Raw genomic sequence first — 72,089 nt, 5'->3', positions numbered from 1 at the left:
TTTTTTTTACCTGATAAACTGTGTTCTTTGCTAATAAACTTTATGTGCAGGAAGGAAAGCAGGGAAAAGGGAGGACAGACTATAGGTAGGGAACAGGTCAATCGGAAAAAAAAAAGAAAAAACGTAGGTCTGTGATAAAAGGAAAAAATGATTGTGGGTCAACTTGACCCAGAGGTATAACAGGTATTGTATTAATTATTTATACTAATGTATTGTAAATAGGACATATAGACTTTGGTTATGCTCAAGATGAAAAAATAATCATAACAGGTGTGGGGAAAACATCTTATAGTCCTACAGCAGTGACGGTGTTAATGTCCTTTGAAAACTAACTATACAGTAACGTATAACTGCTCCCCTACAAGTCAAGCATAATTGTAAGTCAGCATTGTCTAGATTGTGACTGATCATCATATTAGCATTGTAAAAATTCCAATATTAAAAGAAAGTCTCAAAGTGGATACTGAGCATGACTTAAGCTATAAAATGCAGTAGTGCATTATTGCATGTGTAATGAACTATCTTCATTGGAAACCATCTGTGAAAGCTCAACCACTCCTCAGGATCTGTGCCAACATTCTTCCGATGATAAGAAAACCCCACTCCAGGTGGAATTGGCATTTCACCACTTTGCTTGAGTAATCACAGGAAGGGGGGGGGGGGTATTTCAGGGCAATAAGATCCATTAGCCCCAGTTTCTCAAAGCAGAAGGATTAGAAGTTTGACGAACGGTTAAGCTAAACCTTCATTGACCAGGTCAACAACACTTCATGCAAGACTCTTCCCAACAAGATCAGATAAGAGGAACTTTATGGCTTCCTCCAGATGCAGAGTCTGTGAAGCTGCTCTTCACCACTGAAACCATTCACAGGCAAAATGTGTGTGTGTGCGTGTCTTGGATAATATTCATTGAAATATGTATTACCTGCTTAAAGAAATATACTTGTAAGTGAATGGAGCTACGTTCAAGGTGTTTGAAGCTATCAAAATGAAGAAAGAAATCACATGAAATATAAGAATTGAATTAATCATTATCAAAACCTACATTTGGCATGTTTGGTGTTATTTTAATATCTATTAATCTATGACAATAATCTAGAAAGAACAAATTGTTTTAAAGCATTTTTAATGTACATATGATTTTTCTTGTGTGACAAGAAGAAAAGACAATTGGAGAGGTAAGAAGGAGGAGGTGTCCGTTTGGAAGCCCCTTTTCCCGCCGAAGAAACGTCAACCAATCATAAGGGTTTGCCCCTTTTTACGATCACTAAGTTTCAACATAAGACCTGTGTTCAACCTAGAGAATTCGTGTTGTTTCCTCCAAAAGAAAGAGCGTACCTCGTAACAGAGTTGATCACCTCCCGCGTGATAAACTGGGTCTTCTCCACTTGCCTTCAAGACGATCTCCGGCCTCCTGACGAGCTCCTGCAAGCCCAAACTGAGGACCGCACTGAAGGACCCGCTTCCAGCATCCTTCCAGACTCTCCAGACAAAGTTTTGTGAGTTTCTTAATAATCTTAATAACCAGGAAGCCGACACTGATTCATCGGACTGTTCGGTGGGCCGAAACGCAATCGCTTGGCCCCCCTCATTCCTGACTATCCTCATCCTCCAACTCCGTTGACATCCACCCGCTTGCCACCTTCATCTAGTCTCCAGCTGCTGCCTAAACCTCCGTTAACCATCTACCGTCAAGTAAGAAGCTGATCACTTCATCTTGAACAAATTGATTTGTGTCTGGGTTGTTTAATATTGTATATTTCGTACACGATTCTTTTCCCGTTTTTATTCTCGGTTCCGAAACTTACCATAACATACTCATTTTTGTCATTCATTGTTCATCTCGGTTCATAGGTTGCCTGTAGGGATTTTTAATGTCCAGCAGATGTCAGTATTCAGTGACACAGTATCAATACAGTGTTGCTATGTGTTGAAACGTTTCATGACGCCTCATCGACCCATCACTAACTAGCACCACTGTCAAGAATCTGGTGCTGTGTCTCAAATCTCATACTACTCTTAGTATACTAGAAGTTATTTGTTCATCTTGAACAAATTGATTTGTGTCTGGGTTGTTTAATATTGTATATTTCGTACACGATTCTTTTCCCGTTTTTATTCTCGGTTCCGAAACTTACTATAACATACTCATTTTTGTCATTCATTGTTCATCTCTTTTTAAATAAATGTATAAAACGTCACGTCGTTGTACGCATTTCTATTCTGGTGTAATTAACGGTCAATTTAAGAGCCTCTTACTCAGTATAGAACAGATAATCACGACAAAAAGTAGTAAACTTCAGTTAAATGAGATTGATTAAAACTAGTGTTTCATAGTTAATTAGGCCAATTAATTAATTATTATTCACGTAAATGTAATAGTTTCCCTTGCACTATAAAACAAGGGTGGTGTCCCCTTTTCTTCAGGTAAATCTTACCTAGAGGCAATTTTAAAGTTAAATCTACCAGAACTTAGATGTTCTGAAAATAAACCTTTTTATAAGGAATAAAATCACTACACTTGTTTCAGTCATTTAAAGTGCAATACAAAGGAAAACACAAGAAGATTTACTTAATATAACTTTATTAAAACATGAACTTTTTTTTCCCTCCAGACAGGCTCCAAACCCCAGGCAGTACTGCCAAATAAATGCCACAGTGCCACTTTTGGCACTGTACTTCGATGGTGGAGACCTCCCTCCTGACTTCCGCCTCTCCAGGCCATCTTTTAATGCCCTGATGGTTGCCCTCGGCGAGGCAAGTGACCATGGCTGGGGACCCGTCATTGAGGCCTTAGTTTTTCTTTTTTGATTAGCCAGTGGGACCTCTTACCGTGTGGTGGGAAGAGCCTTTGGCTTGCACCGAGCCACAGTCCACCGTGCCATACACAAAACGAGCACGAAGGTCCTCACCCTCCTCTCCAAGGTCGTCACCCATCAGAAGAGGAACTGCCACTGGTGGGAGCTGGTTTTGCCCGTTTGGCTGGGACAGCAGCCTTCCAAAATGTTGTTGGCAGCATTGATGGCTGCCACGTCCGGGTGAAGCCACCCACCCAGGACGCAGACTGCTACCTTAATAGAAAATTGTTTTATTCTATTCAGTTTCAAGCTGTGTGTGATCACACAGCTAGATTTATAGACATTTTTGGGGTTCCCAGGGTCTGCCCATGATGCGAGGGTGTGAAGCACAGCCCTCTTTATTATGAACATAGGTACTCCCCACCAGGGTACTCCATCATTGGAGACGGTGGCTACCCCTGCCTGCGCCAGTCAATCGCCCTGTTGACGCCGTATCGCCAGCCTTTGGCATTCTTAAAACAAGGTGGAGGTCCATTTTCATGAAGGCCTTGGAGGTGGACCACCACCCAGAACCAGCAGCCCCCAGGCGCCATCTGTGGAGCAGTCGACAGGCACAGGATGGCAATGTTGTGTGTTGCACAACATTGCAACACACAATCTTATAATTACATCTTATAATAAATAATGAACATAGCAGTCACGACTCATTATTAAAATGTGTCACAAAATGTCCTTACACTAGCTTAAATTAACATTTATTTTTTTCTACAAAAGTGGTTCAACCACAACCGCATCCTGGGAGGATGAGGCGATGCGGTGTTATTGAAGGCTTGGCCCCAATCGCCTCATCCATCGAGGTGTACCACTTCCAGGATGCAGCACTGACTTCACCCCCTCTGTGCTGACCCCAGTTGAGGGGCACTTCAGCTTCTGTAGAAAGAATGAGAGGGAATGATATATTTTACATCTCTATCCTTATTGTCATATGAAGCCATTTAACTTATGTTTCTGGGATCTGAGTAATGTGTATGCCAGCAGGACATCTTAGCTTGAAAACCAATGCTTGTTTAAGGTTTCCCCACTTCTTTTTGACGTAGGCTGGGGTCAACTTCCCCCCCAGCTCCCGTGCATTAATGAACACCCTGATTGAAATACAAGTTGACACAACTATGCAATGACACTCCTTACAGTAACATCAATGTCTACAAACATGTAAGTTATGAAAGGTGTCATTCATGTTAGCATGATAAAATATGTTGATCATTCACTTACTCATAGCCAGTGATGGCTGCATTACGCCTCCCGTTAGCAGATCGCCACTCAATGAGGGCCCTTGTGTCTTCATTGCCCCATTTGACTGGTATTGACGTAACTTCCATTCACAACGTCAACAATATGGCGGCCGTTTAGGGTGGTTAGTGTCCATCGAACCATTCTCAGTTTTGTGGGCGTGTAAGTACGCCAATTTAGTGTGCATGGCGCACTAAATTTCGCATACTAAGAATGGAGACGCACTAAAAATACTAACTTTGAGTACGCTAGTATACGATTTGAGACACAGCATGGGTGTCTGCTTTGACGAGGACTTATCATTTAACTCACACATAAAACAAATCTCACGGACTGCCTACTTCCATCTAAACATACACATCGTAACATTTCAAAAATCAGGCACTTCCTTCCTTTAGATGCTACTGAGAAACTCATCCATGCTTTCGTTACCTCCAGGCTGGACTATTGTAACTCTTCTGTCAGGATGTTCTAAAAAGTCTCTCAGAACTCTTCAGCTCATTCAGAACTCTGCAGCTCATGTCCCGACTAAGACTAAGAGGCTCAAACACATTTCCCCTGTGCTGTGTTCCTTACATTGGCTTCCTGTAGAATTTAGAATACAATTTAAAATACTTCTCTTAACCTATAAAGCCTTACATGGTCTAGCACCAACATACTTTAAAAATCTAATACAAACTTACCAACCCTCTAGGACCTTATGTTCCTTAAACTCAGATCTATTAGTTATACCACAAATCTCTCAATGTAGATTTGGAGCAAGGGCATTCAGTTTCCAAGCCCCTTTACTGTGGAACCAACAACCGGCTTCAGTCAGACACCCTCTCTATGTTTAAAAACAATCTTAAAACCTTACTTTTCGATAAAGCCTAGAGGTAAGGGGCTGTTGACAGTGGAAGAGACGTGGTGGAGGCAAGTTTCTTTGGCAATGTTATTTGACAGGGAAGCAGATTTTTTTTTCTTTTTGCTGTGCGTTAGATTTCCTTTTTGTTTTAAAGTGTTTTATTGATAATAAAAAAGTCTGGAAGAATTTGTAAATGATGGCTCAGACAATTAGTCAATGGTCCTAAAACTGGTCTGGAAAACATTAAGTGGCTGATGAGTGAATTGGAACCCTTTGTTTTACCCCCAAATAAACCTTTGTTACTTGAGCCAAACCAAAACTGGAAAAAGTACAGTTATGTGGCTCGGTCTCTCGCTAATACACTGATGTACAAATCTTTTTATTTAGGCCAATGAAGTACAGATGGTGGTCTCTGGACGAAAGAAGTGAATCAAGTAGTTAATAATTTATTCCTTCATTTATTTTGTATACACATCTTTGGCATCGCAAACATACAGCTACTGAGCTGAAAAGATTTCATTAGAAGAAAAAAAAATACACATGAATATACATACAGCATATTGACAATCACCTGAAGATTGTTTAACCTTCACTCTGAAATGTAAAATATTGTCTTCATCTTCTGTAGGGTACTTGTAGGCAGAGGTTAACCCTCTGGAGAGAGGCCGCCATGCCTGACCTGCAGCTGGGAGCCAGTCATGGTGAGCCACGTTAAGGGATCATCACCGACGACTTCCAGCTGCAAAGAAGATGGACACAGATTGAGGTAATTGTCATTTTATCACAAATGTCACACTGTACATTTAAAAATTGTATGCATGTATGAAACAAAATATTTTAATTATTTATTTTTAAACAAATGGTAAAGACCCGGAGAAATTTGATGATAGTTGAAGGAATGTTTGACCTGAAGGGTTTAAGAGGGAGGGAATAAAAAAAAGTTTTGTGTTGTGGGGGGAAAATCATACTTTCAACAGAAACCCCAAGTGTAGCTCCACAAATCCCCTCACATTGAAACCCCACCCCTCATTAGCCCCATGTTAACATTCTCTTTCTTGGCGGTTTTTTCAATTTATTATTTTCTGAAAGTTTGCATCTTTATACGTGTATATATACATTTTTTTTAACCGTTTTGAAAGAATCCTGATTTGGTGTGTAAAATCAATTCCTTTGCAGTGTAGAGAAACTGTGTTTCTAGTTCTGGAATATGACTGCACTGGAGGATAATAGGTTCCTAGTAATAGGTTCTCACTTGATTGTCCTCACATATTTTGCAGTTACTTTGCATCTTTCTTTTTTTTTTTCCAAAGCATTTCTTGGGTTGTCGTTGGGAATTTGCAACAAAAAGTTGGTTCTGTGATCACGGCTCAATAACTTGGAAAATGAAAGAGTTCTGCATCCCTCCGCAAAAGATTTGACAATGTTAGACTTTTCAGAGTCTGTAAGAGCTTCCTTCTGGCCCATTTTGCCTGAGCAAAAGAAGCTGCCTAATAATTGTGCACACCTGATATAGGATGTTGTTCTCCTTAGGCCACAACCTCTCTCATTATACAAATGCACTTCACCTGGTATGCTTAAATCAATCGGTATTTAAGTTTATACAGATTAGAGCTGGAAAATATATATATTACAATAGTACAATTTCGTCAAAGCATGACATGCTTAATAATTATGCACGCAGTATGCATTTCATTTCACTTGGGTAACCTTCAATTATTTCATGTTACTGATCGCACACCTGTTTCATCACTCTTAAATCCTGTACTGAGAGTTTGTATTTTGCTGTATCTTGGGGTTCTGACGATCTTGTGCTCCTGGGACAACATCATCTTTGGAATTCTGACCCTGGAATGGTTGGTGCCCAGTACCTAAGGACTCTATTTAAACCTTAAATGCAGACTATAAACATTTACCCCAACTTTTATTCATGAAGTTCTAATTTCAGTATCCATATTGGTCAAGTCAACATTTTCAAACAACTTTCTGATCATTGACTCTCAATCATGGTACCTGACGAGCCGTTAATTAGTATGCACTGAAACCTGGAAGACCATTCTTTGTCATTTCCATTTACACAAACGTGGTGCGTTCAAACCTATTTGAAGTGAATCTTGGGTATATCAAGAAAAATAGCCTACCTGTGTGCCGTCTTTCGGGTCATATATTTCTTGGGAACAATCATTTAAAATGTGGAAGATTATTCCATACATTTCGAGATTTTGCCACAGACTATCATACGATAGCTGTCTGAAACATTAACCCAACTGGAAGCGCCTATGTAGTAGAAAAGAAAGTCAATGTTTGGGTCTGGGTTGTGTTGATAACATAGTTTCTGTCTTTGGTCAACTTTCAACCATTGAAGAAGCCCCAGAAGAAACCACCCCAAATGGGAGCACTTATGATAAATGTGTATCACAAGTGACTTCATTTGAGGATATCTCAGTGAGTAATGTATCCAGAGATATTAATGGGTCGGTGTTATTCAGACTAGAAATGCTCCTGATTTTTTTTTCTTTCTTCCATCACACTGTAGTTTTGCCTTTTTATAATCACCCCAACATGTAGCACTTACTGTCTTTGAAAGAACAAGTTAATGGTAAAAGTAGGGTAATGGCAGAGGCTTGGTTGGAGAAGTGACATTTAAGTCGATATAGTCAGTGTTTTAAAATAAGGCAATTAAAAAAATGCATACATTTGGGCAATCTTAAACTGAAGACTCTCATAGAACCCCAACAATACATACACTTGTTTGGTCTACTGTTTACTTTTAAGTCTGTTTTGTTGATTCTCCCAAAGAAACAACCCCAAATGGAAGCACTTATGGGAAATATTCATCATGAGTGACTCCATTTAAGGATACATCAAATGAGTAACAAATACTATCGAATGGGTGGACAGGAAAATCTTTGAACTTGGATACATGCATAAACTGGAGAAGTCAACATGAGTATAAACTTGTCATCTCAGTTACCCCAACAGGAAACACTTACAGAAAACTAGTCAGTGCTCCAGTTTGGGTAGCCAAAGTAACTCATTTCCTTTCACTTGGGTAACCTTAAATTATTTCATGTAAAAGATCACACACCTGTTTCATCAGTCTTAAATCCTGTACTGATCTTCTTTATAATCCGGTGCGCTTTTGTATGAAAATAGACCCTTTCATTGAGATTGAGTTTATGGACATATGTTTTCTTTTTATTTAGCTGCGATTATGAGCGCCCTAGGTGACGTTTGTCAACACTAATCGCGATCCTGCAGAGGTGACGTCAAACACGCTTATAAACAGGAGTTTAGAAAAATCACACATTGACAAAGTAATGATCCAGTTCCTAATAAATGTTCAATTTATTTAACTTGAAACATCGCATTTAATCTGTATTTGACCTTAATTTTTTACATGCCTTAGACGTAGAATCTGATCAAAACATGCGTATACCTGATTTCAATTGTAGATGTGTGCTTGTATAAAGACCGAGAGAGTTTGTATTTTGCTGTATCTTGGGGTTCTGACGATCTTGTGCTCATGGGAAAGCATCATCTTTGGACTTCTGACCCGGGAATGGTTGGTGCCCAGTACCTACGGACTGTATTTAAACCCTTAATGCAGACTAAAAACATTTACCCCAACTTTTTATTCATGAAGTTCTAATTGCAATGAGTAGCCATATTGGTGAAGGCAACATTTTCAAACAAAAGGTTGTGATCATGGTACCTGACTCGCTGTTAATTAGTATGCACTGAAACCTGGAAGACCATTCTTTGTCATTTCCATTTACACAAACGTGGTGCATTCAAAACTATTTGAAGTGAATCTTGGGTATTTCAAGCAAAACAGCCTACCTGTGTGCCGTCTTTCGGGTCATATATTTGGGAACAATCATTTTAAATGTGGAAGATTATTGCATACATTTTAAGATTTCGCCACAGACTCTCATACGATAGCTGTCCCAAACATTAACCCAACTGGCGCCTATGCAGTAGTAAAGAAAGTCAATGTTTGGGTCTGGGTTGTGTTGGTAACATAGTTTCTGTCTTTGGTCAACTTTCAACCATTGAGGAAGCCCCAGAAAAAACAACCCCAAATGGGAGCATTTATGAGAGATATGTCTCATGAGTGACTTCGTTTGAGGATATCTCAGTGAGTAATCTTTCCATAAATATTAACATGTGAGTTTTATTCAGATTAGAAATGTTCCTGATTTTTTTTTTTTTACTTCCATCACACTGTAGGTTTGCCTTTTATAATCACCCCAACTAGTAGCACTTACTGTATTAGACAAGTTAATGCTAAAAGTAGGGTAATGGCAGAGGCTTGGTTGGAGAAGTGACATTTAAGTCGATATAGTCAGTGCTTTAAAATAAGGCAATTAAAAAATGCATACATTTGGGCAATCTTACACTGAAGACTCTCCTAGAACCCCAACAATACATACACTTGATGCCCAGACAACAATAGCCCAAAGGACAGGTTACATAAAAATATGTTACATGTCCTCTAGGGGAGGTTGATGTATGAATGGAATGAATGAGCAATGAATGAACAGTGGACAGTATTGGTGACAGTGATCTTCCTAATTTTTTGGATTCCTGGTTTTATGTCCTAATGGGGGACGCCCCGACTCTGTGTTTTGATGGTTTTAGTGACATGGTGATCATTTTCAGAAATTACAATTTTAAGTAGCTTTCCGAATGCGCCGTTTACCAAAACCTTTTGAACATCAATGTTTCTGGTGAGCATGACCCGAGCACCCTCGGCAACCTGTAAGGAATCCGACAACTCCCTTCTGCCTTCTTTAAATGGACTGCCTTTTCTTACCATTCTGCTTTTTTTGGGGTCTTTTTGAAAGTCATGTGAGAAGCTCTCAGAATGATTTTATAGTCGGATTGTACTAAGAACCCAAACCAGTGAGTCCAAGAGAGGACCAAATTGAGTTCAAGGCACCTCAAGGCAAAATTCGATGTAATATCAGAGAATCTCACTGGATGCAACCTCGTGTCACCAGTGAGAGATCGATCAACAGATAGAGCGGGGAAAGAGGGACACAGGGTAGAAGGCTAGATAGAGGGGGAGAAGATAGGATAGATAGAGAGAGAGGCTTCCCAAGAGAGGAGAGATGGTAGGCAGCTGGGCACCTGCAACACAAAAACAGATGAACTAGCAAACAATGTAAGATGAAGAAAAGCTACGAGTTTGAGCGACTCCCTCTACAGGCTGTCGTTATGGGTTGCTCTTTCCACTTGCTGAGAAAAGTTAATGCAATCGCCACCCAGCAGTGAGCAGTAGGGCGCCCATTAATCCAAAAAAGCCTGTTTTACTGCAACTGACCTCTAGTGCTGTTCCTTTGTGATAAATACCTTTTAACATTATCATTCATTACCTTGGCCAAAAGTTCAACTTGTCCTCACACCCGAGTCGTCAAGCGTCCGAGGCCGTGCAATGCCCCCAGACGTCACTAGAGTGACGGTATAGGGGGGACATAAACGTGGGTTTTAGCCGTCCCGAGACACCCATTATTTTACAGAGAAATCCCCCAACGTCGGATTTAGACGGCCCGGGTAACATTTGATGCGTCACCTACCTCTTCGTTGCCATGGTAACGTGACGTGACGTGTCGGTGTTGTCATTTTGCTACCGTAATTCTAAAACTATGAAGCACACTTGAAATGTTTAATGTCGACAGTGCGACTCTACCCCGATTGTGCCTACCGACCTCGAACCTATTTGAGGTGGTACACGTCACCCATAAATCGGTAAAAAATGCTTCATTTGTATTTTTGGAAGCTTGGATTGTTCACGCATTGCGCAAGTCAAGAGGCCTTGCAGAGTAATACATGCCTAAAAGGTCCTGTTAAAGTGATTATATTGTATATTTCGAGGTGTTATAACTCCACAATGTTGACATTGTTTTATGAATGAGTAAAATAAAGTCTGGATGTGCTATTTCTCTTGATCTTCTTTATAATCCGGTGCGCTTTTGTATGAAAATAGACCATTTAATTGAGATTGCGTTTATGGACATATGTTTTCTTTTTATTTAGCTGCGATTATGAGCGCCCTAGGTGACGTTTGTCAACACTAATCGCGATCCTGCGGAGGTGACGTCAAACACGCTAATAAACAGGAGTTTAGAAAAATCACACATTGACAAAGTAATGATCCAGTTCCTAATAAATGTTCAATTTATTTAACTTGAAAAATCGCATTTAATCTGTATTTGACCTTAATTTTTTACACGCCTCAGACGTAGAATCTGATCAAAACATGCGTATACCTGATTTCAATTGTAGATGTGTGCTTGTATAAAGACCGAGTTCAGTTTTGTAGTTTCAGCGTCAGCTAAAAAGTTTTCAAACTTCCGCACTCCACACGCAACTTCCTCCAAACCTCTGGATGTTGACGTCACTTGTTGTTACTCGTCCAAGCACACAGCATGAGACTCTGAGCTGTTTATAGTGCTTTTTACTTGTTTTATTTTATATTGTTTTTACCGTTGTGTGTTTTAACTATGCTTTCTTGTCACTGTACAGCACTTTGTAACAACTGTCGTTGTAACATAAGCTCGTCTAAACCGCCTCCACCACTACTCAATTATTAACCATCAACACCCAAAGTACATCAACAAAATACCAAAAAACATTCAGCAAAACACAGTGGAGATTTTTAAGATATAAGTAGAGATAAACCTTTGCTTTCTTGAAATCACTAACTTGCAAAAGTAGCAGCTAACCTTGCATTATAACTTTAGTCAAAACTCATTCACAAATAACTCAATAACAACAAAGTAGTCGTATAACTTTCATAATCTCAGGCCCCGTGATATGGGTAAAAGTAAAAATTGATTTAATTAATCAGTAATCTATTGTTGATGAACATGTTTGTGTTTTTTTTTAAAACAGAACCATCATCATTGTTTAAAATGGCAACTGAAGAGCCATTTTTTTTAAATTAGACTCAAACTATGAAATAACAACACGCCTAAAAGCTTTGTGAGACCCACAGTACATGTTGGAACTTTAAAAATACATATTTATGTGATTGATATGTGACTCAAGACTCCTGGTATTTTATCAGAAAACTACACACACTTACAACAACAAATACTGAACAACTAACAGGGTTCATGAAATGATTTCTTCATTTATAGTGGCCTGTGCTACATTTAATGGTTAATTCCATAACTTTAAGAGGCCTCTAGGCCCTTGTAAAGCTAGCAGGCTGATATTTATGACATATTCAGATCCTCCTACTATTGGTGTGAGGAATATGGTGTCCATCGGTGCAAAAATGAGGGACAGGTTGTCATTCTTCTGTCAAGATGGTCTCTGAGTGTAACAGAATGACCAGAACTGATCTTCCAGGAATGGACTTGGGTAATGCGCATCGAAAAGCTGTCCATGAAAACAGGAAACAGGATTGGAGACAAAGCACATCCCTGACGGAGACCAACTCTCACCGGGAATACATCCGATCTGCATCCAAGGATCCACACAAAACTCCCGCTGCGGGAATACAGTGATTGGAGGGCCCTCTGTAGAGAGCCTCTCACTCCATACTCCCAAAGCACACTCCCACATCTTTGCCCTGGGCACTTGGTCGTACGCTTTCTGCAAGTCCACAAAGCACATGTAGACTGGCATGTCATACTCCCAGGCACCCTCCCGAACCGTTGAGAGAGTGAAGAGTTGGTTCATAGTTCCATGGCCAGTACGGAACCCGCATTGTTCCTCTTGGATCTGAGGCTCAACTATCGATCGGACCCTCCTTTCCAGGACCTTAAGGTAGACCTTACCAGGAAGGCTGAGGAGTGTGATGCCTCTGTAGTTGTCACACAACCTCTAGTCTTTTAAAATACCACCCCGGTCTGCCACTCGTCAGGTACTGACCCAGATGCCCACACAATGTTGAAGAGACGAGTCAGCCAAGACAACCCTTCAACACTCAGAGGCTTCAGCCTTTCTGGGCGAATCTCATCAATTCCCGCAGCTTTGCCACTGTGGAGCTTTCTGACCACCACAGCGACTTCAGCACGAGAGATCAATGAAGCCCGCCCATCGGCCTCCAGCTCTGTCTCCATTAGAGAGGCTGGGACATCAGGGTGAGGAGTTCCTCAAAGTACTCTTTGCAACGGCCAACAACATCCCCAGTTGAAGTCTGCAACATTTCATCCTTACTGTAAACAGCTTGGACACTCTTCTGAGGTGCTTAACCGTTTTCCAGAAGCGCTTTCGTGCCGACCGAAAGTCTTCCTCCATGGATTCTCAAAACTCTTCCCATGCCCGCGGTTTAGCGTTTTCAACAGCCGAAGCAGCAACCTTTCGAGCCAGGCAGTACTTTGCAACTACTTCTGGAGTCCGGCAAGACACTAGGTCTCGATAAGAGTCCATCTTCAGTCGGACGGCTTCCCTGACATCAGTGGATACCACCCCTTGAGGCACCGATGACCATCAGACCACAGTTTGCAACTGAAGCTTCAGCCATGGCTGCTTTGAACACCGACCACTCATGTTCGATGTGCCCAACTTCTACAGGGATCTGGGCAAAAGCAGGAGCTGGGTTCCAGAGCCCAAGCTATGCATGGAGGTGAGCCCCACCAGATCCAACTGGTAACGCTCCATCTCCCGCACCAACTCAGGCTCCTTACCCACAAAGAGGTGACGTTCCACGTCCCCAGAGCCAGCCGATGCAGCCAAGGTCTCGTACAACGAGGCTCCCTGTTTTCACTACCACCCAGTTGGCAGTGCACCTGACCCCTGAGATGTTTCCCACAGGTGGTGAGCCCATGGGTTGCAGATGGAATGGATGAAAGAGAGCACCGGTGTCCCTCCGGGCAGGATAAACTTGGAGTGGATTTTGGACCACACTTAGTTTGACCTCTCATTGGTGACCTGTTTGCCATGGTAAACCCTACTAGGAGCTGAGTCACTCAGTACCAGGCTCCCCGCAAAATATCTCCCTGAATCATTGGGATACACAAACTCCCCCAAATGAGATTGTTCATTATTGTACAATAAGGATGCAAGAGTAACCATTCTCACTCTCATTAAAATAATTTTTCAGATCCAACGGACTCATTCTTTCCACATATGAACTTTCAGAGCAAAACAATACAGCACTACATGATCCTGTTCCACGACACTGCCATTTTACCCATAGTTCAGATCAATCCATTTCTTATTTTTTATTTATTTTATTTTTTCCTTATTTTTTACAACCATTGTTCGTCTCCCTCTCTAGAAACAGAGACATTTCACGCTTGAAAACTTATATTATAATACCCAAAATAATTTCTTAATAAACTTGATATGAAGATCACAAGCAAAAACGCCTTTTTAACCCAATAGAAAATATCTTACTGTAGTTGTCCGTAAAACTACTTTTAAATATAACTTGGTTTAGACTAAGTAAGCCGTTTTTACCATTTTTTTGCAGCGTAACCATACCCAAAAACTTGATTATTAACCAAGAAAGCGATTTTTAATCTAATTATTTAAATGATATCGGGCGGAGGTCACATGTCGTGGGTGTTGTTTTCCTGTCTTCTGCTTCCCCCCCTGGGGTGTTGCCGGACCCGTTTGTTCTTGTTCCTTTGTCAGGTGTAGTTGCAGGCAGACAAAAATGTTGATTCAACCGGTGTTTTTGACCCTAATTCTGATTCAAGCTTGTCTTGAACCAGTAATCAGTTGAGTGGAATGTTGATTGTGAATGTGTTGTATTCAAACGTTGTCCCGCTCTTAGATCAAACAAGTAAATTATACTTTATATTTTAGCAACTATACTTTTAGCATTAATTTAAGTATGGTGTATATGTATACAACAATTTTAATCCAACAAATCTTGCAGAAACGCCTCTATTAAATCAGGAGTGAAGGAAGTTTGTAGTCCGTGTGTTGCATTTAGCCAGGATTGACTTCACCTGATGAATCCGTGTCTGATCATCCTGGCTTGGCCTTTGTGCAACCAAGTAAGCCTGGTCACTCTTGTTTTGGATTCATCCAACCCAGGGTATTTCTGCTCGAGGTTTCTGCCTTCTAAAAGGAAGTTTTTCCTAGCCTAACCACACTGTGCTTTACTCAGTTGATCTGTTTTTCCTTTCTCAACTATAGTCTTACTTGAACTGTAAGGTGTCTTGAGATAACTTTGTTATGATAAGAAACTTTCAATAAAATTGAATTGTTACTATTATGAATTACTCGTAGTACGATCGAGAATAGAGACAGCTGTGAGAGAATTTAGAGAACTTTCACAGTGCTCACTGTGAGACTTAATTCTCAGGACATTTGAGAAGAATGAGAAAACCAATTTTGTCTTGATTAGTGCTCATTTATATCCAGGAGATGTCATCTTCTGTTCTGGGAAAACTCATCAAATCTGGCTTGTAGTGTGAGGAAATGTCAAATTGCGTGACTTATATACTCAAAGTGTGACACTTGGCAGCCCTGGTGGTAAGAGGCTAGCATACTTACATCTCTCAGTAATGGCATTATTATCACCAGTGAGCCAAACACTACAGCAACTACACAACCCTAGAAAATCCCCAAACCACTGAAAAAAGGGCAGACGTCTTAGCTCTCATGTAAAGCCTCTTACTGATGCTAGCTGAGAGAGGGGAGAAGATGATTGACATCTGAAAAATATGCATCTTAAAATATGTCTGTCTTTATCTATACTCTTAATATTTGTACTTTGTTATCTCTTTGCACTTTTTATTTGCTCTTTGTTCTTGCTTTCATAAAACTTGCTGTACCTTCTATCATCTGCTGTGTACTGGACTGTACCTCATTTTACAAGGAGATCTCCATAGGGATAATGTAGAATCTAAAACAACACTAAAATAACTGAATGCTGTCTGCATAGAAGTTGTGATACTACAATACACCTTTTTTAATACAGTGATGATTTTCTCCTTAAACTGCTTTCACACTTGCTGACCTGTGGGAGGAGATTAAAAAGCTGCGTTCAGCTCCAAAGCAATGTGTTGCTCACCGCTGGTCTAGGGATGTTTGTGGCGAATGATACATCCGTCCTCTGGTCACATCATCAATAATGTTCTTGGAATCATTGGGTGTTTCGAGTCTTTCTACATCCTACACCTTCATCCAGGTGACCCAACCGAGGCTGATCATAGCCGAGTTTGTGACCGGATGGCAAACCAGCTACAATGACTCCATCTTTTCTCTCAAAAGTTTCTTCCCACAGGACGGGATAATTTTTGTCATTTGAAGGTTTTCACAAAATCAACTGAGTGTAAGAATGCTTACACATTTAATTTTTGGACAACAAACAATTGAATACAGTGAAATAAGCCTAACTTGTTGGAAAGCCAAGGAAAGTCTAGGGCAGACACATTAAAGACATTTGTTATCTTAATCTCAAGCAAGCATCTTTTCAGCTATCTTTGAAAACATGGAGGAATATAGCTGCATTCCAAATGCTCAACCTTGCTAATGTCCCAAAATATAATAGGGTCCTTCTAACATATGCTGACACACTTGTTTTCATCTGTGTAAACAAGACATCGATGGGCCTCCAAAGCATCTGACCCAGAGAAGCCAAAAAAGGAAGTGTGTTTATAATAACTTCCCCTCAGAAAGCTGGCCTTCGAGAGGATGTGTTAAGAAAAAGAGGGGGAGGGAGGGGGGGAGGGAGGGAGGGAGGGAGGGAGGGAAGGAGAGAGAGACAGGTTGGTCTCTGGTTTAGTTCAACTCTCTGTGTCGAAGATGGAGGTTGTCATTGGTTTGCAATCTATTTGGATACTGCTCTTAAATTCTCTGCAGTTTTGGGGTGAGTGTCAACAACAATTTTATACTCGTTTGTTATGCTCTAATCGGAAAGTGAAATTGAAGCTAAATCATTCGAAGGGGCCCTTTTTAAAGCAAGGGGGAGACCACAGGGCAGGGCTAGGATGCTCATTCCTCTATTGTTCTAAATAAATGTTAATAAAAATCGTAAAAAAATAAAAATAAAGAGCAACTTTTTAACAAGAAGTATTAAAGTCGTAAATCATTGAAAATGGTCTCCTGACACTGTTCCCCACATGTCCTTATATGTCATGTCTTATTAAATTTATATTTTCAGGGCATCTTTCCGCATCCACATCCTCTCCAGCTCTGCCAGCAGCAAAACTTTTCTATTCCAGTCAGACAAACTCTCTTGTGTGCCAAGCCCCAAACGGCCAAACAGGTTTTGTGTTTATTCTCTACAATTTCACAAAAGAGGTATTTTATTACTTATATTCTAAGCTTTTTGATGTTACCCGTGTGACTTTTTTCAGTTCTTGTCGTCTTTATTTTAGGTGGACAGGACTGAGTTCAAAACAGCTGACAGTGAGGCTCAATTCATGGTGACGATCACAACTGGAAATGAACTATTCTGCTGTTGTTACCAAAACAATCGAGGAATCTACTCACCGTTCAGTCCCTACCTACAATTAAACCAATATGACGGTCAGTAGCACAAGAATGTTTTACTCATTTTGGTTTATCCGGGCATATGCTGGTGTTAGTTAGTTACAAGTCTTGCAGCCTACGGACACAAGGTCTGGTCATGTTAAAATTGGTCATGGGCTGCAACTGGCCCCTAGTTCAGTCCTAAACAAGACAAATGCATCTTCCATAAACATAAAATGTGTGATAAAATGCAAATATGTATGTCACTGCATCTCTAAAGTTTCAGCATTACGTAATAGTATTTGATAAAGAATATTTGCCCGCAGAAATGTTTTGAAATTGTAGACTCAAAATTTAACCCGCTTACCATTATTCAAGTGGTTATTGTCTAGAAGTCATACATAAATCCTCCACCAGGATAAAAGTTTGTTGAAAATACTGTTCCTCGGGAGAGGGGAGAGGAAAGGGACACCTCATTTAGTTGAAAAACACAGCAAAAAAATCCCCTCAGTTATCTCCTCTGAAGAGAAGGTAAAAATAAATATTTATAAATAAATTGATTAAACATATTTTTCCCAGCATGAGGCTGCATGTGGTACAATAAATACTGACATCCTCTCAAGCTGCTGGTGCAGTTGCTTGTCCTCAACTCCATGTGAGAGTGGCGGTTGTTACATCCTGCCCTTTTATATTGAAACCTCACACCCACACAGAGGTCTTCTGTCAGTAATAGTGGCATTTCTGAGTTTCCAACCCCGGATCACAACCAGGGCTTTTAACAGTCGGCCCACTGAGTTGGGGAGAAAATGGAGTATACCTGCTTGTATCGCGTCACCTGGACCATCTGCCTAGTTAACACATCCACCAATAGCGTAGTTCAAGTTTTCGTCAACAGAAAGAAGGAAGAGAAAAGTGTTTTCAAAATTGTTTGTTGGTTCATCCCTAACACAATAAAGAACATCCTCAGATAGAAAAACAAGTCTTCCTCTTGCAGCACACCTTACAGAAATTATGTAATCCCCTTTTTAGAAAAATATAAGAATATATTTATTATATTCTTATATTATATTTTTAATATTATTAATGCTATCCTGACAACCAAAGTGTTTTTCCACACCCCACAGTATGAGAAGTTAATCTAGCAAATTGCCAAAAAAAACATGCACTTTTCTAACCTTTTTTGTGTTCTAGTTGTTCACATATGACATTCCTGACATGGTGAAAATGTCTTATTTAAATGTATAATGACATTTAAACAATGTGCAATATGTGATTTTGAAAACTTTGCTTCCATAGGGTAGTTTTTTTTTTCTTCTTCCTGCTCTGCACCTCAGCCGACGTGTCAATGTCATTTCGGCTTGGATCTGATGAAAAATGGTTAAACCAAATGTATTCTTCAGCATCTTTCCCTCTCTCACCCAGATGTTCCTCCGACTCCAGTCCTTGTTTTAGAGCAGCTGATCCCTGTGTGGCATTTTCTCTGTACGGGGTCCCCAGCATACCCTGGGGCTGTTTTCTCTCTCTACTTGGAGGGTAACAATGCCCCCATTTCCTCTCAGCGAGCCCAGGTCTTCAATCATGAAGTCACTTTCCAGGTGCCAGTGCAGGACAGTCCAGTGGCTCTGTACCGCTGCCAGTACAGCACTGACTTAGGAGATAGATGGAGATCCTCGGCCAAAAGCCCCCCACTTGCTGTTGCAAGAGGTAAAAAAGAACTATGATTAAAGCACAAGGCGGATTGGCTTCTATTATTATTTAAAAACCTGCTGACTCAACATTTCTTCTTTTAGGAGTGACACCTGCAACAACCACAGGTAAATTCCACCACGCCAGAAAATCCTTGAGCACAATACCACAACAAATGTGATGAGGTTGAGAAGTGCACATCATAGACACATGAATGATCAACATTGATGACATTTAAAGAGTTAGTTCACCCCCAAATTGTTTCATTTTCTACTCACCCTCATGTATGTAAATGTATTGACAATAAACCACAAAGCACTGCCACAACCTTTGCTCAAATTTCCATTCATGTTTATATTAATCCTTTTGAGATTTATGCTAAAAACACACAATCCAAACAAATGATTTATCTTTGAAAGTTCTTTCCTGTGATTTCTGTAATGTTAGGTTTCTTAGAACGTGTAAAATGTTCTTTTCATTTCACATCAAACACTATCTTGTGAGTCATGAGAAATGTTTTTGTGTGTTCCAAAATGGCTCCAGGGATTGATTGGCCTGTAGTTTTGGGATCTTTTTCTGCTTCGGTCTTGTTTCTCTGTGCAATGGCAGTCGTGGTCGTGGTAATGCGCAGAAGAGGTATTTCAAACATTGTTCATAACAGCATTTTTAATAATCACCTTACCATCTTTTTATATTTTGTTTTCACAGTTAAGGCATCAGAAGAAGAAAATAAAAAAAGGTGGAACCTCATAGTAAACTTTTCATAAGATTTGTAAACTACGAAAATCACATTTGAACTTGTGTTCACCTAATGTGGACTGACATGGTTTATTTGCTTTTATAGACAGGAATCTCAATTCTGGAACTCTGAAACCAGTGTTGGTGAGTCTTTTCTTCTTTGACTCTGAAGAAACCTTGCTGTTTCATGATGAAATAGTCGGGTGAATCATTCAGCACAGTATTTGGGTCAGCCATGTGACCTGATTAGCAACATGCCATGAAGAAAGGAGAGCTACTGTTTAAGTTTAAAACACACAAAAATGACACAAACATGTCTAAACTGTTACTGGAAACCTTTCTTAAAGATCAACAAGAGTTAATCATTTTGATTCACTCATTCAGTAAACTGACATTGTTCTATCTTTTCAGACCTTAAACTCAGATGTTCAAGCAACACTTACCAGGTAAAAACTCCACTGTATCAGTCTGATAATCATGTATTCACATTAGTCGAGTCGTACAGGGTTTCCTATATTCAATAAAAATAAAGTTGCACATATTTGTTTGGTATTTTGTGCTCTGCAGAACATCAAACAAACATTTAAATGTTCTCCGTCGTTGGCTTTAAATTAACACAGGGCTCTTGTTTAAACTTAAAGAGAACAGATGCCAACATCACAGAGACAGGCTGAGGAGCAGTGCTGGCATGAACTACTAGTCTATCAGGATTTTTATTTAAACATGATGCTAATGATGGTAGATGATGGTAAGAGTTATGTCAGGACTCAGGTTTATGAAATCTGTTAGCCGCTTCTCGGAAGGGAGGGAAGTGTCTTGTAGGGTGTGTTAAAATCTTGTGTTTGTGTATGTTTTTGTAAAGGATTGGTCCGGTGGACAGACGAGTGGAGAAACGGCGTCCAGATCTTCACTGTGGAACTCGACTTTTACATCTCCATCCTATTAGATTAGAGACGAATGTCTAATCTGTGTAACAAATCTGGAATCAAACAGCGTGGAGCGAAGGTGCAGTTCCTGCTTGAAGAGTACTGTTACAGTTTGACAGGATGTGATGTTTGACAGGATATGATAGTTGACAGGATGTGATGATTGTTTCAACATCAGCCACTAAAACTAAATATAGTTATAAAGTTGTTTGTTGTTTTTATTCACAATAGACTATTTGACTCTCATTTAAATCGTTTTTTTTCCAACTATCTTTCAGATGAAGATATGTTCGACAAAGAGTTGTATATTTTGAGAAGAATATATACAGAGTGAATTTTCAAAGTAGCATTAGAAAGTGTAATACGATGCTATATATTTCCAGCAGAGGGCGCTACTAACCAATGGCATTTTTAAACTTATGTTCCGCAGCTCATTTGACTTATAACAAGCGTAACTGTATATACAGTTATCACCAGTTGAGTGTGGCACAAGACTGGGCACACCGCGAGGAGTGGTGAGGTTCGTGAGGCTGTGATCTGAAGTCAGATTTACACATTTGAGAAGTGAAACTAGCATCCTGTTTCAATATTCATTCAACAGCATGCAACTGTGCGTCATGTCAGCATTCCTCTTGACACCTAAAGGAACAAAAACGTCCTGCAAAGAACGCTTCATTTACAGAATTGGAAAGAGCACTCTTCTTGTATGTAATACATTTTTACTTTTAATAGGGATGTGTGCAGCATACTTTTTCTTTTTGTTGTCTGTTATTTTTTTCAAACTATGGATTAGGGTGCTATGATCAATTTTAATAAAGGTTGCTAACAAAATGACAATAAAAATATATATAATTTTTAACAGTTCACATAAGTCCCCCTTTATTTTTTATGATGGTAGAGAAGGCTCTGCAATTCAATTAGAGAACATAATCAATTTGTATTATATAGCAAAACGTTTCCCAAAAATGTTTATTATATTTTCTTGAATATAGAGAATAGAGGATGCGTGAAGATTTTTTTTTTTATCAGGACTTGTCAATATCTGTATGTATAAGACTGATGGAGAAATCTACCAACTGATGAGGTCCCTAATGTTTTGATTTCTGCTAAAGTGGCAAAGCCTTTGTAAAATAATCCATGATTGAAGCAAGTTAGGTCGGTTTTCTTTATACTTAATAAAATATTGTAAATAGATTATTGCTCTAAAAAGAAGACTATTTATGTTCAAATTAATTTTTTGCCTGCATAGTGCTTCACAACGCTATCTGGCAGGGCATGGCCCTACCTATTGTTTTTACACATGACACAACTAAGAATATAATAATATATAATAAAGAATATGATAAGATAACACACAAAATAAGCAATAGAAAAACAGAAGCAAGCGCTAATGAGTCATTATTTTCTTTAGTGAGCTGTCATCAAACAAATCACCAGATTTAAGTGTGAGTTCATTTTTAAACCCACATCATATCCATGGCTGCACCTTTACCTTCCCAATTACTTCACAGATTAAAGCATTTATAATAATTCCTAAAAGAAGGTTATGAAATGTTTCTTTGTGTGGGTGTGTTAAAACATAATGCTGATTGAATGTTTTTTACTTAGATGCTTCTTTCTCTGCTTTTTCAGCACTCAGCACTAAGTGTTTTCATCTATGACACTAATACACTCTTGAATGCACACAATGGCGCCAGCTATCCTTCAGGAGCAGTCAGGGTTAATTAATCTTGCTCAGGGACACAAAGAAATTATCATATCCAGAGCTGGGATACAAAATGTTGGTTAGAAGTTTAAACTTAGAAGAGAATATATCAACTGGTTTGATTAGCACCCCCACTTCTTGTAGTGCTTACACCTCACACTGTTCCAGCTCTGGTGTGTGGTTGTTATGCATAGCATCATGCATTTCAGTCACTTATGCTACATAATATTTTAAGTGAGCATGACGAGGCTGTATTCATCATCGATTAAATCACATTATACTGCATTTCCCGACATCTGTTGTCCGTAGATAATGGCATAGACTTTTTATAATGGAAGACACTTCATTTGTTTTACTTCTAACTCATATTGTATGCTGGGCTATTCAAAACAAGACATTTTTATATCATAACCCTCGGGTTAACGCTGCTTACACCCCGGTTTCTTTGCATCGGGTCAAAACGGACCAAACAAAGTATAGGAGCCCCCCGCCACGGCATATGTATTTCTGGAAGCAAGGTAGGTCGTTCACCTTGATCCAGAGATAACACAAGGGTTTATTCTTTTTTTTAAAGCTATTTACAGACCAGTGTGTTGGATCATTTAAGCTAACATGAATCCAAAACTCTTCTCTTTTCCACACAACATCACAGATGCTCCTGCTAAACAACAGTGGCTTTGTGGTTTCTCTTCTTTTGTATGCTGAGCTGGAGTGACGGGAGAAAAAAGGTTTGAGTTAAAGATTTGTTTTTCAATGACAGAAAAATCTTGAAAACGCTGGTTGAATTCTGTCACGAGAGATGCAATCACAGACACATATTTCTCATTTTTAGCAGAAAGGTCGGCGTTCAGATAAGCAAACTTGATTTCAGACAGCACAGGGAAGTGTGCAACATTGAAGCTTCGTAGTTGTGTCTCAAACAGGCGGAGCTTTACACAGAAGGCTTTCATGTGCGCATACAGGTGTGGCACCAGCTGATCTTTGCCTTGTAGGTTCTTATTCAGTGTATTCAGATGTTGAGTAAGATCTACTAAAAATGCTAGGTCTGCCAGCCACAGAGAGTCACTCAGTTCAAGAAGAGGTCGGCCCTTCTTTTTCAAAAACTGGTCGATTTCTGATCTCAGCGAATAAAACTGCTGCAGCACATAGCGACGGCTGAGCCAGCGCACCTCAGAGTGGTAGAGTACATCCCCGTATTCAGCATCCACGTCAGAAAGGAAAGCTTGAAATTCTCTGTGGTACAGTCCTCTAGCTCGAATTATGTTGACTGTTTTTACAACAGTGTTCATCACATCGCCCAGCTGGACAGTCTTGGCACACAGTGCTTCTTGGTGGATTATACAATGCATTTTCACAGCCTCACCGCGGCTCTCTTTTACTTTGGCGCAAACCATCGATGCCATTCCTTTGCGATCGCCTGTCATGGCCGGAGCTCCATCCGTTGTTACTCCACAGAGCTTGTCCCATTTAAGCCCCATCTTTTCAATGGCCTCTGACACAGCTTCAAAAATATCTCTACCCGTCCTTGTGCCTTTAAGGCTAATCATATCAAGCAGCTCCTCCGTACAGCAAAAATTATCATCTACTCCCCGCAAAAAAATGAACAGTTGAGCGGTGTCTGTAGCATCAGTACTCTCATCGCATGCTATCGAGTAAAAATCAAAAGCACACGTTTTGTCTCTCAGTTGAAATGTCAAGTTAGCTGACAAGTCCTCGATTCTCCTCACCACTGTATTTCTGGATAAGCTTACGTTGTTGAAATCCTGAGCTTTCTCCGGGCACATTATTTCTGTGACTTTGATGAGGCACTGCTTTACGAAATCACCGTCTGAGAACGGTTTGCCATGCTGGGCAATAAGCTTAGCAACTTCATAGCTTGCTATTGTGGCGTTTTCCTGTATTTTGTTAGAAAAAAAAAACGTTGTTGAGCTTGCAGGCTAGCTGCCATTTGCTTGACTTTCTGTGCTCTTTCGGCACCAGTGTACGATGTGTAGCTCTGATTTTTGGTCTCATAGTGCCGACGAACATTATAGTCTTTCATCATAGCAACATATTCATTACAAATCAAACAGACACACTTTCCGTTGATTTCTTTGAAAAAATAATCTTTTTCATTTGTTTCCACCATGTTTGAAATTTTCTACACTCACTTGCTCATTTTCGTTTCTTTGGTGCTGCCATTTCTGGTGACTCGCGGTAAAAGTTTTTCTTTGCTTAATTTTGTTTAGTAGCTGTAACAGTTGCGAAGCACTGTTTCCATGGCTGGCTCCATCTAGTGTTGAAACTGAGAAGTGCAACAGAGTGACAATAAAAACTGGACCGTGGGCCGCAGTTGGCCTGCGGGTCGTAGTTTGGACACCCGTGACCTAGAGTCACAGTACCCTCCTCTGGTGCAGAGACAGACTGTGACCACTAGGACAATCAGGAAGTGGACACCAGCTGTGGAGGACACTATCAGAGACTGCTTTGACACCACAGACTGGAATGTGCTGCTGAAGTCACATGGTGAGGACATCGAGGGTCAGACACACCTTCTAAAGTATTATTTAAATTTCTGCTTAGCTGTTGTCCCCAATAATAAACAGTGAAGCGATGCTTGAGGGAGGCGAGGAACACCTACAGGAGAAGTTTTGAAGAGAAGCTGAACGGGGAACAAATAAGAGAGGTCTGGGATAGTGTTAAAACCATCACTGGTACATGACTCCAGGTACATGATGTACTCCGGAAGATTTGTCCAGGGAAGGCTGCTGGTCCTGACGAGGTGTCTGCTCGGCTGCTAAACACCTGCACTGCTGAAGTAGCTGAGCCGCTCCGGCATATCTTCTACCTCAGTCTACGGCTGGGGAAAGTACCAACCCTATGGAAGACTTCCTGTATCGTTCCAGTACCGCAAAACTGACTTCACAGCTGATGAAGACACTGGAGCGGCTGGTCCTGAAACGTCTTGGGCCACAAGTTCAGCCCGCACACCCCTTGCAGTTTGCCTACCAGCCCATTGTTAGTGTAGAAGATGCCATCCTTCACCTCCTGTATTGGACCTACTCCCACCTGGATAAAAGAAGCGGCTCCGTGAGGATCCTGTTCCTGGACTTTTCTAGCGCCTTTAACACCATCCAGCCCACCCTGCTGCAGTACAAATTGACAAAGATGCATGTGGACCCTGGCCTGATCTCCTGGATCTTTGACTATCTCACTGATCGACCAACAGTATGTCAGGCTAAAAGACATCATGTCTGACACTGTGGTGTGCAGTACAGGAGCACATCTCTTCACTATATACACACTTCAGACTTATGCTACAACTCCGAGCTGAGTCTCATCCAGAAGTAAGCGGACGACATTGCCATTGCTGGATGCATCAGCAGCGAGGATGAGTACAGGAGTCTGATACATGACTTTGTGGACTGGAGTGAGAGGAACCACTTGCAGCTGAACACCTCAAAGACCAAAGAGCTGGTCTTGGACTTTGGGAGGTCCAGGAAAGCCACGTCCAGAGTCCATCAGAGGTGACGAGGTGGAGATAGTTGACAACTATAAGTACCTCAGTTCTATGCTGTGGTGTGTTAGAGGCCTGGCTCTTTGGTTGGCATGAAGCTGGACTCACTGGTGATAGTTGCAGAGAGGAGATCACTGGACAAACTACTGTCAATCATGGATGGATGCATGTTGCTGTATGCTGGAAAAACAATTTCCCGAAGGAGATCTCCATAGGATCAATAAAGTTTATCTAATCCATCCATCTGTCTGTCTCTCTGTTGGTCTGTCGGTCCGTAAAAATGATCTTTGTTGTGTTTCTGCACTTATAGACCTTCAACTATTCTTATTATTTTCGTGTGTTTTAACATAAATATTTATCAACTCATTTGAAATCAAGAACATCTTTATTTTCCGACATGATCATTTTATTATTTCATGAAAAAACAAGCAGATGCACTGACAGAAGACAGAGTTTAATCATATGTATGTGCATTGCGTGGGTGAATAAAGAAGAATGAAGTTTAACTCTAAAAAACATTAGGTAATCACAAACACTTCTGTTATATATTTTACTCAATACAAATTGCCCTCACAAAATGTCATATCTGATTGATTTCGGTTGTTTTATATGCCTGTAATAAAGTTTGAGACAGAAACTGCTGACATGTTTCTCTATAAGTGTCGGCCTCTATCTGTGCCACACTAAGCACATTCCCGGTGCGATTGCAGTGATAACATAATTACTTTGATCAGATTGTAATCTTGCTTTGACCGGTCGAATAAACAGAATTGAAAGAAGCTAGCAGTTATAGTTCGATTCATGTAGATCACAATTGTGCACAGCAGCAGTCGCTTCAATGTGAATGTAATCTAGTTCAATAGTGTAATAAGATCATAAAATGTTGTCAAGAACACTGATTAAGTGTCTTGGTGGATTTAGAAGAAAGGTTTCTCTTCAGTCTATATCCTGAGCTCATGAAGAAGCAGGTTGAGTCCTCCTTCTTTCTTCCTCCGTCCTCCCTGAAGTACATTTCATTCTTGTCCAGCTTGGATCTTTCCTTTTTCCTAATTACAATTTCCAGTCAATCCCTTTTCATCCTAGCTTCCAGCTCTTCCATTAACCCGCACATCGGCTAATGAAATCACTGATCACTTCCACTTAGAAACTTGTTATTTCCCTCAACTTAACACTCCTCAGTTCTCGTCCTCGCTGTGACGGAAGACCAGACCAGATTCCCATCTCTCCACAAGGGGAGACTTCTGTCTGTAGGGAGTGGGGTCCTGACGGGTCTAGAAAAAGACAAAAAAATTAGGTGATACAGTTACAAATGGAACATTTTATATTTCTCACATCTCTGGGTAAGCTTCGTTAGAATTTGTCAATTCTCTCTCTGTTCTCTGTTAATGATGATCAAGATGACACTCCCATTCCTACAAACACACACACACATTCACATGCACACTCATGATGATGATGATAACACACATTGACTCACTCTCACTTGGCTGGCTGCCTTCATGTCCTATCAGTGAAGATAAGCTTCGTGCTGCATGTGCAACTATTATCAGATCTCAATAGTCCGTATTACAGGTTCATAGATCCAAGCAGATGTGGACAAGTATGTTTTCAGTGGGGCCGCTTTCACCATCATGAGGGGTCAAAAGAAAAATATAAAGATGAAGGGGAATAAAGTATGTACTCTGTAACAATTTAAAATAAAATGGTGAATTACAAAATGATAATAAAACAGGGTAGTTAAAAAAATATATTCTTGTTTTGCCAACATACAGTTTTATATCGCTATATTTATTTAAACATTTAAAGTGGCTGACACCGGCCTCATGAGTGAAAGATAAATTACAGGGAGTGGGTCAAATGTGAACGCCGGGTGGCATTTGGTCCAGATCCAAGAGTAAATAATATGAGTGGATTCAATTTAAGAGCCACTGAAAAGTTTTCTATATGAATAAATGAATAGTTTTGTCCGTCTGTCAGTAACAGAAAGTGTCTAGCACTAGTTTTATACTCTTATTTTCATGTAAACATAGCTCACCTTCTGGGTCATCTTCACCTCTGCTGGCTGGGCTGGGGGCCACACACCAATCTTACCTACGGACTTGGGAACTTAAAAAAAGACAAGAATGAGTCAAACCTTCGGTTGGAGTTGAACTTTGCACCGAGCGCAATAAAACATAAATGTTCAAGCTACTCTGAGGGAGCAGCAGACGGAAGTATGAATAACTGTTGTACAGGAATGTTCAATGGATTAACAGAGAGTGAGTTTGGGGTTTCTGATGTTTGATTGATTATCTGCGTCATTTATGAGAGACTCGCCCAAAGAACTTTAACGAGATAGGGAATGACAAAACTAACAGCAAGTGCTCTCGACTTGCTCAGGTATTTGAAAAAGGGAAAACAACAAGAGACAAAAGACAACAAAAGTTGACAGATATTTCATATGAATGCATAATTACTTACAAATTGTGGAAATTACTTAAACATGTATTGAGTGAAGCATGGTCAATTAAATACTTAGCATCCAGTCTTCTTGAGGTCATTATTAAAGGAATTGTTAACTTGTACGATTTATTATTATTTATATATTATTTATATTCTTATATAAACTGTAGTGTGTCTTGAGATAACTTTATTATCATATGACACTTTAAATGAAATTGAATATTTATTCTTTCTTAATTCTGCCTCAGAGTCAAACAACATTTCTTTGACTATGTTTAAATTAAGTGTAACACTACAACTCCAGGGGGGAATTCATTAGATTCAGAAATATATTTTTTAATTTTTTCATTGCCCCACCACTGATATTCATTTGACAACACATTACATACTCTGAAGTAATCATCATAAAAGCCACTATACAGACTAACCTGCTGGGTTTCTTTCCTTTGATAGCGGGACGTTGAAATCCAGATAAGTCTGTCCATTCAGTGTTGACCCATAAAGGCTGATCCTCTGCCTATGAAGCTCTCTCTCCCTCTCCTGAGTTTCACGGATGTCCTGCTCCACTTTAATCCCGTTTGTGGATGGACGGAGCTTGAAAAACGGATTCTCTTTTGGTACTATCTCTTCAAATGCTTTCTTATTTTCCCACTCTTTATGCCAGACTTGTCCTAAGTCTCTGGTTTTGGAAACATGTATCGTTCCGGAGTCCACGGTGTAGGTGTGGAGCGTTTTTTTTTTTGGGACAGTCATGTTGTTTTCCATGATGATCACCCTGCTTGTGCTTTCAGAGTAACCTAGCCCTCGATGAGAAGCTGAAGGCATCTTGGCATTGTTGGGAGCTTTGAACAGTGCGATTTGCTCGATACTTTCTCTACTGTCTGACGAGTCGCTCGAGGATGTCTGTGATGAAGAGTCATCGCTGCTAGATGTCCAAGTCATCTTTTTACTTTGACCAGAGATGGTCGAAGAGGCCAAGTCGCTTGGTGCTTGGAAGGCTTCGAAGATCTGCTTCTTTTCTTTCAGCTGTCGGACAGTGCCTTTGTCGTAATATCCAGGAACTTTACCAAGCTTGACCAGATCTAGCTCCCGCTTTGTCTCCTCATGGATTTCATGCTGCATCTTCTTCCCTGCAAACAGTCGCTCTTTACCTTGAAACTGCTCGGAGTTGAAAGTTGCCTGGTGGAAAATGTTTTTCTGTGACGGGATCTCGACATACTGGATGGATGCTATTGGATTGGGAAGCCCTCTAGATCTTCTTAGGCTCTTCTCACGCTCGATGGAGTGTCGGATCTCCCTTTCAATGGGCGTTTCCTTGGTTGTTTGAGTGTTGCTAATTTCCAGATCGCTGCTGGATGAAGAGTCTGCAGACGAACTGCTATCACTTTTGCTGTCGTCAATCAAGTTCTCCATCATCAGGGGTTTGAAAACCACTCCTGTCTTTTAGCTCCGGACAGACGTGTTTATGATGGAGGTTAGTCTTCAAGCAGTCTTTTGTCTTCTTTATCCCGATCCTTGACTGACGGGTTTTCTCCCTGTGGCTCTGTCCTCCACACTGCCCTGCCTTCCTCTCACTGTGGTTTCATAGTCCTGGTGAGTTGTCCCGCCCTTGTTGGACGTCTCTATGGCAACAGGTGACAAAGGTGCAGGGCTCTGGCAAAGCACCTGTCGTGCTGCTTCCTGGTTCTCTCCCATGGGGTTAAACTCAGATTGGATTAGTGGAAACAGTTCCCCCTGGTGGTCAGTATGAGACAGTTTGCACTTTACCTCCATGAACAAGAAGTCAAGGTGACATCCCATATTTGTGGTCATGACGCTCAAACAGAACTGGTGAAAGTGGTCGCTCATGAGTGACTATCAAGACATTCCTCTTCCTGTTCTTGTTTGTACATTTTTGTTTTGGGCCTTGATGTTAGGCTGACCTGGAATATGACTTGCAGCAGCATATCTGCTTGACTGGTGTTTGTCTGTCTGTTATTTTAGAAATTGATCACAACGACTCACGATGATAATTAATTTGGTTCATTGCACAGAGTTTTACAAAAACAGTTGTTAACACAATTAAACATGTACAACAATAATTAGTAATCTTATGTGGCGTAATTTGGAAACTTTGATTATGTCTCTCTTAGTCGTTTTGTTAGAGGTTTTTTGTATTTATTTGGAACAAAATAATCTTCTTAGCTTCATGACACAGTCAAGACACTCTACTCTCCCATGGACTCTCCATATCCTGAGAATGAGGTTGTGCACCCACAGATTGAAAGAAAAGCAAGTGTTAATAGGATCACTGGTAAGGTTAGCATGTTTAATTACACAATTAATTTACATTAAAGACTTTTGCTTAATTAGCTGAATTTTTTTCTTCCTACTATTTTTATCCTTAATCAAAGACGTGCGATCAGGGGAGGCAGAAGAGGCAGAGCCTCACCTCTAAATGTTCAATCCATCACAAACTGGGTTGACACATGCAATTGGTGCGTGCTGGTTGCCGTATCTCTGAATGTGGCCAATATAATGTTTGCAGATATCATCATTTGTCCTGATTTTCCACAGTCTGGCTAATGTCTTTAATTATTAAATATTGATGTTTTTAAAGTTTTAGTTTTGCTGATGGGAAATAAAGCTACAGTGAAAAGGCACAGGTTTAGGCAGATATTACTCTGCCGCACTGAAAGGGGTAAGCTAACGGGTACCCGTTTGGGTTTATATATTTGTGATTCTTTCCCTAGTTATATCATTGATGAGAGACGTGCGGTGAGGTTCATAGTTGATGAGGACCGACTTCTTTCGTTTTTCCTCCAAGGTGGATCTGGTGTGTGGCATTCATCAAGTTCCGGTCCGTTCCGATGACTTTCCCAAGAATGCAGTGATAACCCATTTTGGACTATTTGAGGTCAAAAACATTATTTAATCTCTGAGAGTCACCACACGGACACCAAGACCGATCTGACTTCGACACCATGTGAAGTGGCGAGGCATAAGAACGCCTCACTATCCCCAAACGCTCCATTGTAGCGAAATCCGCCTTCAGCAGTAGCTGAGTCAAGGTGTCGCGTGTGCAAAAACAGGCAGCCCGACAGTGGAAATAAAGTGCTTTACGCCATGTCTAATAACAGTAATAGATAACGCTGGAGTAGTCAGAGATGGAAAATCAGCCAATAAACTGAGAAAAACATCACCTGAGGACTCGCAGCAGTGCCCATGACTCACCTGGCTCCTTTACGTAAAATAACAGAAGCAACAAGAACTCATGGCTCACGCACGCTACCTTTCAGTGTGGCACAGTACTTTTCCCCACAACCTTTGCCTTTTCACTACGATTTGATTTCCCATCATATTAAACTAGATATGTCTCATAAACTTTAATGGTTAAAGACATTAGCCAGGCTGTGGACAATCAAGGCAAATAAAGGTATCTGCAAACATTATATTGGCAACATTCAGGGATACAGTACCCAGAGCGCACTAATTACATGTATCAACGCAGTTTGTTATCGATTGTGCATTGACAGCATGTCCCTGTCATTGTTTATATATATATTTGATCCGGCCCTCTGCTCCATGTTGAGTGAGGATGAGGTGGCACAGGCCAGATCATTGATATGGACTCTGGAAGGATCAGAACAGTTTGATGAGAACAAGTCAAATCATGCGAGTAAATGTAACCCAAGTGTGCCGCAGTAGATAGTTCAACAGTAAATATTTTCTGAGTTAAAGTCAATATTGCCAAGATTATTTGTGTCAACTCCAGTGTGCAACTTTTAGTTTAATGTAATGAGGCCATAGTTGAGCTTTTTCTCTATAGAACATTATTTGGGGGCCTGTTTGCAAACATCACTCTTCTATCAGTCTCACTAGTGAAAAAAGCATGAATGCTCCTCCCCAGATGCAAAACTAATAGACTCAAGGACTCATTCATTCCTCGTGCTAGTAGCCTGTTTAATTCTGAGTTTAGGGGCAGGAGTTGAGCGAAAGTATCTTGACATTCTGTCTTTGTTATTTGTCTTTGATCTATGTTATTTTTCGTTAGACTTAGATTGTGTCCCTTGTTCTTTCTTTTTATTTCTCTTTGTTCTTGTTCTTATTTTTATTTTTATGAATAATCGTCTGTACTCCTGATCGACCAATAAAGTTCTACCTAACCTTACCTAACCTAACCCCTGGAATTTTATAATCAGGCGCAATAACCAGAGTTTCAGTTTTGTCCACATTTAGCTGCAAAGTGTTTTCACTTTATTTCTAGCAAGCAATTGACTAAGCTGTTCAGCCTCTGGGGCTCAGTTGGATCAAATGAGCAGTAGTACTTAGTAAAGCCCCAATATGTTATATTGAAAACTACCCCTGTTGTCAGAACTCTGTAACTCAAATGTTCAAACATATTCAAACCTAGATCACTTTTTTTTTCTTCACATATTTTCAATTACATCGTTTTTGTCTAGCTAAGAGCTATCAGTGGTAATAATTCCCTAGAGAAGTAAATCATCTATATAATCATCAAGAATAATGTTTATTTAGTGGAATAAATTAATGCATTTAAACCATTTTTATCATCATCTTATCACTTTTCTTCTTTTGTGTCTACGCCTTTCGGACAAAGAGCCAGAGTTTCTGGAGTTTCATAACCTTAGGTATAACTCAAGTCGGAATTGTGGAGCTGTTTGTTTCTTTGGTGTTCATTAACTGGGAATCTCCAGCTGACCTTTGTCCTGGACATTGTAAGACAACAGCTCAGTAGGGATTCGTGGTTTGGAATAGACCGCTTCAGAAGTGTTTCTCTGAATACAACCATGATTTTTTTTTTTATTCCAAGTTTAGTGAATAATTTGAATGCTTAAATTGAATATTAGTTATTTATTTGAAAATTATGTTAAAATAAAAAACATCTACAAAAAAATACTTCATCCCCTCTGCAATTACCATCCTGAACAATAGAAAATTAACACTCTGCTGCTTTTTAACATCCCCTCCAATCTTTTTTTTTAGCATGACTGCACAACATTTTTGTTTCTAATGTTTGTTTTTTTCAAAGTGTTTTTATACAAGCCTGTGAAAGACAAATTATTGTCACTAGTAACAGACAATAACGTTTATTCATCCATCCAGCCATCCAGCCATCCAGCCATCCAAGTTCAATATATACAGTCAATTTGGTAAGTATTCACACCCCTTCACTTAAACCACATTGTGTTTTTTACTCATTTCAAAGAGATTACGTATTTATTCATCAATCTGCTCACAATACCACATATTAATTTAGCGGAAAACTTTTTTCCAATATTTTGTTAATTGAAAAAACACACAAAGGACACTGAAATCTCACTTATACATAATTATTCACACACTTTGCTGTGGCCCTCGAAACCAAGCTTAAATGTTGTTTCATCTGATTGACCTTGATATGTTCCTACAACTTTTTTAGAGGGCACGTCAAATGATTTGATTGGACATGATTGGGAGAAGCACACATACAGTTTGTCTGTCATCAGATCTGAGCTCAGAAATCAGACCTTTACAGGACAGTTTCCAGAAAGAAGCCTCCTCAGTGAAAGGCACATGAAAGCTTGGAGTTTTCCGTAATGCACCTGAAAGACTAGGGATCCATGACGAACAAGATTATAAGGTCTGATTAAACTTAAATAGAAATATTTGGCATGAATGCCAAGTGTCACGTCTGAAGGCAAACAGGGACCACTCATCACCTGACTAATATCATCCCTTAAGGACATAAGGACAGAGGTCATTGTTGCCATCCATGACGTTTTGCTGGAACATTTACACTCAGATTGAGCCTTGAACTTGTCCAGCTCCTCCTGCTACCCCTGACTCAGCAGGTAAAGGTCCATTGAGGTATGATTTTGGATGCTCAGGTACAACGCCAGACAGTCCTGAGAGGATGTGTGCGCCAGGAGGCTCAGCTCCATTTAGGTTAGGTATAACTTTATTGAACGAAATTGTTTTTTTCCGAATTATCCACAGCAAATACAGCAATTTTTTATTAAAAAATAATCAAAATAAAATAAGAATAAGACCGAAGAGAAATAAAGAGAAAGAACAAGATGATACAATCTAAATCTAAAGATAAAGATAAAGAACATAAATCAAAGAAAAATAACAAAGACAAAGAATACAAAGATTAACATAGAACAGAACATCATGATACTTTTACTCCACTCCTGCCCTCGAACTCAGAATTGTACAATTTAATAGCCCGAGGAATTAATGAGTCCTTGAGTCTATTTGTTTTGCACCTGGGAAGTAGCATTCGTGCACTCATTCTGCTTCTCTGCTCACTGATGACAGTGCTGAGAGGATGACTGTCATCATCCATGATGGACAGTAGTTTGTCCAGTGATCTCCTCTCAGCAACTGTCACCAGTGAGTCCAGCTTCATGCCAACCACAGAACCAGCCCTCCTGATAAATCTGTTCAACCTGTTGACACTCCTCTTGGACACATTCCCACCCCAACACACCACAGCATAGAACAGGACGCTGGCCACTACAGACTGGTAGAACATGCAGAGGAGCTTCCTGTAGATGTTAAATGATTGAAGCCTCCTCAGAAAGTACAGTCTACTCTGAACTTTCTTATATACATGGTCTGTGTTGCAGGACCAGTCCAGTTTACTGTCCAGCCACACGCCGAGGTACTTATAGTTGTCAACTATCTCCACCTCGTCGCCTCTGATGGACACTGGACGTGGCTTTGTCCTGGACCTCCTTGGTCTTTGAGGTGTTCAGCTGCAAGTGGTTCCTCTCACTCCAGTCCACAAAGTCACTTATCAGACTTATCTTTACATGTCCTTGCTGATGTCCCTGATGCATCCAACAATGGCAGTGTCGTCAGCATACTTCTGGACGAGACTCAGCTCTGAGTTATTGCAGAAGTCTGAAGTGTAGATGGTGAAGAGGAGAGGGGCCAGTACTGTCCCCTGAGGTGCTCCTGTACTGCACACAACAGTGTCAGACGTGATGTCCTTCAGCCTGACATACTGTGGTCGATTAGTAAGGTAATCCGTAATCCAGGAGACCAGACCAGGGTCCACATGCATCTGTGTCAATTTGTCCTGCAGCAGAGTGGGCTGGATGGTGTTGAAGGCACTAGAAAAGTCCAGGAACAGGATCCTCACTGAACCGCTTCCTTTATCCAGGTGGGAGTAGGTCCGATGCAGGAGGTGAAGGATGGCATCTTCTACACCAACTGCTGGCCGGTAGGCAAACTGCAGGGGGTCTTGCGCGTGCTGTGCTTGTGGCCTGAGGTGTTTGAGGACCAGCCACTCCAGTGTCTTTAGTCCTTCAGACTTGCCCCTGCCACAGTGAAGTTCAGCTGGTGTTAGTCACACCAAACCTGAATGGAGTTCCTGAAATAACAAGTGACACTGCCTCGTCTTCTTCATCCGCCTGAACTTCAAAAAAGCCAAATCGGAATGAGAACAGAGACAAGTTCCAGAATAACAAACAGAGTCAGACTTCAGTTTTTTACCACCAGCAAGGAGCGGAGAGGCCAAGTGCAAGGCTGGTCCCAAACCACTGAAGGACCTCTCTCCTTGTTGGCTTTTTATTACATATTTCAGATGACGACTCAGTACAAACAGTCGGTTCATTTGTTGCTGGACGCAGCCAGCGCATTGTCATCTCCTGCATGCTGAGTTAAGTTACCTTATCTTGCTGAAGGTCACTGTCTTAATGCACAAACTGTCATTTCTCTGGAAAAGAAACTCTAACGGGGCACATTCCTTCCAGCTCATTGTGAGTCGCAGTAAGCATGACTACATGTTTATTGTGATAAAAATATAAGCAACATAAATTCTTCAACAACATCTTAAGGAGAGACTCTCACCTCAACGACTTGACAAATTTGTCCATTTAAATAAAGGTCTCCAGGACATTTTTCAATTTCACAATCATAAGACTGAGTCACTAAGCAAATATCATATATTTGTTGATGCTGTTTAAGCATCACGGTCAAACACACGTTTTGTGTACTGACTCCTTTAAGAAACATCTTAAGACGTTTTTATTTGTTCAGGCTTTTCCTTGATTTTCTGGAACTCCAACGCTTTGTGACCCTGGTCTGGAAAAGCGCAATGTAAATAAAAATTACTTACTTACTTACTTAAGGTAAAACTTTATTAAAAGATAAAACTTTACTTACTTACGTATCCTAAAATGTTGTTACATTTACAGATCATAAATTATTTAAACACAGTAAAACCTTTTTCCAAAGAGCCAACATGATTCTTCAATCCTGGAACTTTTTTTTTAAATTTCACTTTATGTTTTTTGGAAGGATTACGCAATGTGCTTGTTGGTATAGGTGTGTGAACCATTTATTTTCCCGCACACTTGAAAATACTTTATTGAAGGAAAAAAATTCATCCATGTTGGATGCTTGCTTGACACATTATTTAACATAGAGGACATGTGCAATTGAGACCCCAGGGCAAATCCAGAACACATTGACGAGACTAAGTGAGCTATTAGGCTTGGGTGTTCCTTGTTTTCGTACCTGAGAAAGTTTATGTGGACAGGAAAATATCTTTTTGAGATAAGTGGTGCGAGATAAATGGGCAACCTATGTAAGAGGTTTAAGGCTAAAAGTAAATCTATGAGGGGCCACAGAGGGCCCTCGGCCAGAACTTGGAACATAGCTGTTATTCAGCATTGTAGACTTTAATTAAAAATTTTGCAGGATGCAAATATGAATTCCATAATTGAGAAATGAAAAGAGGAAGGTAAGAGTTTATTCAGAAGAGTAAAAACAGATTTCAAAACATGAAAATAAAAAGAAAGCATCAGTTTGATTTTTCATTTAAGGGCAAATTGATCTTTTGCTTGGTGTCAAGTTCTTTTTCACAACCATATACCAATGTTCCCGTCTTCATTAAAGTTCATTCCTCCTTCTTATTTTACATTTTTATAGATACAATTGTAAATATCTAGTGGTAAGAAAGTGACATGTTGAGGGTTAAACAACTTAAGATGGTTGTTTAAGGTAGCACATGATTTCTGGGTTAGGAGTTTCAATTCAAATGATTTTAAATGTCAAATCATATTGAAGTAATAACCAGACACTTTACAGATTAAGAGCGATAGAGTTATAGGAGAGGTGTTTTTTGACCTCAAGAAAGCATTTGATACAGTGAATCATTCTGATATTCTTACCAAGCTCTCAAAATGTAACTTCTCTCAAAACGCTGTGAGCTGTATTGAATCATATCTGCATGATCTGTATCCGTTAACAACTGAAGATCTCTTAGGCTAACCTCAGGGGTCAATATTAGGCCCCCTTTTATTTAGTCTTTATATTAATGACTTGCTCAATGTTTGTCCTGAAACTAAATGCTTAATGTTTGCAGATGACAAAGTTTTCTGTGTTTACCACCTGATTATCATTTGTAATGTTCTCAGTGAAATGATCAATATTTTGTGTACACAGGCAATATAAACCTGATCCTGCCAAAACTGAGACAGTGATGAGCTGGCAGGTTCACACTAGTTGAAAAGAAAAGCAGCAGTTTGTTCGATTTGCTTATTGCTACAGACATTTTATTCCACTAAAAGACACAGCATTTGTATACCAAGACACCCCCTTTCCTCCCAAGAAGTTGAAACGACCGTCCCCCGTTGCAACACATAAAGCGTTGCCATGATGTGTGAATGCACACCACGGCTACACTATGCAGGATGTCAGTCAGTCACCAGGCCCCTGCTCCTGAATGCCCTTAAGATCTTGGATCTACTGGTTTTGCCTCTTTGCCCCTGTGCCTTCTATATACTGTGGAAAAGTAGGGATCCCAGATCAATTTAAGAGTCACTGAAATCAAAATCTTAGTTGTCCTTTAAATGAAATCAAAACACAGCCAACACTGAAGAAGAAATGTCAGTTTAATCATTCAAGCAGTCAGATCCACTGATCTTCGCATACAGCATTTTTACACACAGAGGTTCTTCTTAAGTTAAGTCTTGGTTAAATACTAGCTCCTTACATCATCCGTTGATTTATCACAATTATCTTCAATAAATGTTCACATCATAACGTGGTTGAGAGTGTCAACAGCTTCTACATTAAATGTTGATAATTAGTTGTGTAAAAAACAGAGGAAATCTAAACAGTCGTGGTATGGTATTGACTGATTTGGCAAAGATCCTACAGAAACGAAAAAATCTTCATAAAAAAAATCCATCATGTTTTGGGCTGAAAGAGTTGGGTGACGCTCTTCACAATTTTACATGACGGAGCAGCACTTGCAGGATTTTGTCTCTACCTTGTTGAGTCTCGTCTCACCGTGGATCTCAGTACTAATGTTGTCTGGTTCCACTTCCACAGTCCTGTGTTCTTTGGTAGGTGACAGCATCGGCTCCTGCTCTTCTGACAACGGCCTGTGGTTACATTGGTTCTTGTTCAGGGGTACTTCCTGGAACTGCCCAGGCTTGCAGTAATCCTCACTTGTCATCACTTTAAGTTCTCTATGTTGCTCAGGTTCTTGTTCTGACGAGACATTGCTAGGCCACAGCTCAAAGGAGACCGGCACGGTTGTGAGTTGGGCACCCTCTATAGCCTCTTCTGCACAATCATCACTATGTCCTTCATGTTGGACTAGTGGCAGCTCTTCAGGAAACCTTTCCTCTGGTACAAGACCGACTACTGGCTTAACCACGCTCGGTGCAGCTTCAAACTCAAACACCAGACTCTCTTCTGACCGTTGTATGTCGACCTCGTCAGATGTATCATCGTCTTCGACTGTGGTGATGACGCACTCGGCTCTCACCATCATCTCTCCTCCATCGCTGTCAATACTTGGAGCAGAACTGTAGGTGGGACTGTCACTGTGTCTGTCAACTGTGACTCCTATGTCCAGACCTGGTGAAGGATTGAGGATGCCCAGACTCTCTACTTCCTTAGTGACAACAACTGTGCTGTCTTCGCAGAAATGTCCTAAAATAGTACAGAAAATAAATTAATTTGGTGTATTAACAAGGAAACACAAAACAACTAGAGCCAAAACAGTGTAAAAAGAGCCTCAGACAGGAGAAAAGAGTCAGTATATATTACCTTAAAGGGCAAATAATGTGTTGATTTGAGTGTCCCTTAAATATATCTTGCAACTGTTCTCATAAGTATGTGTCTGTTTGCACAATACTGTCTTTTAACTGAAATATTTACATTAGAAAATATGCTTAAGCCCCACCCACTGAAAATACTTTGTTCACCTAAACTCTAAACCACTTCAACTACTTCATACTTCAATTGTTTTTACAGTAAATATGAATAGGACGCAAAAAGTTGACTCCATCAAGCGCAGAGGGAGAGGAAGATCGTTCCAAAGCTTAGGAGCAACAGCCTGGAAGGATTTCTCTCCTCTGGTCCTGAACCGTGTGAGAGGAACCATCAGTAGATTCTGATCCACAGACCTCAGAGCCCGAGCTGGGTAGTAAGACTGGATTAGATCACTGATGTAAGGAGGAGCCATGAATAGCTCTGAAAATAAGAACCAGAATTTTTATGTGGATCCTGGAAGAAACTGGCAGCCAGTAAAGAGTTTTAAGGATCTAGTTCTTCTACTAGAGCAGGTCAGAATTCTCGTTGCATACTTTTGCATCAACTGCAACTGTTCCAATAGTCCAGACGAGAAGACACAAACGCATGGATTACAAGCTCAAGATCATGTTGTGACAACATTTCCCTAAATTTAGAGATTTTTCTCAGTTGAAGGAAACAGTTTCTGGTCAGTTTTCTGCAGTTCTGTACTAGAGACATGTCTTTGTCAAATACAACACCCAGGTTTCTCAGGATCAGTTTGACAGACTGACCTAAGTCACCCAAGTATTGACTCAACCCTGGAATCTTATCATCAGGAGCAATCACCAGTGTTTCAGTTTTGTCCACATTTAGCTGTAAAGTGTTTTCACTCAGCCATAGTTTGATTTTTAGCAAACAATTGACTAAGCTTGACAGTTGGATCAAATGAGCAGTAGAGCTGGATGTCATCAGCAAAAATGTGGTAAGAAACATCAGGAAATCTCTGAATTATTTTGCAATTGCTACATTTGTATCAAACACACAGCTACACATAAGAGTTTACACAAAACACACCTGTTCCATTTTCTTTTCCAATGTGCAGAGTAGCAGTGGCTAGGGCTGTATCTGAGGAAGGTTTTCATTCAATTAAACACAAAATAATTAAATTAAATGAGTCAAAATTTTTCTTAAATTTGTTTAAAATCTTGAATAAACGATGGATGTGCTAGTCACAAACAAGTTTCTGCTTCAACACATTTGATATTTATGGGAAAACACACATTTTGAGCTCCTCTAGCTCATCAACAATCTTCTACAGTAATTTGATGAGTGTACTGCTTGAAGTATTTCACAAAATATTCATTTTATTTTATCTGACTGAAATCCTAGAGTTTTAGTTTGGTTTATTTAGGGCAGACATCTTTCAATAAGATAGTTTTAGATCTTACTTACCCAGTCGGTTATGAGCAGAAATGTCCTGATAATCGAAAGAAAAAAAGACAAAATTAATGTTTAGAATTAGAAGCAATTCAAATATTATATTCCTGGGATTCAATGTTTAAATAATGATAAATGCACCTTGGTTGTGTGTGCCCTTTATGTGAATATAATATTATTACTTTTTCAGCTGCCCAACAGACAAATGGACTTAGTTTTGTGTAACGTCAACTGCAGAGGTCTCTAGTGCCACCTCATTGACACCCATTGTAAGTGAAAATACAGATAAAAAAATATTTTTAAATTAAGTATGAGTTGATCTAGATCTAGTGATCATGCTCATTAAATAAAAAGAGAAGCAGAGTTCTGCCTGTTGTTTTTTACATACCCAATTAACTAAATTTGAAGACGCTGTAAATTTGAAATGATGTCAAATAATCATCTCATCAGGGGTGATTAGCATAATTAGAAACTGTAATCTGCCGTGTGATCAGCAAATAAACAGACAAAAGACATCTCCTCATCGGCTGAAATAATAATCAAATACGACTAGAACTGTATAAAGGATTAACTAAAACTTAGTACAGTGAAGAAATAAGGTTATTACAGAACACACCTTTCAACACAAACAACAACAATATGATACTGGCGAGATATGAAGCAAATTATAAAGAAGGAAACCTAAGACTTACATTGTCTCAGACTCATATAATGAAAGTTTATTGTACAGTTTGCACTGGAGATGATGTCAAGTGCGCACATGAATGAAGAAAGAGGGATTCTTAACACCACTCATTAGTCATAAATCTCATTTAAGTATCGTCTGATGTCCATGTACTTGGGTTATTCAGTGGAAGAATCAATACCAAGCTTGCTCCTTTTCTGGTGAAGATTGAGGCTGTGCTTCCTCTTTTGAGGGTTTGAATGGTCTATAGTAGCAAATCACACATTCTTATGGCATCATTTGCATATGTAAATATATTTTCAAAAAGTTGATTATATCAAACATATTTCAGTGCCAGCTGTGTGAAGTCATGAGAGTCTGCTTAAATGAGTCTGTAGTAATGAAGTGCTTTCAGGGATGACAAGTACAAAAAACAAAACATAATGACTAATGATTTTTGACAATTCATTTTTATATATGATACAGTCAAAGTTGCTGTATTTGCATATTCTGTTAAAGTACAGGGGTGAAACTCAAGCCTGACTCACCGCCATCACAAACTGGGTTGTTACATGAAATTGTTGTTGCTGTATCTGTGCATGTGACCAATGCAATGTTTACAGATAAGTTTATGTACCCTGAATTTTCACAGCCTGGCAAATGTCAATCTATTACTAACTTCTTTTGTTTTTATTTTCATTGGTCTCTGCCATCTTTAATTGAGCATTACAACCTGTGGTGCTGACAGTGTGGATGCTATATTTATTTTGTTGTCTATGTTCTGTCAGTGAGGCTGCAAACTGAAATAACCTGCAGGGTCAAAGAAAGTTGCTTGAACTTTAACTTGAACAAAACATTTTGATTTAAAGTGGTATTTACAACTTCAAAAGCACTTACAATTCATGTTTCCATAAATAAATAAAAAGAATAATGTTCCACATATATGCTATCTTTAGATTAACCTTTATGTGACACTGTCTGATCAAGTTTTTGAACTCAACAGAGCGTACCGTTCCAACCCCCCCCCCCCGGAATCTACAGAAACAAACATGATCATAACCCGCGTCCACTACTTTCAAGACTGTGGAATTAAACAACGCAACGCAGTTCAACCCTCAGTCTTCTCAGCAGGATCTGGTGATCAACTGTGTCAAAGGCTGACGACAGATCCAAGAGAACCAGAACAGTGTATTGACCAGACTGGACACTCTCAGTAAGGCTGTCTCCGTAGAGTGATGTTTGCGGAAGCCAGACTGAAACTTCTCATGGATGTTGTTCTGATCCAATGACAGCTGCTCAGACAACACCTTCTCTAAGAGAAGAATGAAAGCTAAGAAATAGGCCTGAAATGACTGGGGTCAGCCGGTTCTAAGCCTGGCTTTTTGAGTAAATGCTCCACAATGGCATGCTTAAATGCATTGGGAAAAACCCCTGTGGAAAAGGAGAGGTTTACCATTTTGGTAACCCAGGGCCCAATTACATCAAAAACTTTAATGAAGAGCCAACATGGAAGGACGTTGGACGAGCAAGAGGAGGGTTTCATCTTGCTCACCAGTGCCGAAATATCAGCCAGAGGTATAGGTTTAAAGAAGGCCCACAAGGTGGAAACAGGCTCAGTGACAGCAGGGGTTCCACACAAAAGGGGAGGGATTTTCTCTTTGATCAATTTAATTTTGTCAGTGAAAAATCTCAACAGCAACTATCAAAATTAGATAAAATGTGCGTTGCAATCTAATCCATCCTTATTGCAAGCAGAATACAAAAACTTAACAACTGTCCAAATTGAGAGAGACTCCTCCTTAAAACATAACAGACCTACTATGAACATAATGTATGGACAAAGTGGATCGACTACTATCACACCAAATAAAACAGTTCAGAAAATGTTAATGTTAGTAACCTTTATACCTCTGAGACCTCTGCTACACCATCTGAGATTGAGTACTTTTTTAGAAAAACTGCAAATTCCCCAAATTAATAAACAGGAACAATCTGTAATAACAACAGAGGAAATAAGCCTTAAACTCAATGCAAAATGGAAAAAACACCTGGTCCAGATGGAGTGAATTTTATAAGATGTTTTCAAATTAACTTTCACCTATTTTAAGTTAATTATTTGAAGAAACTCTAGTAACTTGGAAGCTACTGCCAACAATTAACCAAGCAACTATTACTGTTATACCTAAAAAGGGAAAAGTTTTACAGTTGTGTACAAAGTCCATGTTAAAATTGTCGTGGCAGATCCTCGTTTTAGGGGGAGGACACTTCTCTTCTGAGCATGGTCTCACTTGCATATCATTCAAACTCTGTCTCTGATCATTCTTGTAAATATTCAAACCATTGTTAGTTCAATTTAGGGCAGGAATATGAAAATGAACTCTCAACCAATGCTTCGCATTTGGTCAGGTTCTCACTAGTTGAGGGATGTTACCAATCCCTTTAAAACTTGCTTGGAGCAACAAATGATGATGAAAATGGATAAAACCTACGTAAATTAATTCTGAATAAGTATTTGCTGCTTTGTGAGAGCAAAGGGGTAGAAAACATTACAGGCACTTCCCAGATACTACATGTTAATCACTCAGTGTCTCCCATGACCTCCAAAACGAAAGAGAAGAGAAGAAACAATCCTCACACTGAATTCAGAAGTGTTTGTGATTAAAGTAGCCACTTTGAACAATGTTCCGCATCAGAGCTACATTATGCGAGGGCTCAATTATTAATGACAAAAAGATACCTCAAGAATATTTTCTGGATTTTGTTTTTTAGGATGATGATGGTGATAAAGATGATGATGGTAATGAAAAGGCGATGATTATGAACTGTGTGTGTGTGTGTGTGTGTGTGTGCGTGTGTGTGCATGCAACATCTCACCATTTCGCCTTGTTCTCTGGGTTCTCCAACCTTCTCTTCCAACTGCTGAGTGTCAGATGATCTATAGGAAATATGAAATAGTTACTTTCCATTATTATAAAAAATATATATACAGTACAGTACATGTATCAGTGACATGCCGTGAGGTTCATGGTTGGTGAGGCAGACTCTTTTAGTGCTAGTGTTACAAGTATATAAACCCAAAAGGGAAGCTTATTCAATTGGCTACTGGTTATATCATATCTCATCAGCATTCTTTACACACATATGAAGTTTAAAAATATATGATTTGATACTTTCTCAACGAGTCTATATTGAATTGTTGTGATATTTTGTGGGATATTATCTACATCTTCTAGATTATTGGTAGTCGTCGACTGTGGATCAATATTTATTTAAAGCATCATAAACCTCTCATCTTTGACAAAGATATGCTGCTGAAATATTAAGTTTGAATTATCTTTTTTTTTTTTTAAAGTTGTACATTCAAAATCTTCAACCTGCCATTTTTAATTACCTGAGACCTTTTAATTGGCTGAAAATCTAAATCTAAATTAATTTTAAACAATCAATGGATATAGAAAAAGATGAACTAATGAAGAATTTAAAAAGAGCAACCGTGGATTTAAACAGTATAGAGTATGATCGTGATAATAAATGACAACAAGGAAGACGCAACTGATCCAATGCTCTTAATTTGAAAGCTGAGCATTTATTTCCTCCTATTAAATGGCGTTTGGGGAATTTACCATAAAGTTTAGTGAAAACTCTCCAGATTAAAGTTTGGCTCAAGATTAAAGAATCCCGAGCGACGGCGTTAAACAAGTGATGCTGTAATGACAGTTAGACCAGACTTTTTTTTGCTTATGATTGGTTAATATTGCGCGGTTCTTTCCGTGATAGACCCGCCTTTTTTTTGTTCTGTGATTGGCTAGAGTTATGCTAACCGTACAATGTTTATTATGGTGAAAAGATAAATTATGAAATTATTATTAAATTAAATTACTATATTATTAAATGGGTCAATATAAGCGTGAGAAAAACAAATAATTTTTTAAGTAAGGCCAAAATGTATTTTTTAAATATCATATTCTATTTATAAAGTCCAATGCGCCTTGCCTCACCACACAAACCTCGGTTGTTTTGTTGTAAAAGTCCACCTTATTTCTTTTAGTTTTAAAAGTCTCTCCGTCTAATTGGAAATGCAACATACTTTTTTCGGAGGCACAGTGGTGCGTGCCTCCAACTTTACCCGTTCACTGCGGTTGTATTACTGATCAGCGAAACTAAATAACAGCTTTACAAACATTAAACGTTAATGATTAAAGGCATCAACCAGACTGTGGAAAACCAAGGCAAATAAACTTATCTGTGAGCAATACATTGGCAACATTCAGAGATACAGCAACCGGCGCGCGTCACTTGCCTATCCTGACCGCATGTCCCTGATATGTATATATTCAAAACATGTGTCCTTCAACTATACAAGTCCAGTTCATGACCTCTTAAAAATAGTAAAAAAAATTAAGACGTATATAAAATCATCAAAACTGTTTAAAACGACCTCAATAACAGCTCATGTTAATTAAAAAAACCAACCTGTCTTTATACATTATCTGTGGGGTCCAGGCTTCAGGGATAGTAGGTGGAGAGGGTACAACTTCCATCAGCCACTGGTCCCTGAGAGACTTTCTCTGGGTGAAAAAGAATAAAGACCATTAGTGGAACTCCCAATGTGGCTTTTAAATTACATTTAATCTAACAATAATTGGCTTAGTGGTTAGGACGACTGCCAGCAAGTTTTAAGTTTGATCCAACAGACCAAAAACATACAGAGGTTGATCGCGTATTCTAAAAAGTCTGTAGGTGTGAGTGCAACCGGTTAAGGGTGTCCCTCGCCTCTTGTGCAAAGTAGCTGGAATAGACTCCAGCCCCATGACCCCACTAAGTGAAATCAGCAAATCCACCAAAATACTTTTCAATTATAAATAATGAATCTTGGCTAATGAAAGCAAAGCAACCTATCCTCTGCTGTTAGCAGGCCAATTGTGTGATAAACGCTGTGTGTGTCACTTATAAGAAATATGTTTAAATCAAAATGAATTAAGGTACTGTTCAGGGTATCACTAACAACGAGTGGGAAGGATATTTAAACATCTCAAATCCTATTTGCCAGTGACTTCCTTCCCAAATATGTGTCCAAAAAACCCTCCGTGTATATTTTCCTGCAGTTTGGAAAATAGCTTCTCTGTGCCATTTCTGCTAGTGGGACAGGGCAGAGACAACATTCACACAGCAGCTTCCTCTGAGTGATGTCTTCAGCGATTTTGAGGTTAAGGTTGATGTCATAGATGATGAATGTAAGATTTGGTGTTAAAACATCACATTGTGTGACTTGGGAGGCCTGTTACTGACTTCAACCTTTATTTCCAGAACTGAAATGTCATTGACTTGTATGCACACAAACATTTTCTAGACAAAATCCAGTACTATCTGATGGAAATGGGAAAATAACCATTTCCACCTCATGAACATTGGAAAACAAAAAGTTTTTAGAGCAACATGTGTAACCATGGGAGTGTGTGTCTAAAACAAAATATATGTGGAGGATTTTGAGACAAGAGTAATAAAGGTTGTGTACATTTTGACTTCAAAACAGACTTTTATTCTGTCAAACCTTGAGCTGATGAAGTCTTATTTTTTCATCTTCCATCTCTCGCCTGCGTCTGTCCTCTTCTTCTTGTTGCTGCTTCCTCTCCTAAAAAAACCAAACGTATATACAAAGCAAGAAACATTTGTACCCAGAATGCACACAATGAGTTGCATCTTTTAGGGGGTTCAAAAAATGCCAGTCTCAGTTAGAATACTTACTTGTGGTTTCATTTTCTAAATAATTAGAAAAAAGGACATCAGGTCTACAGTACTGAATGTGCCGTAAGTTAACTCATCAAAAAAGAAAAATGATACGATTAACCAGAAGAATTAATATCCACTTCTGGTCCGTGTCCATTTTTACGCCGAAAACTCAAGCACAAGACCAACACAAAATAATCCTTGATAATTGCATTATTTGACTGTTTGGTATTTCTATTAGTGCACGTGTATACTCACAGCAATAGCCTCCAGTCGCTGTTTGTATTTCTCTGCCTCATCCATCTCCGAACCTGTGACATAAAAAGACAAATATGTGTGTTGGGAAGTCAACAAACATATCCTCCTTCAGGATGAGCAACTCAACAAATACAGACAAAAACTGCTTATGCAAGTTAAAATGTAAAAAAACAAACACACAAAGGATGTACCAGCCATTACTTGCCAGCCTCTATACGCCTCAAAGGTCTCAAACTTGCAACATCAGAGGATTTGAATGTAGGGTAGGCATCACAACATGATAGGCAGAATTTCAGCTGGGGCCGCTATTGAAGTGCTTATTTAGACAATGGGGCGGTGAAAAGAAGCCTTTGTTCTTGTCCCTGTTTGAAACTCCACCCACATGACATATTTGAATTCTTGTTTTCATAATGACAAGGCCTGCGGCATCTCTCGTTAGAGACAGTGTTATTTATTTTTCCAAAATATGTGTGAATGGCTGTCAAAAGCACTACCGAATTTCCCCTCGCGGGACTAATAAGGGATTAAAAAAAAAAAAAAAAAACGACACCAATAGAACAATATTTAAACGCGCAAGTTCATAGAAGCAGGATTTGAAGTATGTTCCAAGGTATATTTCAGTGTCTATAATGACACATACCAAGGAAACTGGGTAAACAGTTTAAGCACAGGTCCTTGTTACAAAGGGAAAAGTAATTATAGTTGTAGTATACGTTTTTTTTTGTTTTTTTTGACTGGGCTCACTAGACACAAAAAAGAATACATAATTATGTAATAAAACACAACTGGTAATAATGTTCCAAACTAAATCCTGCCAAACAGACCTGACCCTTCCCATAATGACACAAAACTCAAATGTAAACCAAAATGTAAATCTTTCATATAAATGCAAATATCAGAGAATAAAGAAAGGGGATCAAAAGTGATATTCTGATTCTTCCTAATGAGTCAAGAGATTGCATTTGTAAAAAAAAAAAAGAAAAAAAAAAGATAATGGACCTTTTCACTCATTATGTTTCTATAAAATCTTAATGATTGTCAAGATTAAAATGTAGCATACTAAAATCCCAATATTGGCTGTTATTATGACAGATACAGATTTTTCATGTATCTGTGATTTGTTACATTGAGTGTAGAAGTATAAGCAATATTTGTAGCATCATTATTGTTATCAATTTGGCAGCTCACATGATCACATTAAAATTCACAATTTAAGGAATCATCTAAAGACAATATAATCTTTGGTCAAGGACTACGAGGGGGCCTCAAGCCAGACTTCACTTCTGGCGGAGCCTGTGATTACCAGAACCTCAAGTTGGCTCCTGCTATTGAGTGTTAAAAAAGTTGTTTTCTCAATTATTTATGTTAATATTACGCTCATCTCTCAAGGATATGCCTCAAGCCTTATGGATTTATGATCATGACGGAATATCTGCTGCTCTCTGGGATACCGGATGAGTTCCGCAAGAAATCGAGAAGAGGTTCGTTCTGGTGTACAAGTCAAGAGAAGACACGCTACAGCTCGCCTGGACTCTGACATCATCGGACATGCTCATGTCTGCGCTACATTCCTCCCTGTGATGTGTGTGACAGCGCGTCAGTGCTTTTGTTTGCCTCGAGTAGCCTTCGAAAGGACCCGCTGTGCTCCGCTGTCACTGGCTCAGAGACGTCATCAGGGCTGCATATCGGCCTGTTGAATGCTCGCTCCATTGCAAATAAATCCTTTTCTCTGAATGATCTCTTCACAAGAGAAAAGTTGGATTTATTGCGTCTTTCAGGGACATGGCAGAGAGAGGAATAGTTTATTCATCTTAATGAACTCTGATCTGCTGACTACTCTGTTGAAGGGAAGCCCGATCTCTGTTGTGGTGGGTTTTGTTTGGCTGTTGTTTATAGAGAAAGATGTTCATGCACAGTTTCAGTTTATCTGCCAATTTAATAATGTCTGAATCAGCGTATCTAATGTGTGGAGTTTGCTGTACTTGATTCCCCTGGGTAAAATCATTCAGAGATTTCCTGATGTGTCTTACCACATTTTTGCTGATGACATCCAGCTCTACTGCTCATATGATAAAACTGAGCCCCAGAGGCTGAACAGCTTAGTCAATTGTTTGCTAGAAATCAAACAGTGACTGAATGAAAACACTTTGCAGCTAAAAGTGGACAAAACTGAAACTTTGGTTATTGCACATGATGATAAGGTTCCAGTGTTGAGTCAGTACTTAGGCCTGAGAAACCTGGGTGTTGTATTTGACAAAGATATGTCTCTAGTACAACACTGCAGAAAACTGATCATAAAATGTTTCCTTCAACTGAGGAAAATCTCTAAATTTTGGAAAATGATGTCACAACACAATCTGGAGTTTATAATCCTTGTGTTTGTGTCTTCTCGTTTAGACTATTGTAACAGTTTATTTTCATGTCTAAACAAGAACTCTGTTGCCTGCAGTTAATACAAAACTCTGCAGCGAGAATTCTGACCCGCTCTATTAGAAGAACTCACATTTCCCCGATCCTTAAAACTATTCACTGGCTGCCAATTTCTTAAAGGATCCATTTTAAAATTCTGGTTCTTTCTTTCAGAGCTATTTCACGCAGGCTCCTCCTTACATCAGTGATCTGATCCAGTCTTACACCCATAGCTCAGGCTCTTAGGTCTGTGGATCAGAATCTACTGATGGTTCCTCGCACACGCTTCCGGACCAGAGGGGGGAAATCGTTCCAGGCTGTTGCTCCTAAGCTTTGGAACGATCTTCCTCTCTCTGCATTTGATGGAGTCTACTGACTCCTTCAAGAAACATCTTAGAAATTCTTATTTGTTCAGGCTTTTTCCTGATTTTCTGGGACACCTGTGTTTCTCTTATGTGTCTTGGCCTTTTAAGGCATGCATTTTAATTGTATATTGTTTTTGATTATGAAAGCACTTTGGTCTAGAAAGACGCTATACCAATAGCCTTAACTTACTTACTTACTTCGAGTTTCTTGATTTGCAATGACAGTTTATGCTGTGACAACAACATGAAATATTTGACATTTTCAAGTATATTCCTGAGGGCGTGAAGACATGAAGGCTAACACGTTACTTCAAAAAAATGCCAAACACTAATTTGTGGTTGCAGAGCTCATGTCTACAGTGTCATCAGACTACTGATCCCTGAATGACGTGTAGTCAAGAATAAGCCAATCATTTACATGGATAAAAGTGCTGTAGTATTAGCTGTACAATTTTGCTAAACAGAGAAAAGGCTGCCCAGTGACATTCTCTTTTTTCAATTACGATGCAATTATCCTGCTGTTAGCTGTGTAGACTCAGCTCATTGAAGTTTCCAAAGGTGCAAAAAGATGATCCAGTAGTCATGGTTGTATTCTTCTGTTAAATGTGATTACTTTAATTAATTCAAATTCAGTTCAAATTCAAGTTCCACTTGTATTATACAGTTAAATGGTCACTCCCTCTGGTGCATTCTTAGAATATATTAAAAAATAATAAGTTGAAAATTTTTTTTTTTAATGAACAGTTATCTTATGTAGATAAGTTTGATATTGCATTCCCTCTCTTGCTAAAAGACTGGTCCTCAGTTTGAAAAAGAAAACATATGACAAGTCTATAAAAGGAGTGTAATTTATCATCCAAGGAAATGAAAGAAACACTATGTAGTTTTGAGTTGATGTAGAGTGGTGTGATTTTGGCGACACTGGTGGACGTATGAGATACCGTTTTTGCCTAAAGGGAGACCACATTTCGGATGAAGACCACAATACACACTGTCTTGCATCACAGAGTGTGACACAAGTGATGTAAAGATCCTGTAGCAGGGGCTGGTGCAGGTCCAGCATGTGTCTGGTTATAGTATTGCAAGTACTATAGTCCAAAAAGAAAATTTTAAATATGACAATTGTTCAAGAAATCAACATACAGTCACAAAAGGAGCTAAAACTTTGATGTTCTTTCTGTGGAAGGAGTCACTCCACAACTTTCCTGTATCATTCCTCAAACCGACCCACGTGAGTTTTGTGTAATCGGCCTCTGGCCATGAACAAATAACATGGGAACTCTGAGTGATGCAACACAGTATTTCACAGTTTTGAATCAGTAGATAGTTGTTGCCAAAAAGATCACCAGGGACTCACACCATCAACCAAAAGTACAGCAGCTTATAATTTACGGAAAACTCATTCAACACAGAAAATAGTCAGGAAAAATAAATACACAAAACAACCAAATGCAGCCTCTGTGAAACACAACGTTGCTTACATTTTTTGTAATCACTGAAGTCATCTCAACAAAAACACATCAAGATTAACGTTTTTCTTAATCCAATGTACTGTCAACACCACAAAAAAAAATTAAAGAAAATTGGGTGTTGACAATAAACATATTTTCGAACATTATCAACAAAACTAATGTCAAGATGACACGAAAATACCACATTGATTTAGTATGACTGATCTTTTCACAATAGGAACCTATAAAGTACACAGACCAAATTAGAGGGTGTCATTCAAATGGTTGTATGTATATTGTAAGTAAGTAAGTAAAGGTTAATTGTAAAGCGCCTTTCTAGACTAGGGTCACAAAGCGCTTTAACAATCAAAAACAATACACAGTTAAAATATATGTCTGATCATCTTTTTCTTCTTTTCCTTTTGGCTGCTCCCTTCAGGGGTCGCCACACCGAATCAACCTCCTCCACTTAAGTCTCTTCTCTGTATCCCCATCTCACACCAACCAACTTCATGTCCTCTTTCACTACATTCATAAACCTTCTCCTGCCTGGCAGTTACAACCCCAGCATCCTTCTACCAATATACTCACTATCCCTCCTCTGTACATGACCAAACCATCTCATTCTGGCTTATCCAATCTTATCTCCAAAACATCTAACATTTACTGTTCCTCTGGTTGACTCATTCCTGATCCTATCCATCTTCGTCACTCCCAAAGAGAACCTCATCATCTCTGCTACCTCCAGCTCTGCTTCCTGCCTTTTCTTCAGTGCAACTGTCTCTAGACCAGGGGTCGGCAACCCGCGGCTCTTTCAGCCCTCTCATGCGGCTCGCTGAGTTTTTTAAAACAAGTATTGGTATAATGTGGATATTAAATATAAATGTTACGTAGAGTTTTTTCATGAAAAACGAGCAGCCCTCTCATTCACTTTACTTTTATTTGACAATAAAAATGTCACGGTATACGACGTAACTTCACGCAGCACTGTTGCTACAGGCTCGCGCTCACATCTTAAGACGTTTATATTTGTTCAGGCTTTTCCTTGATTTTCTAGAACTCCTGTTGTGTTATCAGTTTTATCTTGCCCTTTAAAGTATATACTTTATTGAATATTGTTTTGATTGTTTAAGCGCTTTGAGACCCTGGTCTAGAAAAGCGCTATACAAAAAAAAAATTACTTACTTACTTACATTTGTTCCCCCTCCCTCACCTGTTTCAGACTTAAAGGAACAGTAACATGTACAACACACAGTACTTTACTTTAGTTTGTTCAAAACTACGATTTAATTTGATCAGAAATGTAAAAAATGATTATGATAACTAGTCTCTCTTAAATCATGGAAAACATGGAACTGTATTAAATTAAATCTATAAAAATCACAAAGCATTTTGCAGTCTAATTTTAGTTAAACTGAATAAAAACAGATGTATTTTTTTTTACCAGGAAAAACCACCTTGCCACCACTTTTGGATCCTGATAAGATAAACTTCATTGATCCCTCTATACGTGTATGGGTTAAATCGGTATGATACAAAAACTACATTTGCTTTTAAGATATCTAATCTTCACATTATCCTTATTTTCATCATCTTATTAAATTGTTTTGCTCTCACTGAAGAAGGATTCATTTTCCACCAACCATTCTGACAAGTAAGCGTTACCCACATGAATTGTTTTACCACTTTCTCTCTCAAAATAAGAATCTGTGTACAACACAGCTGTTAAGAAAGACCTGGTTAAGATAGATAATATATATCCTCTCAGAGTCACAAAATGCTTTGCATAAGAACATAGTTATAACGTTCTGATTCAGCCTATAGGACACACTGCAGTAAAAATAGAGTACAAAACATTGTTAATGCTTAGAATGATATCCACAATTCAAACTTCACAAATTTTCTACTCATCCACATGTTGACTCGGGGTTGGAATACATTGTTTTCTATAACTCTAAAAATAAACAGGGTTGGGGTTATTTAGAGTAATCTAAGTCAACATGAGGGCGATTAGAAAATAAAAATTTAGAATATTGACCCTAAAATCCTCAACCTCCACCTTCTTCATCTCCACTCCCTGTAACCTCATGGCTCCACTTGGGTTCCTCTCATACACACACATTCTGTCTTGCTGCGACTAACCTTCATTTCTCTTATTTTCTAGAACATATCTCTACCTCTCCAGCTATTCCTTCCCCTAGTCTCTGCTCTCACCACAGATCACAATGTCATCTGCAAACATCATTGTCCATGGAGATTCCTGTCAAACTTCGTCTGTCAGTCCGTCCATCACCACCGCAAACAAGAAGGGACTCAGAGTCAAGCCCTGATGTAGTCCCAACCCCACCTTGAACTACTGACACACCTACAGCACACCTCAGCGCTGTCTCACAGTTGGCATACATGTCCTGCACCAGTCTAACATACTTCTGTGCTACTCCCATATACAGTACCATAGTTCCTCTCTCTGCACCCCGTCATAGGCTGTTCTAGATCTACAAAGGCACAATGCAGCTCCCTCTGACCTTCTCTATATTTTTCTACCAACAATCTTAAAGCAAATACTGCATCTGTAGTAGTCTTTCTAGGCATGAAACCATACTGTTGCTCACAAATGCTGACTTCTGCTCTCAGGCTCATCAACTTTATTCCTCTATAGTAACTGCAATTCTGAACATCTCCCTTATTCTTAAAGATAGGCACCATTACACTTGTTCTCCATTCCTCATGCATCTCCTCACTCTCTAAGATCTTGTTGAATAGACTAACCAGAAACTCCATACTTCCATACCTCCACAGGTATATCATCAGCACCAACTGCCTGTCCATTATTCATCCTTTTCAATTCCTTCCTCACTTCACCTTTACTAATCTTTGCTTCTTCACAGTAGTCACCTCTTCTACCGTTTGCTCTCTTTCATTTTCCTCATTCATTCAGCTTCCACCACTTTGTCCTTTGTTCTGCCTTTGTCCTCTTCGTCTTTGTTGTCACCATATTCATCCTAAAGAGCACCATCCTATGCTGACTTGCTAAACTCTTACCCACCACTACCTTTGCAGTTACTGATCTCCTTCAGATTACATCGTCTATACAAGATGTAGTCTACCTGTGTGCTCCTACCTCCAATCTATATTACAAGTTACCCTATGTTCATGTCAGTCCTGGAAAAAAGTATTCACTACAGCCATTTCCATCCCTTTTGCAAAGTCTACCACCATCTGTCCCTCTTTGTTCCTGTCCTGGATACCAAAACTGCCCATTACTTCTTCATCACCTCTATTTACTACACCAACATGCCTATTGAAGTCTGCATCAATTACCACTCTCTCACCTCTGGGCACATTCTGCAAAACTTAATATACCTCACTCCAGAATGTTTCCTTCTCCTCTTATTCACACCACTCCTGTAGGGCATAGCCACTAATAATATTTAACATCACACCTTCAATTTAACGCTTCAGACTCATCAGTCTATCTGACAATATTTTCACTTCCAGGACATTCCTTACAAACTCCTCTATTTTACATTCGATGGCCTTTCCACACAACCCTCTGCATTTATCCAGGCTTGTGACTCCTTAAGGCTGCATTTATAAGCATCATCATTAAAGTTATACAAATATTGAATGAAGGTCAAAAGAGTGCTATTAAAATAATAATAAGTTCTGCTTTAAGCTTTTTCAGAAGTTTGTATCAAGCTGATGGTATCCCTCCAGGTCGACAGTATCCTTGGAGTAATTTTCAGTTGCAAAATGATTGGTAGTTATTTTTTAATATATATATTTGTTGTGATATTAGACATCTTCTGCTGTTTCTCAGGGTCATCATGTATCACAGTCTTGGCCTTTGCTTCTTTTATTGCAAGAATCCCTGCAGACAGTGTTTAGATCCTTCCACCTCTTACGTATTCCTTTTCCTACCATGAATAGGAAGTCTTTCCTTAAGATTGTTTCAAACCTAGGTTGCTGCAAGGTATGCTGCAGGCCTTTTAAAAGCTGTGGAAAACATTGGCATAGTCCTGCCAACTGAGAAAAACTGTAACATATTCAAAAGGCTGCAGCCCTTGCACCATCGCTTCAAGCAACACCAACTTTGGCTTCAGGTAGGGTATTGCTTGTGTCTTGGAGTTACGTCAGTGTCTGACAGAGTTGCAGAGATGGAAATAGCTGCTATATTACCATATAATACTGTTGCATTGTAAACTGATGTCCTGGATCAGCATGTGCTTTCCTGTGTACATTTGTGTTCATTTCAAATTCAAACTGGAACACGTACAGTATTTTGTCTAATTTGCCATCTTAACTATAAAGTGCTACAAGAAACTGTACTTCAATCAGAGAAGCTTTGGCATTCTGCACTTCTTTTCAGAAGAAAATAATTGACGGGTCCATAGTGGAATTCATTTACAGGATTCAGCTTACACAACACTAGTCTATGTCAAATCAACTACTTTCTGCAACATGGAAAAAGCGACTACACAATCACCTGTCAATGATCAAGACCTTAGTTTTCGAACCTACACTTCCTCCTTTGTCACTGACCGTAGCTCAGGAGTAACTCACACTGTGAAAATCAATACAAAACCTGAGAGACAAAAGTTAATTCAAGAACAAGCAAATCAAAGAAGCAATTACTCTCTGGTTAAAGTGACGTACAGAGTAAAAATTGTAAAGCGCTTTTTCGATTAACTACCAATTTTCTGTCCTTTTACAGACTCTGCAACACAACATGCTTTGTTGGAGGTGCAAATCCTGCTTATCTTGATATTAATAAATCTGTCACGATCAAAAATTGTGAACAAAAGTGTTAACTTGATGTGTGAAATAATATTTTGTAAAGAAATCGTGAAGCTTTTACAGTGCTTCCTCAAAAAAACAAAAAACAATACCCGATTAGAAGTTAAAGTCAGCAAAACAGAAATATTGCATTCCATTCTCCTTCAAACTCTTTAAATGCAATCTTGGCAAGAAGAAGCGGATGTTATGCTAACATCTAGAAGCATTTCTAGTTCAATAAAATTAACAAAATACTGTCCTTGAGATGTGTTATGGATTACTACAGTATAGTGCAGAAGGGCTGAACGATTAATCGCATTTGCGATATAATGGCAATATTAAAAAATGTGATTATTATATCGCGAAGGTTTCGATTTTATTTAATGTTGTTAATTTCATTTCCCAGCCGTCGGAAATGATATTGCGGCGCCTAGCCGAACAAGAGAGAGAGATAAAACTAACCCGTTGATCTCTACGATCTACAGAAGCTAAAGAGTAGCATTACATGACAACTGTGTGGATTAAATGCTACCAGTGTCTCAACAACATGGAACAACATGTAGTATCAGCGTCACAACAAGACCCTTCAAATCTCTGTCTGACTCATGATGACAGCACATATAATTGAAAGAAACCGAATGTGTTTTCAACACGTTTACATCCTGAAATCGGTTCGTAAATTTGAATTGAGGGTGTGACTGCCGGGGTGTCTGTGTGTGATGGCATGTTTGTGTGTGTGCTATGTCAAAGTTTGTTACCTTGTACAATCACACAATTCTAATTGTATGAATTACAATATATTGATGTGTATGACAGGAGATGCACTTAAATATGAGTAACAAGAGCAACGGTACAAAAATGAAATGTGCAGTAAGAAAAGGCAGAATAAGTGTTTGTAACTTTCTTTACTCTGCACTGAAGTTTGATTGATCATTGACTAATACATATATTTACACCACACTTTTAGCACGTTTTTAAAGAAGTTTTTAAAGTATTTGCACTGAATATAGTAATAAGTAATATATTATGTCTGTTTACAACTGTAATTAAATTAACATTCTACCTTTATTTGAACGCATACTTAATTTGCTTTTATCCTAAAACAGGCTTCATAACTTTATCTTAACAATCACAAATAAATACATTTTACTGTAAAGTTAATTATTGATTGTATTAGATGAAAAATGCATAAAAAAGAGGACATTAATAATAATTGCATATTTTAATCGCAATGGCAATATTCAGGAAAATAATCGTCATTTTCAATAATCGTTCAGCCTTAGTGAACAGCATTCACTACATGTTCTATTCACTGACTAGAACACTACTTCACTTTAAATCTACTGTATGCTTTATATAAACTGAGCAGATATCACTGAAATAAGTCAGAGAAGGAAGATGGTTTCCAAGAAGAATGAATAAGCATTAACAAATTCAGTAGCGTTCACACACTCAAAGAGTGTTCAGGTGCAGAGTCACACCCACACTGCATAGCATCTCTCACCCTCCGAGCAGAAAGATCGTTCTCGTCTAATTGTCTTTGTTACTGGAGCTTTTTTAAAATCAATATTAACTTTGTAGCAACATCCTTTTGAGTCAACTTGGGCCCTGAAAACAAAGTTTGAAAGACTTCCTGGTGAGCGTATTCGTTTTTTTCCTCCCCCTCCCCAGTTCTGTACTGCTCGGTGTGTCAGATGTTTAGTTACGCTCAGACCACCTTGAGCGATAATGGCAGTTGTTTAAATTGTAGATTGTTAGCTAGATTGGAGGTGAAGTTCATTGACCTAGAACAGGGGTGCCCAATACGTCAATCTTTAAACACACACTTATATTAATACACCATTACATTATGACTAATTGGGAACAATACGCTTTTATATGGATGGATGGATGGATGGATACTACAACTAGAAGTGTATATATATATACATATAAAGAACAAACTAAACCTTATCCTTTAAGAAACAAACAAAATGTATGTAGGCTTGAAGAAAAATGAAAACAATGTATACAATCATACATAAATTAAATAACTAGGAGTAGCGCTAGGGATGAATGATTATTGAAATCATCTAATTGCAATTATTTTCCTCAATATTGCAATTAAATATTTATATTTTCTCAATGTCCTCTTTCATGTATGTTTTCTCTAATAATAATAAATAATTAACTTTACAGTAAAATGTATTTCTTTGTGATTGTTAAGATAAAGTTATTATGCCATTTTTAAGATAAAGGCAAATTAAGCATACTTTGAAATAAATGGAGGTTTATTTAGATACTTTAATTACACTTGTAAACAGACATGATATTCATTGCAAATGCTTTAAAATGTGGTCTAAAAATTAATATGTATAAGTCAATAATAAATTACACAGACTTCAGTGCAAAGTAAAGAAATGAACATAAAATTAAATACAATCGCAAACTTTGCAGTCAATCACATTTTTAAAAAGCACGATAATATCGCAAACGCACTTTATTGTTATTCTGCAAAATTGCAGGTTGTTTAATTTTTCATCCGCATTCACTGCTGGCGGGTATTTCGAGCACTGCATAGTTAGACGTTTATTCACGAATTTGAAACGTTAAATTAGCAAAGCCAGCGACTTTAGTTTACATTCCTGGGGCCAGAGCAGGGGAAACTGAATCAAATTTAAACCTGCTGGCTAAAGCAACATGTTAATACAGTAAGATAAATTTGATGGAAATGACACCTGATAACACCGATTGGAGGTCACCAAAATTAATGTTCAGTCAGTGTGTGCATATGCACAAACAATGTCGGACTCTGTAGTGTCCTCTGGACCCCTGCCCAATATGGCCAGTGATGACATGTTTAGTCGCTATTCATCATTTAATCGCCGGCTTTGTTAACGACTGTAGTTCTTTTTGGGGAAAACTTGGTCTGATTAGGAGAGACTGCATCCATCACACTTTGGATGGAGTGGATCTAAATTCTAGAAATGTGGACAGTTTTATTAGCCCTTGATCAACTGACAACTCAGAGCTCGGACCAGGAGCCAGAACTGCAGTATTATATGATCCTCTCTGCCTTTAATCACAGGGTGAGGGTGAGTCTGCCCCTTTTAATAAAACCAAGAAAGAAAATCTATTTTAAATTAAAACTTCTACTACTATTGTGCAGGACAGGAAGATTAAGAGGGAAGTCTCTCAGAACTATTCAGCTCATTCAGAACTCTGCAGCTTGTGTCCTGACTAAGACTAAGAGGCACAATCACATTTCTCCCGTGAATAGATAAATGTGGTAACTTTCAGTAAAATTACTTAAATCAAAGGGCAATGTGGAAACCCAACCAAGTATTTCTTTCCTAGATTCAAAAAAGTGTGAGCACCCCGACTCTACAGTCTCCCACAAATATTACGCAATATTCTTAACACACCAAAAGTTTCACTGCAGACATGACTGTAATGAGATCAACTTTGTGAACTCTTGATATCTGCAGCTTTATCACTGTGAGCATTGTTTTGTAGGCAGAAGAATAAACGGTGTGCCTGATAAAGGGGTAAACAAGGTTTTAAACATGAAGGTGGAATGTGAACTATGACTGGTGGGCCAAACAACTCTGAGTCTTAACTTAAATAAATACTTGGGCAGCACAGTTAGAGAAAAACATGCTATTGTGATCTTCATTTTCAGATAGCCGGTGACAACTTCTTTAACCCGATTATTCCAGTTCTAAATTGAGCTGTGCTTCTAAGAACACATACCCCTAAAGGTTTTGTTAAGAGACCATAGAGTTCAGGGTCACTTCAAAACTCAATGTGAGAAGCATAAAGAACAGAAATGAGGAGACAAGATTGAACTAACAGCATTCAGCAACATTCATCATTTTTATTTTAGCCATATTTTACTTCTACTCCTAAATCAGTCACTCAACAAGTCCTCTGAACATAAACATTCATACATACAGGTGGAAAAGGTATTTTATGAAAATAGGGAGCATTCCAATACCGCTAAACAACATTGTTGTTAACAATGTGCTACTAATATATTTCACAATGTTAATACATTTGAAAAAATCAACTGAAAAATCAACCTCAATAAGCCTTTCTTTTTCTCTATCTCTATCTTTTTGTTTTTATTAACATACCTTCAGCAGTAACAAATCGAAAACAAAAGTCTTTCCTTTTTGAATATGGGATTATTTTGACGTGTATTTGCAGGCATCTACTACTGAATAAGCATGTGTCAAACAGGTTGTTAGAGAAATGTGTTATAATTCAATGTCAGTTATTTTTGTGACTTGAATGTGTTTATGTTTCAGGCTAAACAGTAGCTATATTTTATTTCGCTTGTATTATAAATGTAGGCAAAATTATTCTCTCAATTTTTTTCTGACATTGTTTAACACCCAGTCTAAGATAAGAATGAACTACTTAACACAATATAGCTTTTCATCAGAGTAAATTTAGGATTTCTTGAGCTCCTTTGTTGACAACAAATATCAGCAAGATTATGCCTTTTTTTCGATTCCAATTTCTTTAGACAATTTAAAAGGAAGTATAACTCACCTAAACTGCTCATTTGGTACATAACCCCTCCTGTCCTCCAAACTAAACGTGGCAGACTGAATCTACTGAGGACATGGTCCTGGTGCAGCATTGGAGAATAAAGACAACATCAAAGGCACTTTGAAAGGCAAAGGGAACTTTACACTAGAAGAGGTGAGAGGGCCGACAAAACTGTCAATCTTTAATGTGGACTAACATCTACTTAAAGACTTCTGCCTTCCTGCTCCATGATTTGCTCACGTTTTGAATTGTTTAATCTAATGTTGTATCGTCGCTGGCTCAGAAACTAAACTAGCTCCATTCAGTCATTAAATGTACTGATAATAGAAATACTTGAATTCTATTTATCCAAAAATATAAAATCCCATAAAACACAATGAACCTTAGATCAGGTTCTTAAAGGTGGATCTATGTACATTCTCACTCATTTGGTTAAATACAATTATTTTAATTTTTTCAGAGAGACATGTAGACATACAAACATGTATATTTATTTGTCGATGAATTTATATTGTCATTGAATTATTTACCTGAATTTCCTGTGTAATGTTGATGATTTTAGTTACAACACGCTACTAGTTTTACCTTACCTTACCTTAGAACGCATGCAGGAATAGGTGAATCTAAAAATGTATGACAGAAGTTTCACTCTTATGATGAAATTATGTAGAAAGTGGTAGAGTCAAATGTGTAAAACTGTTTCATGTTAGACAAGCATTAATTACAGTGTGTAAATAATAATAGGACAAATATGTTTTAATAATAATAATAATAAAAATACATTTTATTTAAAAGCGCTTTTCATGAGACTGAAGGGCTGGGCGGGACTTAAGCACATTATCTAATGTGAATCTTTCAATTAAAAGAGAGTTTTGTATAAACAGACACATACTGATGAGTACAATAAAGGCCCAAGATCAATTTAGGAAACACTTCAATCAAAGCATTAGTTGCCCTTTAAATGTATTGGCCTAGCCATGTGTTACTTCCAAGTTATAACTAATTAATTCAAATACTAACTCTGACATAATAAATAAAAATGTATACCCTCAGTCAGTACTCTGACTTCACTCCCCCCCATGTGTGCCTACATGAGCTGCAGAGTGATAGAGAGGTGTGCTATTTGTTGTGATGAGGAAATGTAAGTAATTCAGAAAGTGCAACAAAAGGTGCGATGACGTAAATGACCGTACTGCACAAATCTCTACCATGGGCTAAATTGTCTACAGTCTCCCATAAATATTATGCAATATTCTTAACACACCAAAAGTTTCACTGCAGACATGACTGTAATGAGATCAACTTTGTGAACTCTTGATATCTGCAGCTTTATCACTGTGAGCATTGTTTTGTAGGCAGAAGAATAAATGGTGTGCCTGATAAAGGGGTAAACAAGGTTTTAAACATGAAGGTGGAATGTGAACTATGACTGGTGGGCCAAACAACTCTGAGTCTTAACTTAAATAAAGTCTTGGGCAGCACAGTTAGAGAAAAACATGCTATTGTGATCTTCATTTTCAGATAGCCGGTGACAACTTCTTTAATCCGATTACTCCAGTTCTAAAGTGAGCTGTGCTTCTAAGAACACATACCCCTAAAGGTTTTGTTAAGAGACCATAGGGTCACTTTAAAACTCAATGTGAGATGCATAAAGAACTGAAATGAGGAGACAAGATTGAACTAACAGCATTCAGCAACATTCATAATTTTTATTTTAGTTTACTTCTACTCCTAAATCAATCACTCAACAAGTCCTCTGAGCATAAACATTCATTTACAGGTGGAAAAGGTCTTTTATGAAAATAGGGAGCATTCCAACACCGCGAAACAACATTGTTGTTAACAATGTGCTACCAACATACTTCACAATGTTAACACATGTGGAAAGATCAAGTGAAAAATAAGCCTCAATAAGTATTTATTTTTCTCTATCTCTCTCTTTTTGTTTTTATTAACATACCTTCAGCAGTAACAAATCGAAAACAAAAGTCTTTCCTTTTTGAATATGGGATTATTTTAGCATGTATTTGCAGGCATCTACTACTGAATAAGCATGTGTCAAACAGGTTGTTAGAGAAATGTGTTATAATTCAATGTCAGTTATTTTTGTGACTTGTTTATGTTTCAGGCTAAACAGTAGCTATATTTTATTTCGCTTGTATTATAAATGTAGGCAAAATTATTCTCTCAATTTTTTCTGACATTGTTTAACACCCAGTCTAAGATAAGAATGAAGTACTGAACACAATATTACTTTTCATCAGAGTAAACTTAGGATTTCTTAAACTCCTTTGTTGACAGCAAATATCAGGAAGATAATGCATTTTTTCGATTCCAATTTCTTTAGACAATTTAAAAGGAAGTATAACTCACCTAAACTGCTCATTTGGTACATAACTCCTCCTGTGCTCCAAACTAAACGTGGCAGACTGAATCTACTGAGGACATGGTCCTGGTGCAGCATTGGAGAATAAAGACATCAAAGGCACTTTGAAAGGCAAGGGGAAGCTTTACACTAGAAGAGGTGAGAGGGCCGACAGAACTGTCAATCTTTAATGCAGAACTTTAATCTTTAACATCTACTTCAAGACTTCTGCCTTCCTGCTCCATGATTTGCTCATGTTTTGAATTGTTTAATGTAATGTTGTATCGTCCCTGGCTTAGAAACTAATCTAGCTCCATTCAAGAATTAAATGTACTGATAATAGAATTACTTGAATTCTATTTATCCAAAAATATAAAATCCCATAAAACACAATGAACCTTAGATCAAGCTCTTAAAGGTGAATCTATGTACATTCTCACTCATTTGGTTTAATAAAATTATTGTAATTGTTACAGAGACAAACATGTATATTTATTTGTCAATTAATTTATATTGTCATTGAATTATTTACCTGAATTTCCTGTGTAATGTTGATGATTTTAGCTACAAAACGCTACTACAACTCATGCAGGACTAGGTGAATCCAAAAATGTATGACAGAAGTTCCACTCAAAAAGTGGTACAGTCAAATGTGTAAAACTGTTTCATGTTAGAAACGCATTAATTACAGTGTGTGAATAATAATAGGACACATATGTTTTAATAATAATACATTTTATTTAAAAGCGCTTTTCATGAGACTGAAGGGCTCTACACAATAAATCCACAAATGCAATAAAATCCCATAATACAATAGAAGCACAACAAAGCCCTAGCAGTAGATGAAAGTAAGTTTAAGAGTGTATTTGTAGCGTGTTCCTCAAAAATCATCATTACTGTCAACCTTATTATTATCACTGTTATTATTGTAGTTTACTGCAGTCAAGTTAGCAGACGCTAACAAGTTTGGAGCAGATGCTTAACTGCTAAAACATCCATTGCTTAACAACTAGCCTCGCAAACGAAAAACGAGAGTTACTCAAATAAAGTTTCCATACCTGTTCAAACTCCTTCAAGGTGCCGGTGAGTCCAGTGGATTCAATAAAGAACGGGAACTAGGGGTGTGGAAAAAAATGCGGAGAAAGGGGCTCGCTTTTGTATTAAAAACACAAGGAAGAAGAACACCTGTCCAGTCGCGAAGCTACACCTAACATTACGAGTCGATGCAAAGTTTGTCCCGCAGAGAAATGAATGGCGTCTGTTATAGACCGCCGAGGAACTTCACCAAAAAAAGCCCGTGAACCGTTTCCGAGTCCGTGAGTGGGGACGTGGTTACCTGAGGCTCCAGTCACCGTAGGACCAGCCTCCCTGCCTGCTGCCGCCGCGTCATGTTTCCTGCTGTCTGCTCCAACATTCCAGGTCAGGTTAGCTTGGGATGTGGGGTCGAGTGTTAAAGTTAAAAATTACACTCAACGATCCTGCATTAACATTTTGTTTATTGCCACAACACAGGGATTGTTGTGGTAGCATTACAGAATATTACTGAAATAATACGAATGTAATACAAATTTGATATAATAAACAAATAAAATAAGATACATTACCATAAATTGGCATATGAATAAACAATGAAAATTAAATAAAAAAATAAAACACATATTTTAACAATATGACTGACAGAAACCGATGCTCTGGTCCATATTGATCTCAGTCTCAAGCCCTCTAACAGCTTCGGAATTGGTTTACCAAGTCAGTAGCTCAAAAAAGTGTATCCATTGCATTGAGAGACCAGCTGACCAAATCCATAGTTGATTTATATTTAGGAAGAAATGTCGAGTAAGTCGCTGATAGATAAGTCAGCAAGTGCAGTGGGGAGAGTGTAGGGCAGGAGGCAGAGAAAAAGTGATCGCCTTTGTCTAGAGCTGAAGAGATTCGCTGTCGGACAGACGTTTTCTGGTGGACTCTGGTTCTCAGAAGAGCCTCCTTCCATAGATATATTGAGCCAGGATAACCAAGATAGCCTGACTTAATCCCTTATCCTACTTTTGTGCACTAGGCCTCTGGAGTAGAGCCTGTCTTGGACTGTGTTGCTCCTGCAGATACCCCCGTGGGTATGGACGATGGGAGGTATAGCAGGTTTGGCAGGTTAATAAAGCCTAAGGAACACACCGACTCCAAGTTGTGAATGTTCTGAAAATATAAAAATGTAAAAAGAAAAAAAGAAAGAAAGCAGCTTGAAGAATGTTCATTTTCACTGGTACCCTTCAGTTTCCCCTGGGTGTTCAAAGGGGGGCTGTGTAGCGAGTACATGGGGGTGTGTTCTCTCACCCAGTGGGTTAAGGGTAGTCCCACCAAATGTTATAAATGTTTGTGTTGTTTGCGACATGTGCTGTCCTATCCAGCGAATTGTTAATAAACAGTTGACTCTACTCACGTCTCGTTCCTTGTACTGCCACTGTCGTGTTGTTGTTGTTGTGTTACTGCAGTTCTTAAAAAATACGTCAAACCGCATTTCTTGCTGTTAATAATCAAACAAACCTGTGTTTAATATGATTGTGAAATTTGTAAAATGAAAGTAAACAAAAGTAAAATGATGAATCTTTTATTCAGGTTTCTACAAATCTAAATGTTTGCTTTCTTGTTTATGAAGCCCCCGATATCTTAAAGTTCATGAACTGTAATCTGCCATGTAACTATACCACTCTCTGTGGCGTATGCTAAATATCAGTGGCGCAGACCAAGGACTTTTTTTTTTTCAAATAATTGTGTTGCAGCTATAGCTGCAAACTTGCCATCCATTCACTTGTTTATTTTTGTTCAGTGTTGAGGCATTATTTATATATTTTGCTATTTAGCCAACAAAATAAAGTCGACAGTGTGTTTGCTGTGTTGTGAAACCAGAAGTTGAGAAATCTATGAAAACTCAAGCACGTAGCAACTTGAGCACCCTAGTACATATACAGTATATGATTATTTTTTCTGTATTATCTTATTTAAATTCAGTTTTTAGCACAGAGCAGCCGACATGAAAAAACAAAGAACAAAAACAATAGAAATATGACAAGCAAATGAACATAATTAACTTGTTAGTCAGAGGAAGCCCTGATGATGATGATGATTCACTGTATTCTGCAGCTCAGGTAGTTGTGGAGACAACATCTGGTTGTATTCAGTCTTTCTTCATTTGTTGTGTGTCTTTATTCCTGCAAGCTGCCGTAGCTACTCTGAGTTTCTTTGCAGTTTTTAGTTTCCCCATTCCTTTGTTTTGAGGTCTTTTCTCAGAACACATGTTTTTGCAATGTCTTCCCTTCCTGGCCTTGTATTTGTTGCACCCCACTATGGATAATTCTAGTGCCTTTTGTGTTGGTGTGTCTTCTGGCATATAGAGGATGTGCCCAAACATGCACCACCTTAGGTGGTTAACTTTTGTTGGGGTGATGTTGCACATCTTATATAGTGCTTTATTAGAAATATTGTGGGGTCATTGGTAGCCTGTGATTTGGCGCAGGTGTTTCCGATGACATGCATCAAGTTCGTCCAATGCTGCCTTTGGCACTGCTCAGCTGTTGCAGTTCAGAATCAGAATCAGAATCCCTTTATTGTCCCGCAAGGGGAAAATTCTTTTTAACAAACAGCAAGAGCAATATACCAGAAGAAAAATAAAACACCCAGAAATAAAATATTAAAAAGAAAAAGAAAAAAACTAAATAGAATAGAAAATAAATCAGCACTATATTATATACACAATCATATTTACAAAAATAAAAAGAAAGGTGCAGTAAGACGATTATCTGGCTGTGTTCTTATTGTGGAGTCTGATGGCAGCAGGGTGACACAAGTTGCATTGTATATTTGCAGCTTTTTTGCTAGAGGAATCTTTGATCTACGGATCCACAGTTTCCAAAACGATTGGAAGGCGATGTTAGCCATGATGCAGGGTGCCTCTATCTCTGAGGAGCTGCATAGTAGCGATTCCAAGATCTTCCTCTTCCTCCAACTCTCTACTCCTTAGAGAGATTCGTCATTCTCTCCTGTTTCCTGAGTGTCAGCCAGGTAGATGTGTGGGAATTCTGTCTTGCCGTTGTTGACAAACAGGTTTGACTCTTTCAGGTTTTTGGCAGCTATTGGAAGGAGTCTTTGTAATGTGTCCTTTTCTTCATCAACAAAGTCCACGTCATCCTCATATTCCTCTAGTGGCATACCTAGGTCGGAAATTGGAGGCTCTAGTCTTGATGAACTCCTTTGTATAGTAAAATAGTGAGTCTTTTTGCGCCGTACTAGTGAACTAGTTTGATCCAACATGCTCACTAGTTAATGTGTCTGAATGTGTTATTTATGTGTTATTTTTCTCATTACGGGTGTAATACGGGTGTAAGAAAAAAACATAACAGCGTGAACCTGAAATAGTCCCTGAACACTTCCGGTTGACAACGAAGTAGCGTTTGTGGCCTTATATGTCTTCGATAGTAGTTAGACAGTGATGCTTCCAGACAGGTAAAGAAGTCAAAAGTTTCATCAGAGATATGTGAAATGTTCTGTATTTCAGTGTCGTTCTCCTCCTTAGTGTCAGAGAATCTCAGCAGCTCAGTCAACTCAGGTAAGTAAGTAAGTAAGTAAGTAAGTAATATTTATTTATATAGCGCTTTTCGAGACCAGGGTCACAAAGCGCTTAGACAAACAAAACAATACTCAAAAAAGTACATACTTTAAAGATCAAGATAATACTGAGAACAACACAGGAGTTCGAGAAATTCAAGGAAAAGCCTGAACAAATAGAAACGTCTTAAGGTGTTTCTTAAAGGAGTCAGTAGACTCCATCAAGCGCAAAGAGAGTGGAAAATCGTTCCAAAGCTTAGGAGCAACAGCCTGAAAAGATTTCTCTCCTCTGGTCCTGAGCCGTGTGCGTGGAACCATAAGTAGATTCTGATCCACAGACCTCAGAGCCCGACCTGGGGTGTAAGGCTGGATCAGATCAGTGATGTAAGGAGGAGCCTGACCATGAATAGATTTGAAAGTAAGAACCAGAATTTTAAAGTTGATCCTGAAAGAAACTGGAAGCCAGTGAAGAGTTTTAAGGATCGGAGAAATGTGAGTTCTCCTACTTGAGCGGGTCAGAATTCTCGCTGCAGAGTTCTGAATCAACTGCAGACGAGACAGCTCCTTCTTGTTAAGACATGAAAACAAACTGTTACAATAGTCCAGACGAGAAGAAACAAACGCATGGATTACAAGCTCCAGATCATGTTCCGACAACATTTTCCTAAGTTTAGAGATTTTTCTCAGTTGAAGGAAACAGTTTCTGTGTTTTCACTCAGCCATTGTTTGATTTCTAGCAAACAATTGACTAAGCTGTTCAGCCTTTGGGGCTCAGTTGGGTCAAAAGAGCAGTAGAGCTGGATGTCATCAGCAAGAATGTGATAAGAAACATCTGGAAATCTCAGAATCATTTTACAGAGGGGAATCAAGTACAGCAAAAACAATAAAGGACCCAGAACAGAACCTTGAGGGACTCCACACAACAGATCTGCCGATTCAGACCTCATTTGATTGGCAGATACACTAAAACTGCGCCCAGAGAGGTAAGATGAGAACCATTCTAACACAGACCCAGACAGTCCCACTTCATCCCTTAGTCTTCTCAGCAGGATCTGGTGATCAACTGTGTCAAAGGCTGAGGACAGATCCAAGAGCACCAGAACAGTGAATTTACCCGAGTCAGCCGACATCATGATGTCACTGGACACTTTCAATAAAGCTGTCTCCGTAGAGTGATGTTTACGGAAGCCAGACTGAAACTTCTCATGGATGTCGCTCTGATCCAGGAACAAAGACAGCTGCTCAGACACCACCTTCTCCAAGATCTTGGACAAGAAAGGGAGGTTAGAAATAGGCCTGAAATTACTGAGGTCAGTTGGGTCTAAGCCTGTTTTTTTGAGCAGAGGCTCCACAATGGCATGTTTAAATGCATTGGGAAAAACCCCTGTTGAAAGGGAGAGGTTCACCGTATTGGTAACCCAGGGGCCAATTACATCAAATACTTTGATAAAAAGCCTACAAGGAAGGACGTCATCTGAGCAAGAGGATGGTTTCATCTTGTTCACTAGTGCTGAAATATCACCCAAAGATACAGCAGTGAAGGAGGACCAAGAGGAGGAGATGGTAGAGGTTCCAAACAAAGGGGGAGAGATTTTCTCTTTGATCAATTTAATTTTGTCAATGAAAAATCTCAACAATGCATTGCTGTCAGCTTCACAGAAGACAGGCGTGATTTGAGGAGCAGGAGACACAAGAGAATTAATCGTGTCAAACAAAACTTTGGGGTTTTTCCTATTTGCTGCTACCAGTTTTCTGATGTAATCAGATCTAGCAGTTTCTACCATCTCATTGTAAGAAGTCAACAGATCCCTGAGGTGAAGTCTGTGCACCTCAAGTTTAGTAGACTTCCAGAGACGCTCAGTCTTTCGACAAAGTCTCTTCAGACTCAGGAGATCTTCATTTGTCCAAGGGCACCGTTTTTTCTGAATTTTCAAGTTCGATTTAACAGGTGCCACTTGATCCAGTATTTCAACACAATGACCAGTGAAACAGTGAATCAAACTGTCCACGTCTGGGCAGTCATCAAAGGAAAGAGCGTCAAACATAGCAGAAAAACTGTCTGCAGTATCGGCTGAGATGACACGCCTCTGAGACCTAACTTTCAAAGGCTTAGGTTCAGGGATGAAGTCCAGGTTAAACAAGACAAGAGAATGATCACTCAGATGGACATCATGTACAGATACATTAGAAATGGCCAGGCCAAGAGTAAAAACTAAGTCTAAAATGTGGCCTTTTTGATGAGTGGGTTCAGAAACATGTTGCTCAAAATTAAAGGCTTCAGTTAAAGTTAAAAGTTCTTTAGCAGAACAAGATGTGACGTCATCAACATGAAGATTAAAGTCTCCAAGAATAAGAACAGATGCCATTTGAATAATGGAAGATAAGAAGTCACTAAAGTCTTTCAAGAACATCGCCGCAGGACCAGGCGGACGGTAGATTGACACACAATAGAAAGGTCTTGTAGAACCAACCAAGATCATCTGAGATTCAAAAGAAGTGAATTCCTGTGTCTGAATCAGTGAATCTGTGAATTCAGCACCGATGACGTCACTGACGACGCCGCGTCACTGATAGGCGCGCAGAGCGGGATCTTTTGAAGCGAACAGCGGTCACGTGGGTACCAGCTGTCACTGAAGTTCAACTCCGTAGTAAAAGCCGAATTAAAGAGAGGAAATGAAAAAATCTTACCACCTTTCGTTGAGGTCTGGACAGACGGCAGCGCTGATGTGTCATCATTCTCTTCAGCGAGAGGAATGTCGATCAAACACCGATGACGTCAGAGTTGTTCCGAGCGATCGCGACTGCGCGTCTCATCCAAGGTGACGCAGTGAGGCAGAGACCACCAGCTGCAGACAGGTATGAATTGTTTACCCCGATCTTAATATTATCTTGATATTGTGCCAGTTAATCGATAATTACACTGAATAAATATTTTTTTTAACTGATCCACTGATCATTATATTACATATCCGTATTAATAGCAATCGAATCTGAGTTCAGTTGCATTGTAAACTACTTGTCTACTAATACTATCATTGTGTGTTTTTTGAACGTAAGTTATTTACCAATATTGTTATCATTGTGTGTTGTTTGTATGTAATGAATGTAACATGATTGATATCATTGTTTGTTGTTTGTATGTTAGTTAATGTAACAAGATTGTTATCATTGTGTGTTGTTTGTATGTAATCAAATGTAACAAGACCATGATGTTGTGCTTTTCTTTCTCATCAAAGGTGTTCTCCATGGCTCTGAACATCTCAAAATATTCCCCCTTGATGTCATCGGATGAACAATAAAACACAGCTTCGGTAATTTGTTTCTTGTTGTCTGGTCCTTCTCACTGACATCCATTAGGTTAAGCAGACGGTGGTCTTCGTCCTTTTTGTGAGATCCTGCTCAAAAACTCATTGATGATGTTTAAAGATAAGTTTTAATCCTCTCTTTTTTTGTGTGAAGGATTTTAATCTTCTGTTTTAATATACAAGTTAAAACCCTCAAAGAATCATGGGGTTGTGATGTTACATGATGTTCTATTATTATGCTGAGTTATTTCAAAGGATAATTATTTCTGTTGAACCATTTTTTATTTCTTGATTTAATTTACGCAGATGTATACTAATATGTCCACACTCTCTTCAGAAAATAGTTGGTTAAAAACACAGTTTTTTAGTGTATTTAACAACCGTCCTCCCGACACTAGGCCGTCACATTAAACATGAGTGCATTACTGTCACTAGTTTACTAGTAAACATTTTGGATCAAACTAGTTTTAGTTTAAGTAAGAACAAAAAGCTTCAACTAGTTAACTAGTAAATGTTTTGGCTTTCACTAGTCCACTAGTACCTTTTTAAATCTTCACTAGCTCACTAATAATGTAAAACTGCATGACTAGTTCACTAGTAAGCTTATGTTGGCTTAACTAGTTAACATGTCAGCGTTTTTGGAACTCACTTGTGAACTAGTGTGTGCTTTTGACATGTGATATAAAGGGTATGGAATAAATCCTCAGTTGGCTTTCCATAGCCAGCTGTGACCCTGCCTTCACGCCTCTATGTCATGATGACATACAGTTCCTGCAGAAATGAAAGAGGGCATCCAATCACCTTCTCATCAGAACTGATACTATTCTGCAGTCTGTTTTCTGTAGAAGTTGCAGCAGAGAACC

General features: G+C 38.9%; 3 protein-coding genes across 3 annotated transcripts; 1 reads left to right on the top strand and 2 right to left on the bottom strand.

Moving 5' to 3' along the window:
- The first annotated feature begins 16,630 nt into the window (after window positions 1-16,630).
- On the top strand, window positions 16,631-21,807 carry LOC148088742 (uncharacterized). Its single transcript, XM_087779206.1, has 10 exons — window positions 16,631-16,714; window positions 17,009-17,148; window positions 17,226-17,376; window positions 18,742-19,023; window positions 19,110-19,133; window positions 19,549-19,641; window positions 19,714-19,744; window positions 19,850-19,887; window positions 20,155-20,189; window positions 20,606-21,807. The coding sequence occupies exons 1-10, from the start codon at window positions 16,651-16,653 to the stop codon at window positions 20,687-20,689; spliced, it is 942 nt and encodes a 313-aa protein (XP_087635332.1). The 5' UTR covers window positions 16,631-16,650; the 3' UTR covers window positions 20,690-21,807.
- A 4,429-nt stretch (window positions 21,808-26,236) lies between these two features.
- Window positions 26,237-29,865, bottom strand: misp3 (MISP family member 3). Its single transcript, XM_087779196.1, has 3 exons — window positions 28,741-29,865; window positions 27,906-27,976; window positions 26,237-27,141 (listed from the first exon to the last, which is right to left on the bottom strand). Exons 1-3 carry the CDS (start codon window positions 29,726-29,728, stop codon window positions 27,046-27,048), a joined length of 1,155 nt encoding a protein of 384 aa, XP_087635322.1. The 5' UTR covers window positions 29,729-29,865; the 3' UTR covers window positions 26,237-27,045.
- An 8,358-nt stretch (window positions 29,866-38,223) lies between these two features.
- Window positions 38,224-64,653, bottom strand: palm3 (paralemmin 3). Its single transcript, XM_087779184.1, has 8 exons — window positions 64,384-64,653; window positions 47,424-47,476; window positions 46,990-47,070; window positions 45,912-46,006; window positions 44,313-44,373; window positions 40,790-40,814; window positions 40,412-40,462; window positions 38,224-39,253 (listed from the first exon to the last, which is right to left on the bottom strand). The coding sequence occupies exons 2-8, from the start codon at window positions 47,466-47,468 to the stop codon at window positions 38,544-38,546; spliced, it is 1,068 nt and encodes a 355-aa protein (XP_087635310.1). The 5' UTR covers window positions 47,469-47,476; window positions 64,384-64,653; the 3' UTR covers window positions 38,224-38,543.
- Window positions 64,654-72,089: the final 7,436 nt, after the last annotated feature.

The sequence above is a fragment of the Callionymus lyra genome, chromosome 1 (assembly GCF_982586985.1).
Source record: "Callionymus lyra chromosome 1, fCalLyr1.hap1.1, whole genome shotgun sequence".
Taxonomy (NCBI): Eukaryota; Metazoa; Chordata; class Actinopteri; order Syngnathiformes; family Callionymidae; genus Callionymus; species Callionymus lyra.
This window is presented reverse-complemented; position numbering and strand designations above follow the sequence as displayed.

Excerpts from the sequence above, each read along its gene's own strand:
- misp3 (XM_087779196.1), bottom strand. The coding sequence starts at position 29,728 with ATGATGGAGAACTTGATTGACGACAGCAAAAGTGATAGCAGTTCGTCT. Across the intron at positions 27,977-28,740 it reads AAAGGAAAGAAACCCAGCAG|TTCCCAAGTCCGTAGGTAAG; the intron begins GTTAGTCTGTAT and ends TCTTTTTTTAAG. Across the intron at positions 27,142-27,905 it reads AGGTGAAGATGACCCAGAAG|ACCCGTCAGGACCCCACTCC; the intron begins GTGAGCTATGTT and ends GTCTTTTTCTAG.
- palm3 (XM_087779184.1), bottom strand. The coding sequence starts at position 47,468 with ATGGATGAGGCAGAGAAATACAAACAGCGACTGGAGGCTATTGCT. Across the intron at positions 47,071-47,423 it reads AGCGACTGGAGGCTATTGCT|GAGAGGAAGCAGCAACAAGA; the intron begins GTGAGTATACAC and ends TGGTTTTTTTAG. Across the intron at positions 40,463-40,789 it reads TTCTGCTCATAACCGACTGG|ATACAGCCCTAGCCACTGCT; the intron begins GTAAGTAAGATC and ends AACCTTCCTCAG.
- LOC148088742 (XM_087779206.1), top strand. The coding sequence starts at position 16,651 with ATGGAGGTTGTCATTGGTTTGCAATCTATTTGGATACTGCTCTTAAAT. Across the intron at positions 17,377-18,741 it reads ACAATTAAACCAATATGACG|ATGTTCCTCCGACTCCAGTC; the intron begins GTCAGTAGCACA and ends TCTCTCACCCAG. Across the intron at positions 20,190-20,605 it reads GTTCAAGCAACACTTACCAG|GATTGGTCCGGTGGACAGAC; the intron begins GTAAAAACTCCA and ends GTTTTTGTAAAG.